Source organism: Seriola lalandi, unplaced genomic scaffold (assembly GCF_002814215.2).
Source record: "Seriola lalandi dorsalis isolate HSWRI2012SDOR001 ecotype SW California unplaced genomic scaffold, Sedor1 jcf7180002054654, whole genome shotgun sequence".
NCBI classification, from domain to species: Eukaryota; Metazoa; Chordata; class Actinopteri; order Carangiformes; family Carangidae; genus Seriola; species Seriola lalandi.
Genome location: NW_019525207.1, coordinates 193,063 through 265,151, shown reverse-complemented (window position 1 = coordinate 265,151; position 72,089 = coordinate 193,063). Strand labels below are relative to the sequence as shown.

The 72,089-nt window shown below is 39.6% G+C and overlaps 3 protein-coding genes and 2 long non-coding RNA genes across 6 annotated transcripts; 2 read left to right on the top strand and 3 right to left on the bottom strand.

The window, feature by feature from the left end:
- Positions 1-30,000: 30,000 nt before the first annotated feature.
- LOC147818306 (uncharacterized) lies at positions 30,001-31,794 on the bottom strand. The gene is made up of 2 exons (XR_015438107.1): positions 31,646-31,794; positions 30,001-30,853 (listed from the first exon to the last, which is right to left on the bottom strand). It is a non-coding gene; the product is annotated as an uncharacterized LOC147818306 (long non-coding RNA).
- A 12,939-nt stretch (positions 31,795-44,733) lies between these two features.
- LOC147818305 (uncharacterized) lies at positions 44,734-47,025 on the top strand. Its single transcript, XM_087177770.1, has 3 exons — positions 44,734-44,882; positions 45,118-45,214; positions 45,543-47,025. Exons 1-3 carry the CDS (start codon positions 44,750-44,752, stop codon positions 45,874-45,876), a joined length of 564 nt encoding a protein of 187 aa, XP_087033896.1. The 5' UTR covers positions 44,734-44,749; the 3' UTR covers positions 45,877-47,025.
- An 8-nt stretch (positions 47,026-47,033) lies between these two features.
- On the bottom strand, positions 47,034-57,673 carry xpnpep1 (X-prolyl aminopeptidase (aminopeptidase P) 1, soluble). Of its 2 annotated transcripts, none has more exons than XM_023420596.2 (20): positions 57,544-57,673; positions 56,240-56,364; positions 55,798-55,861; positions 55,088-55,192; positions 54,534-54,626; positions 53,952-54,095; positions 53,611-53,706; positions 52,596-52,677; positions 51,597-51,807; positions 50,898-50,987; positions 50,715-50,765; positions 50,236-50,294; positions 49,764-49,841; positions 49,595-49,666; positions 49,353-49,413; positions 49,122-49,191; positions 48,277-48,450; positions 47,912-47,988; positions 47,626-47,724; positions 47,034-47,327 (listed from the first exon to the last, which is right to left on the bottom strand). In XM_023420596.2, the coding sequence occupies exons 2-20, from the start codon at positions 56,354-56,356 to the stop codon at positions 47,208-47,210; spliced, it is 1,863 nt and encodes a 620-aa protein (XP_023276364.1). In that variant the 5' UTR covers positions 56,357-56,364; positions 57,544-57,673; the 3' UTR covers positions 47,034-47,207. The 2 variants fall into 2 exon arrangements, with proteins under 2 accessions (XP_023276364.1, XP_023276363.1); XM_023420595.2 differs by lacking the exon at positions 57,544-57,673 and adding an exon at positions 56,678-57,246.
- Positions 57,598-61,269, top strand: LOC111665551 (uncharacterized). The gene is made up of 3 exons (XR_002761506.2): positions 57,598-57,730; positions 57,939-58,033; positions 61,180-61,269. It is a non-coding gene; the product is annotated as an uncharacterized LOC111665551 (long non-coding RNA).
- Positions 59,061-71,281, bottom strand: cusr (Copper-only SOD repeat protein). The gene is made up of 10 exons (XM_023420593.2): positions 71,074-71,281; positions 67,040-69,119; positions 66,395-66,494; positions 64,847-64,924; positions 64,033-64,134; positions 63,243-63,372; positions 62,955-63,069; positions 61,196-61,320; positions 60,161-60,241; positions 59,061-59,525 (listed from the first exon to the last, which is right to left on the bottom strand). The coding sequence occupies exons 1-10, from the start codon at positions 71,111-71,113 to the stop codon at positions 59,413-59,415; spliced, it is 2,964 nt and encodes a 987-aa protein (XP_023276361.1). The 5' UTR covers positions 71,114-71,281; the 3' UTR covers positions 59,061-59,412.
- Positions 71,282-72,089: the final 808 nt, after the last annotated feature.

Here is a 72,089-nt window from a genome sequence, read left to right as displayed (position 1 = left end):
CATGTATTACAAAGTTCGAACCAGGAAGATCTGCATCACATGCAGTGGAGCACTAACAGTGTGCGAAAGGTCAGAACGATTAGCAACCAGACTGGATATGTGAGACACCCACATGAGAAGAAGGAGTTGATCCAGGTGGATGAGGTGTACTGTATTTGTTCTATATTTGACAATCTTTTTTGTTTTTCAGACTCTCAGGATGCTTTCCCACAGCAGAAGCCTTGCAACCCATTAAACCCAAAGTTTTTAAAACTGGAATAAACCTGGTTGGAAGTTAATTTCGTTTACATATACATTTCTGTGTGTAACAAGAGTAAACTTGCCCAACATGAGAGCATGTTTGGCCGACATGGCAGGCACACACACAGAAACACACACACACACACACACACACACACACACACACACACACACACACACACACACACACACACACAGGATGAATTGTAATCATTTTGATGATACCTTAACGTTAAAACTTTTAGTGCCAACACCTGGTTAAAAATTTTATTTTGTCCAGTACTTTGGTTTATGACCAAATACTTAGTATTTGGTTGTAAAGCTGGATTTGAGTTTAGTGCTAATTAGCCAATGTTAGCATGCTGATACGCTAAACTAACATGGTGAGCATGGTCACTTTATACCTGCCAAAAAATAACCAATATGAGTGTGTTAGCATGTAGCTTAAAGCAGTTTTTACCTTTGGGGTATCTATGGGAAATATATTCAATATTTATGACCCCAATATACAGTAACATATGCCAATGCAGATGTGGTTTGTCTACTTGTGAATGTTCTTCACCGTTTATGGACCACTCTTGTCACCACTGATTTAGATTAATCACCACATGAAAGTAGGGTTGGAGAAGCTGAAGAAAGGAAGGAAAGAGGAGAGAGGTGAAGAGAGGAGACACCTGGTTTGTTTTCACATCTTTGACTAAATCAACACTCACCGTGTGGGACCAGCCATCTGTTGACAGCTCAAGTCACTATAGCGGAGGCTGAGGTTACAGAGGTGAGAGGAGGAAGAAGGGCGAACGGCTGGTGTGTGACAGCAGTGGCTGTGGTGCATGTTTGCATACATGTATGTTTTATGTGGTGGTCGAGATGAGCACATGCTTGTCACTCGTACATGACCTCATCCTCCATCAAGTCCCTCAAAACAGTAAAAAATAATAATAATAAATGTCTGCATTACTGAGAGGATGATATTAATGAGGCGGACGGTGCTGATAACGAGGCAAAGTGGAGGTTCAGGTCACCAACATGAACATTTACAGAAATTCAGGAACACTGGCGGATGAGTTTGCTCCATGCAACCCCCAAAATAAACACACCAGAAGACACTTGACATGTTTCAACATCTGCTTGTCAACATGTTGGCTGCATGCTGACGCGGCTTCCTCCGCCATCTGAAAACATTCGGAAGTGTCAATGAATCACTAAAGTGTTTACTGTTGGGATGGAGAGTGGTCTGTGTGTAGCTTTGTGTGTGTGCAATGAAATTCGTGCCTACGTGCTGCTGCATGTATGCAGAGCGTGTGACAGGAGGAGAATCTGGTGGACATTATCACCACTCAGCTCTGTCCACAATCAGGAGGCACTTAACCGCGCGAGACAATCACTGCAGGGTTCGTGAGGTCAACACATCAACCGTGCAGCAGCAAATAAAAGGCGTGCATGTCGGAGGCTATAACACGGGAGCCGGTAGCAGTGAAGACACCACTTACACAGATTCCCAATGAATGGAAAAAGAAAATAGCTGCCTGGATTACACGGTCCAGCTGAAAGTGTGTTTGCATTACGGGCGTCAAACTACTTCTTGACGTTTTAGGATCCCTAAGAGAGGCAAGACTTTTGCCTTTTGTTTACACCAGCTGACAGTGGCAAGAACTACCACTTTATTAAATGCATTTTCCATTGTTTACACCCTCAGCTGTCCACTGATCAAAAACAGATCTTTCTTTTCCATTCCCATTTTAGATCCACAACAGTCACATACAATGCACCATGAGGGACAGTAGTTGTTTTCCCATGTGAATGGTGGCTCTTCCTTGGCAATGGATTCAATCTGCAACCTGACCTCCTATAATTACATTTATTTACAACACATTTTTATGCCAACTATGTTTTGAGGGAAACTTAATTGCCGCCTGAATAAACTTTTTTTTCCACACTAAAGGAAGTGCTACATTTGCTGCAATTTATAGGAAGGTGGTCGGGGCGCCTGAGGTGAGGTTTAGGCAACAGACCAATTTTTTCGGTTTAATGATGAAATGGGAAAATGTTCTGTGTTGTACCTCCACTGACTTTTCCAACATTCAGTATGAATGTCTCTTGTAGGAGACAGGGTTGGCTGATGTCACCTCCCCAATGAGAAACCATAAATGCTGAGACTGCTGCTGAGTTACTCTAAGTGTCATCTTAGCATACTGAAAAAATCATCCCTATTTTAAATATGATCATAAAAGAGAAACATGGGTGACAACAGCAGTAGTTATCACCCTGGCATGGTGGAAAAGAGAGTGGCAGCTGGCTTTGAACCAGCTATTTGACGAATTTTGATTTTAATTTTTTCATTTGATTTTATCCATTTCACCGTGACATGTCTGTGACGTGTGTTGTATATATAAACTTTGCTTGCTTGCTTGTGTCTCCTCCAGCTCCAGGGTTGCTGCTCTGTAACCCATCCTGTGGTCTGACCTCCCTGAAAAGGAGCAAGTAAATACAGAGTTCGCCCTCAGGGATCAATGAAGTAACACGTTGTTATTTCCAGCAGGCAAACTGGTGAAATTGCCAGATGGAAAGAACGGAACAGTATTGTGGATTTATTTTATGTCTACATTTTGCGCCTTTCATTTTATTCATTCAGTTGATGGCTTTTGGCAGAATGAGTCAATAAATAAGCTGTAAAATTACCTGAAATTTCCAGTTCACCAACACTCCAAGAGGTTTGTAAGAGCCCCACAATGCCCCTAGAAAAACTGTAACAAAATCTTCCTGTGACCTCCAGTGTGATCGTGAAGGATGGAGAAATGCCTGGAATAAGAAGAGCTGAGGAGATGAATACAAAGGATTGTGTTGTTAAGGTAAAGTGTATTAGAGCATTTAGAGGAAGAAGATATGGAAGAGTGGACTGTGACTGGGAGCTATGAGGTGGAATATATTGTATTACGGGTATGCCTTCCAAAATATCTGTCCAACTGATACGCAAATGGAACTTTATATTAGTTCATTTATTTTCAAAATGTGTCTTGAAAGTGCTTCTTAACCTTTCCCATCCTACAAGTATTCTGGACCAGCGACTTAATTCCAAACAAGAAATGAAAAATTGCGGTGTTATCTTTGTGTTACTGTGTTTAGTTCTCAGTAGTGATACCACGGCCCATATATCAGCCTGGGCTTAGATCTTTCCTCCAGTTATCTGTCAGAGTCTGCTCAGTATCTGTTCAGATGTTTGGTTTGATAAATGTAGTCCCACATACATCATGCCCTCAGATGCACTTCAGACCTTCCAGAGAGTAGACAAGTGTTTCTGTAAGGAAATCACACACACATACACACACACACACACACACACACACACACACACACACACACACGTACATGTACATTTGCAGGACTGACATCAGACACAAAGTGAAAAGTCAGTAAATTCTTCCATTATTGTAAGTTCACTGGTGTAAAGACAACAAAAGTTCTACAAATGGAAATTCTCAAGTAAACAATGGTAATTCAAAACTGTGCTTTTGTATAGGTCTTTAGTAGATGTCTGACACACACACACACACACACACACACACACACACACACTGCACACATTGACGTGCATCATAAACTTTGATTTCTTCTTTATGACAAACACTGTTAAAGAAATCACCTCTGAGGAAACAAGCGTCAAAAGGATTTTTCCAAACGTGTCCAGAGCGTTAGCCTCCAATGAAATGTTACACAAGTTTACACCCAAGCACCAACCTTCAGCTAATTTACTGTTTTCCATCCGGCTCAGCCAAGCTGAACAGGTTAGTACGCAAAACAGTGGGACCTGTCGCCCAGGTGGAGAGCTGAAGACATCCGTCCACAGCAGGAGGAGCCCAGACTAAGTTATGGAAGGAGATGGAGCTCGGCGGGGCGCCAGCACTCGCTTTACTGTTTATTTACCCTCCTGTTTAACGAGCTTTATGATTCATAAGCCAGCGCTAACGGCCTTTATGGGACCAAATATTTATGTAAGTTAGACCTCTGGTCACTGGTGAGGAAACTTACAAACATACATACACACACACACACACACACACACACACACACACACACACAGAGGAACACACTGATCTGTTTTTCAGTCTGCCCGGGAGCTATTTCTCATTATGAGCACGTGGCCCCAAAACACCTCAAAGCAGACAGCTGAGATTAGCTGCTGATGAATGACACAAGTCTCTGTGGTGTGTGTATGTGTGTGTGTGTGTGTATGTGTGTGTGTGTGTGTGTGTGTGTGTGTGTTTGAGAGAGAGAGAGAGAGAGAGAGAGAAAGTAGGAGCTTAAAGGAGAACTGACCGATGGAAAAAGGGGCACAACAAAGAAAAAGGAGGCAAGGTGACTGTGCAGTAAAGGCTTAAGACAGATGAACAGTGGATGCAGCAGAAGCCAGCTGGGACTAAACTCAGGACTTAAACGAAGAGAAGAAAGAGAGTGATGGAGGGACACAGTGAGAGAGTGATGGTGCTGCTGTCTTCACTGGTGGCCTTGTGTGATTAGCTGAGGAAGCTCTGGTTCCCATTACCACCCAGTTAATTCCTCTGGACCTGTCTGGTGATGACGTCCGCAGGGGTGGATCTAGTGATTTGGGAACCCCAGGCAAACTCAGGCATGAGGCCTCTGTTGTACTTTCACCCTTTCTCTGATTGAGAATGTTGTTATTGGCAGTGGTTGAAGGGGCACGTGGATAGATAAATTGAGGCAGTTATAATTTCTATTTTTATAATAGCAATGTAACAAATGACTGTGAAAATAATGTGACTTTACTCTTTGTTTCACTCTCTGCACTACCTGCTCACCATCGATCAGCTGTCAGACAGAGTTAGCAACTAGCTAATAGTGGAGCATTTAGCAGCTGAAGAACCAAATAGTGGTAGAGACCAAAAAAGGTGTCCAGAAACACATCTCCAATGAATAATAACATTAAGTCCTCACTTGCTGGATGTCTAAATAAGCAACTGTTTGCTAAAACATAATTAAGATACCTATGTAAATAAAAAGCATTTGATTCTGTTGATCATAATATAGAACAGCTTCAAATCAAATTCTCTTAAAATGAGTGTAGGTGTCCCACAAGGGTCAGTTCCAGATCCTCCTTTTTTCCCTATATAAAAAATCAGTGTTATCTCTGCCATTCATAATTGTAATGCAAATTTTTATGCTGATGTTAACTATTTTCTATGCCCTTGGGCTCTTCTTTTAATCTGGCCATGGCAAATAAAGACCATTTTTGATACATTTGAGTTGTCTGTTAACAAATATAAGCTTTTTAAATTCTCACAAAACAAAATACATGCTATTCTCAACAAAACACAAAACCCTGACAAGCAAACTGAGTGTCACAAATGGTCTTTTTGTATAGAAACAAATCAAGTGTCTCTTCTACCAGCTGGAAGACCATTGTACAATCTACAATTCAGTTGGCTCTAGATTATGATGATATTGTATTTATGCATGCCTCTCCCTCCACCTTAAAGCCCTTGACTCTGTGTATCACGGTGCACTACACTTTATCACAGAGGCTGAATTCTTCACTCACCGTTGCTCATATAAACACAGAACTTCCAATTTCAGGTCACTGGATAGTTTAACATCAGCTGCAGCCCATGTTCAGAACTGGGTTCAAGTGCTATGCTCCCTGCTAAAGGAATGAGTTTCAGAAAACCTTGACTTGTAATTGCTTTACTTGCTACTTACTATGATGCTGGAGAGTTTTCTGGAAAAATTCAAATGCAAGTGTGATCATTTATTTGGTGTGTAAAATCTGAATCTGCTGTAAGAAACTGTCAGGTACACTGTATGTGGTCTTCTTAGAAGAAGTGGAGTCGATGTACACAGCTGCATTAATTGGAAAAATTAAAGTAAAGTACAAAGTTATTTGCAAATTAGCTAAACTGACTCCATGTCTGTCTGGTGTGTAGATTTGTGCTGTGGAATGTCGACTGGTGTTGATTTGAGTGGCAGTGGTAGTTAATCTTCTCCAGACCCATCTGTATAACCCTTTCGAGGCCTTTATAATCCTTTAATAACCTTTGACCAGAGCCCTCTTTATGACTTTAATCATGATGGCCGGGGTCAATCCACTTAGCACCAATCTCTCCTCCATCACTTCCTCTTAACTTCCTCTTTCAACTGACTATCACGAGGGCATAAAAATAAAAGCCCTGCTCGTTTTCCCTTATCAGATATCTGATCAAGTTGTAAAGTCTTTCTTTGTCCTAATACAAAGGTCCCTAATCCATGATGATGATTCTAATCAATTTACAAGAGTTTATCTTTCTTTTACAATCGAAACAAGAATTTTTAAAGCCACTACCTGACTGCCAAAAAAAACATTAAATTATATTGAATTAAATCATGCTAAAGGGCCTGTAAATGTCAGAACATGTTCCCTGTTTTTCACAAAACACTCTCACACAATCAGCTGGTCGTACATCCCGATTCAGTTCAAGATGAATGTCGCAATTCCTAATGCATAAACAATTGAATTCAGTGATTACCATTCAAATGCTCCTCTGGGATTATTACATTTAGGCACCAGCTGCACTGCAGATGGATCCAGTGCACTATGATAGAAATGTAGGGTCAGTGCGGATTTTTATGTGTCCAGAATGATTAATTTAATTGTCTGACTGTGCCAAAATCATTTGTCTGTGATTAGCTTTAACAGAAAACACTCAGCTGTATCTGTAACTGGTCCAAGTTAGTTTAAGGATCATTTGAAACATCAATAAATCTGCATTGTTTAAACAAAAGAGACTTCACCCTGTGCTGAAAGAGAGATAATTGATATAAAATAAAATAAAATAAAAAAGAGATACAAACTTCTGGATGATAACAAATGTACTTTTCAAATTCGTGATGAAAAAATAGTAGCGGTTGGGACCTAATTGTTTTTAACACACTGAATGAGAAACTGAGCCTATTTTCCAAAAAGGAGATTGAGTGTTGTGGAAATGAACTCTCTTTTGGTGAGAGAAAACGCCCCCAGGCATATGGCTCACACTTAACCACAGCATTTACACCCCAAACAGCTAATGCCCACCAGCCTGGAGGAAAAACGTGCACCCAAACAAAAAAACAAATCTAAACGTCTCAATCACTGTGTCAATCTGTTTGAGTTTAGACTCAGTGTGTTGGGAGTCTCGTCATGCCTCCATGTCTGAGGATTAAGGGGTCTGTTGGCATACAGGGTCTGTACTCCTATAGTCTTCCATACTCTCCTTTTTTACACCTCAATAAAGGCCAGTTTGCTAGGAGCTGAAATCCCCCCCATCATGAGCCTCCTCTGCTGCTCTCAGATATCCATGATCAGCTGCCCGAGTTTCTCTCTGATAACTCAATAGGCACACCTGCCAAGAAAAATGTAACTGTGCTTATACGCAAAATAATGTGGAAAAAAAAGCATATCAAATGTGTTGATCTGTATTCTGCCATGCTTGAAGTTTGAAATTGAGTTAGTAAGGACAGAATACCTCCAGACCGCTTAGATTTTGTGAAATAAGCTCAATAGGAATGGAATGACTGGGGAAGAGACAGAGAAAAAGAGAAACACACAATTGCATAGACAGATCTGGGAAATTCAAGCAAAATGCAGTTACAGAAAGGTGACACACACTCAGTTGTTGCTCGTCATATAGCCTAAATCTTATCATATCAGTGGGATTTTCTACATCTCATTTCATAATGATTTGACATCACCTGGCCTCTTTAAGCACAAGTTTACTGACAAGATGAATAATAACTTTCTGCAAACACTTTCTTTGTTGAGCAGTTTATGCTCTGACAGAGCAGGGTTGAATAAAAGTGGATGTAGCACCACAGCTAATATAGCTTTGATATAGCTTTCTTTTTGTTGGACTATCCTGCAAATTTAAATGCACTTATTTTTCTTAAGAGTGATGTGAAACATTTGTTCACAGTGACCTTTCCCCTGTGAGCAAATCCACTGATTGCGCCAATTCCACTGAAGTGAATTTATTTTGCTGCAAAATCTAGATGTTTAAACTGCTGCTGTGACCAGGCCGTATGACTGTTCAGTTTCATGTCATAGCATCGTCCCACAATTATTTCAGGCTTAATGAAGCTGATGTTCACGCAACATATCAGTCAGTGTTTCACAGTTCTCATTTCACAAACTGAGAGTGTTAGTTATTCCTAATTCTTGTACAAACACAAATGAATACACATGTTGATTGACGTCTACACACCAGTATGAGCCCACCAGGAAGATGTATAGACACACACACACACACACACACACACACACACACGCAAACGCAGAGTCAACAAGGACCACTTCACCACGCAGAACAACCAACTGGAACCCAGGTTCCTCCAGAATAGCATTAACCCCATGACTCCCAGAGACAAAAACATTGGCTTCTATAGAAACCGCTCTATAGGATGTTAGTTTTGTGAAGTCTCCAGGCAAATCACAAACAGGAGTCCTCCTTTGCCCTCCTTTTCACTTCACATTTTTACTTCACACAAACGGACAGCCATCATTCAAAACCCATCTCGTTCCAGTGGGCGACCCACAAAGGCTGGGAAGCTGCCATTGAGGGGGTAAGAAAAATCGCAAAGAGGGAGAGTTTTCATGTGTCTAAGTCCATGGTCAACCTTTGAGCGCTGGACTGTGAATGAACCTTTGGTGATGTTCAGGCTTTTGATGAATGTCATTAACATCATCTTGAGCTGCACCAAGGTCCAAAGGCCAGGGAAGACCACCTCTATTCAATCTTTAATGATAAAGCTTTTTGGTTGCCCTCCCCTTGTTTCTAGATCACCAACCTCCCTTTTTTGCACCTTAGAAATGCCAATTGGAATCAAAGTAACTCACCCGCACAGTCCGTCCATCTGCAAAACATGCTTTGGCTTTGGAGTAACACTCAAACAACTGTGTCTTCGACGCACAGATGTCATTTTGTGACTGCTTTCCCGTAAAAGGTAAACATGAAAGATTACGGTGCGCTTTGCGCTGCAGTAAAAATCCACAAAGTGTGGATTCTGTTAAGGAAATGAGCTCTGTAACACATCTGCTGCAGCGTTTTAGGACAGTCTCCTTCATACCTCTGGATCTGGGCAGCAAAGAGGCAAAGAGCATCTCAGTAAAAACCTTTAAGAGGCATGAAACACTGCTGTTTTTGAAAAGCAGAGGGATTTCACTGGGAGTATCTCTCCTTCTAGTCTTTCATTTACCTTGTGACTTTGGAAACCAGTATTTGGCTGGATTCATACTGAACCTGAGAGTTGATGCTTTTGCACTCCAGGCACATTACATTTATACACCGGGAATAGCTTGTGTTTGCCAAGCTAAAAAAAAAGAGAAAACTTTCAGCTAGTTTCCAATGAAATGAAAGCAGTCTGATATTTTAGCTGTGTTTTGTAGAGATTAAACAAACATGATAATAATGTGTTGATCAGTGAGCTTCAGAGGTGTTGGCAGATTTTATTTTACTTTTGGACAGAAACATGCTGGCTGTTAACCACTGTTTTTGGTGTTTATTCTAAGCTGAGCTAACTGGCTGCTAGCACTAGCTACATATACAGATATATAGGCTGCCAACATATTTCCCCAAATTCTCCAAGTTTTCTTTTTGCCAATTAAGTTAACTAACTTGCTAATGTGGTTAGCTCTGCTGGTCAGGTGATTGACAGCAGCAGTTGCCAAGTGACAAGAAAAAGATGCGTCCAGTGTTTTTTTTTCCTGTTCAGACTTCTACAAATCACAGCAGAGCGGTGCATCACATGTCTTCAAGTCTGTAGTATGTCACAGGTAATCAGATACTTTCACAGAATGTAATGTTTAAAGACTGTGACTTACTAACATGGTCACTTTGGTTTGGGCAAACTAACCACAGATAGTTCTGTGTAGAGCTGCATCACTCAGCAGTCAAAACAGGAAGTTTTCCATCAACATCTAATCACTATTGAGTCAAAGTCTTATGTACTGAGTTTGATTGTCTGAAGAAGAAGAAGAAATTATAGCATTATTTTTTTTACCTTTGTAACAATATATAGACAATGAGACTAGACTGTCTGTTTATATCTTGAATTAGACTTAGAGCTGCAGCTGATTGCTCTGGTTTCGTTCTTGACTTGGTCTGACCCCCAGCCGTAAATGCATTGGACCCAAACTCACTGATGTAATTCAATACCGTCTTGTGAGAGAGATTTACAGACAGTTTAAAGAAACCATCACCTCAGCTCATCACCTCATGTACTTAACAGACCTCAACGGCTCCACAGCTTTGCTCTCATTTTCATAGACGTGTTTGTTTCACTCCCTCGTTCCCAGTCTGTCTTTTAATATCTTTTCATTCTCTCTTCCCAAACATATTATCGCTCCCCATCAGCTCTCCGTCATGTACAAGGATCCGTCTCACTCTCAGTTCAACAGCTCTGTCTTATCCTATCAGCAAGAGCATCTGAGTGCCGCCTCAGATCGCTGTTACATCGCTGACAGACTATGATTACCATAAAGGAAAAGCAGCGCCTGCTTGGATCCCCTTTCATGTCTCTTTCCCTTCGTATGGTCCCTGAAGTTAAAATTGTACCAGAAAGGCATCTTAAGGATTGAAAATGTCTTCTCCAGTTGCAGTTGGATTTTTATTGATATTTGACACATATTAGAGATATTCCTTTTTTTTTTTTTAAAGATTAAAGCTTAATTATCATTAGAGAATGTCTCTCTTCTCTTGTTTTATTCCTGTCTCTATTCTCCCCTTCCCCCATCTTATCTGTTTTTTCTGTCTGACTTGCTTTGTCTCTCACTTTGTGTGACACTCGTCTCTTCTCATCACTGATCCACATGACTGAATGACAACCCTGATTGGTGTAGATAGCGATAGAGTTAACAGTGCTCCATCTCCCGACCCCCTACAGGCTGTAAACCAGACCAGATGACTTCTAGATGAGAGTTATCGTCCACTTAGAGGGAGCGAAGGGTCAGGCTCTGGGATACACACAAGCATTTAGGAAAGTGTTATTAGGGGCTTGGCATGTGTTTATCATGGATTTAGTTAATGGATGACTGGATTATGTTCTGACAGCTGAGGTGCTGTGGTACCAGAGGCAGCTGTGTCTCCAGATCACCACATGCAGGGTAAAAATTTTGTTATTTCATTAGCAGGGCGTATAGTATATGTATTATTTAAAATATATTTAATGTTGATAAAAAAAATTTAAAGATATTTAAATGTGTTGAAACATTTTAAGGTGCAGGCAGACTTTTCCAGTTCTACTCCTCCGAGATATGAATTTATAAGTCAGTTATTTTGTGAGCTTTCGTCATAAACGTGGGAATAAAAGTGTATAAAATACTATACTGGTGTCCTTTCAATACAATAAGTGAAAATGTTTTTAATGGATGGCTGGCATTGAGATAGCATAAAATACATAATGGTGGTGCTGAATGCTGATTTTACCCATGAAAAATAACAGATATGATTTGACACCAATAGGATGTATGTTCCTCCTGTTGTAATCTCAACTGTATTGATATGTTGATGTGCATTTTACTACTCAGTTTTCAGCATTTTTAAGACAAAGACACTTTGACACAAATGTGGCACAAAACAACATGGTTGAGAGGCGCTACATCATCCAAAAACCTTATGCTGCATTTTAGGGCTTTGCACAGAAAGTTGAATGAGGCGAGGCGGCCACCTTGGAGTTAGAGGTCATTTTTGATCATGACCTTCCTTGGCTTGGGAATTAAACCTGAGCCAAAAGTCTTTATGCTTTTGTAATGTAAAACTCACAGTAGGTGCATCTCCTTCACCTTTCTTTATTGGAGGGACGCTGTGTTGCTACTTTTTAATACACGGACATGAAGTAGTAAAGATATTTGTATGCAGACAGCATCTGGAAGTTTGGCTGCTCCACAGAGCTGGACATAATTCACTTCAATTCACTTTATGACTCACACAGGGACTGAGGGGTGGAACATCTTTGAGTCCCCCGGCATATTATCAGAGAGACAGTATGAAATACATGAGCAGGACGATACAAGCCTGTGCAGACAGTCAGAACCTTTGATGCTAACTTTACTTTGGATTTATTTGCACATGTGAGTTCATGTGAAACGAATCCAATCATTACTGCATGTCATAAATACACAATAAATAAAGACACAAGGTTGTTGCATAATTGTGTGCATGCCTCATGTCAACACACAGTGTGGGATCTCTCCACTTCCAAGATCATTCTCACCTCTGTTTCCAGGAGAGAATGAATATCATTTGAAAGAAACAGTCCCTCAGTGGAATCCAATACTTTGTTTTTACAGCTGTACAAAAGGGAAGAGTGAAGCAACTTCATTAAAACATTAAATCACTTCTCTGCTAAAAGCCCGGAACAAGATCTTTTGCTGTTCAGAGTAAGGAGAATGAACTTGCCCTGTAATACAAAGAAAAGAGGTGAAGGGACTTCCTGGGGGTTGTTCAGGCATTTCAGGCCTCACACAGACCCAGTGTACATTCTGTCATACTTGCATTTAGAGGTTTTGAGTCATGTTTCACCAGGACTGTGGGCAGCCCATTATCCTCACATTGTAATCCATTGGGACCATAAGCTCTTAATTAATAAATGTAATATTTACATCTCTCCTTTGATTGAAAAAAAAACATCTACAAGTCTGTTTAAAATCTTAAGATCACGACTTTCAAATGCCACTTTCGGATATTTGAATTTGTTTACATTAACAGAGGACAAAGCTTTTGAACCCTACCTTTTAGGCTTTAGCTCATTTTGGGCATTTTACTGCCTTATTTCCAGGATTTCATGATGCCTCTCCGCAGTTGAACATGCTTTAACAGAAAAACTGTCACTGCAACATTTAATTGTCTCATGAGACAAAATGTAAGTCAACAAAGTAGAAACTGTGATGAAAACAGCCACATGAAAGCACTAAGTATCAAACTTCATTTGAGAAGAAGACATGCTGCTAATAGGCATCCTGATATGATTCACCTGCATGGGAGTGGCTGTAAGTTACTTCAGGGTGCTAAACTGAACATTAAGTTAAAATACAACATTTGAGTTACACTGATTACACACACATATAATACATATACGATCTTTTAAATATTTGGAACAGTTGTCAGATTTAGACACCTTTTGTTTTTACTGTGACTGAAAATGAGACAGAGACAAAATAGGATAAAAACTAAAGTAAAACAAAAACACATTTACAGACACACAACATGTTCAAGCAACCCGCTCCAAGAGAGATATAAAAGCCAACACAAAAATGCATGAGATGACAAATCCTCCCTGCCTTGATGTTGTATGTTGGAGACATGTTGATTTAGCTGTAACTCAACCATCTGTCATGTAAACCATCACCATCAATGTAAACCTGCGGCACTGACCCCAGCAGCTTGCTTTTATGGATGGCCCTGACCATGTTTAGCTGTCCCGGCTAAAACTGTCACCTCCAATTTGTGGGCGAGCAGGTAAGAAAACAGTGGAGTGTGCTTGCTTTGATGGACATTATGAGCGAGGAAAGGTCAACCACCATAAAGTTTGACCACCGAAAAACATAAAATAGACGGTGAAAATGCATAAAATACCATGTCGCCATGTGGGAAGATGCTGTTAGTGAATGTTTATGGAGGTTGTATGTTTAGAAAAGACAGAGAACGAGGGAAAGATAAAAAAAAAAAAACCTGAAAGAGACAGAAAGCCTGAGAGAAAAAGTCAAATCCAATCAAATCCCTGAATCCCAAGCTGAACAACCTTCTTTTTTTGTTGAACAAACTTCACAAGGATTCAACAAGACTATGATGGATGTTCATTTGAGATTGAAGCATCAGTTTTAAATGACGTGCATTATCTCAGCTGTCTCTACTGGTTCGATACAACAGACAAGACATTGTTTAGATGTCAAGTGACGTTCGCACTGTGAATGTTTGGAGCTTCTGAGCTTCTCATCAGCCAAAACAACCATCTGATAAAACAGATCATCAGCTGTTGAAGTGAACTTCTGGGAATGGATTCTTTCTCACCATTCTTCCATTTTCGTATATCATATCAGTGAGAGCTCTGAGAGAAAAATAAACAGATAGAAATAGACACAGAGACAGAATATTAAGAGCAAAACAGATGTAAATAAGAGGGAATGGTTTCACATTTTTGGGAAATAAATGCATTTGCTTTCTTGCAGAGAGAGAAAATTATGATACAATGAATTTGAAGCTACAGCCAACAGCCGATTAGCTTAGCTTAGCTTAGCATGAAGACTGGAGGAAACTGCTAGTTTGGCTGCAGATAAATGACAGATAACAAAATCTGCCTACCAGCACAAAGTAGATATATGTTGTTTTTCTTTTTGGGCAAAATTTGTGCAAAAACTTTTTGAGAAAAAAAGTTTGAGTACTTTTTGCCTGGCATCCTCCATGGTGATGATAAGACTGAAGATAAGCTCCTGTAAAATAACAGTGTGGTCTTTACTTTTCTTTTCTTTGTTGTTGTTGTTGCACAGATACTGTGTCAAGTTGTGAGCTTCAGAGGTGCTAATTTAGTTACCCTTAGTCTGAACCAGGCTATCTGTATGGGCAGAGATATGTGTCACTAGAAACTGAATGTGAATCATTTATATTTGAGTTTCTATTGTATAACTTGAATAACTGTATTGAAAAACTGAACATGAATAACATAATTTAAAATTTTATCTATTGGTTTGGAACTGAATTCTAATAAACTTGAAACTGTGAATGAAAATTAGTTTCATTATTTCAAAATTAATTACCTCCTACTATGTTTTTTATATGGTATTTTTTTTATTGCTTTACATCATGTCTTTAAATGTAACCTACTATTTATTATTATTATTTATTACTATTAATATTTCTGCAAATAGCTGCAGCTGTTTCACCCCTTTTCTGGTGTTTATGCTACACTATGCTAACTGGCTGCAGGCTCCAGCTATATTTTTCCCAGACAGACATGAGAGTGGTCTCAATCTTCTCACCTAAATCTTGGTGAGAAAGTGAATGAGCATATTTTCCAAAATTAACTAAACTATTCCTTTAAAGACCCAATGTGATGAAATCAGGACTCATTAAAGTTCAGATGATTTAATCTGCAGTGTGTACCATGACAGCTTTGTGATGACAGAAAACATGGCCGTCGCTGAAAAACTGAAGCTGTCACACTGTAAACTCTAACCTGGCCTTAGATAACATGGGAGATCAATGCAGGAGGCAAATGTGGGAGTATTAAGGAGAGGGTGCTGAGTTTATTGGGGTAACCTCTTATCTTTGGAGAAGGAAGAGTGAACTGGGGGTTGAGTTTGAAGAGGGGAGATGAGTTAGGGAGCTTCCGAATCACAGCAGTGTTTTTATTGTCACTCGTAAACCTCTGATGATCCCTGGGCACGCAGGTTAGCTATAAACCGCCATTTAAGAGCGTCCGGGAATGCTCCGAGCCTAGACTGAAGCTAGGTAGGTAAAGGGACACCGTCGGGTCCGACAGGTTTACGAGGCACCCCAACCCTCTTTTAAAACAGACAGGCTTTTAGCTGTCTCGGAGGACGGGGAGGATTCCTTTCCTGTTGATCTGAACAGGGAATTCCAGACATAAGTGAACCAGAACAAGTGGGATCAACGCTTTTTTTGCGTCGACCCAATGAGCTGGAGCCGAAGAGGTGAGGTGACAGAGGTGTCAGGATGGAGTCAGGAAGACAGAGGGGAAGAGGTTCTGTGTGTTTACCTCCACACATGGCTGCACGACATTGTCGGCTTGTCAGCTAGTGGAGAGGACGTCCTGCCAATTACACACAGCCCAGCTTTCCCATAGCGTGCTGTTTGTTTGTGTAAATAAACATGGCTAGAGAGATTTACATTGCTCCTTAATACAACAAAATTAATCTTTTCATTTTGATAGTAAATCATAAGTAAATGTAATCAGCCTGATGGGTCTCAGTGGACAAACATTTAAAAATTCAGACTTGCTCCGACATTATTTTATTAGCTTTAAATCTACCCCTGAATGTTTGAGCATCTTCTGAGAAAATAAACTATATTCATCCCTTGTGTGTTTACATTTACTGGCCGTCATCCCCATCATCTCTCAGCACCCAGATGTCATGTCGACTGTTTTTCTCATGTTGCACTTGGACGCAGTGCACATTACGCTCCTCTCTTTACCACAACAATGACGAGAGGAAGTAATGTCATATCAAAGTGGCCTTAATGGACCTGTTATCTAGATGATCCACGTGTGATACTGTGTGTAGGCCATGACGAATGGTTTTTAAACATTCAACTCGGAGTCGTTTAGCGGACTAATCCACACAGAGCTCATTTATCAATCTCTCACTCAGGCCAAGGCCAAACGCACAGAAGATCCCAGGTTGCCCTTGGTGGGACAAACACTGAATCAGCAGCACCTGATTATATGAATCCTTCTCTGACGTTAGGTTATTAAATTATTATTATTATTTCCTGACAGTATGGTATACAGGTTAGCTGTCGTTTTGGTAATTGTCTGAATTAGTGTTAGATATTGGTGTTAGATTGTTGTTCTCTTCATGTGAGCGTAGCTAAGAAAAACTAACGCTGACATGGCATCAACACAGAAAAGCAACATTCACTTCATTATGAAAATTTCCCCCATGCAAAACCAAAGCTACCGCAGTGTTGGTGTGTGCAACAGGACAGTTTTGTTTTTCTTTCAGGCAAGGAAACCTGATCCACAAAATGAAACAAGCACTCTGGCCACAGCGCCTGCTGTTATTCAGAAACACTGCATTTATACCATTACATTCCTGTCTCATCGATAGGAATCAGAGGTCGCTCCTGAAAGTGGCTGAGTGCAGAACATTACAGGAAAAATGGAAACCAAATCTGGAAGCTCTCTGTACTGGACTATTTCCACACCCTGCTTTATTGAATGTTTAAAAAAAAAAAGATCACAGTTTAGCTCTTGGGACTTAAAAGTTGGATTGGAGACATGTTGAACAAAGACAGAATTAAAAATGATCTTTAAGAAAAGAGACCAGAGGGCGTGTCCTGGTGTCCATAACCTTTTCTTTTTTTTAATGTTAGGAAAGTCATGCTCAGGTTGTTCATATGATGTGATGAGTGATGGAGGTTGACCAGGGAGGGTGACCTGTGTGTCAGACATATGTACTCATGTCAGCAAATGAGCATGTGTGTGTTTGCACGCACCCATATGTTTAAGTTTGGGGAGTAACAGATAAGATAATAGGATAACATGTTTCTACATACTAAAAAATGGCTAAAATAATCTGCTACTTTAATGTGTTACTGATCGTGGGGCCTGTTAACATTTTTCAAAAAATGGATGTGAATACTTTGAACCATGTTTCAGTTGAAGAAAGTGATTCATATTGTGAGAACATACGTGGTTATTAATCTGATTTTCATTACGTTCTCACCAAAGAGAACTTTTCTGAACCTACAGTGATCCTCCTGTTTCACATTTATTTAAACAGATACAGTGCGCAGTATTTACACCAAATGTACTGTGCACAGGTGTCTCCTATACTGGTAACAAATCAAATCCTTTTATCAAATCCAAAAGATAATAAAAGAATTCACATTGCAAATTGCTGAATTTCTGTTATTTACATCACTAATGAATTCCCTCACATAGAAACAGACCCCTGTCTGTCAAAGAACTGTCAAGAACTTTTACCATCTGTGTCATAATAAGGATTTACATCATTTAATGTTCTTCTGTTCTTTCTTGTATATAGTGATCAGAATATTTTATTGACCGCAGCAGGGAAATTCATTCCTTGCCGCCTCCAGGACTGACATGGAGCTGTGAGTGTGTCCTGCTCAGTAACAACCGAGCAGACCGGCTCCTTGCGGACATGAGACTTGATGCCATGCCCCCTCGGGCTGAAGGACATTGTCTCTAACACAAAGTTACCACCGCTAGGCTGCAAACTTGTAATAGGTTACAGCGCAATAGTAGGACGTTTTTATCACTTCTCATGTGGTGTTGATGAGAGATCACAGAGTGCTCCTCGGTGGAAATAGAGCCGCAGGCTGTTTATTGTTCTGTTAAATCCACATGAGCAAGTCAGCAGACGGCAGCGGGCTCCAGATGGAGCGCTGTGGAAACACACATCACAGCCTGCTCAAGGTGACTTGATCCCATTTTAGCTCATTCATGGAGATCGGACAGTTCTGTCAACACCAATAAAATACCTGGGTTGAATGTTCTAACAATGTGCATAAAAATAATATTATCTGAAACTGATTAGAGGATTACTTCTTCTTACAGAAAAAAAATATTGTTGTTTTATTGTTAAGAAAATGTGAAGTACAACATGCATACATGATCAGGTCTGGACTGGTCAGTGTAGCTAGTTTGTGTGTAAACCAGAAACATTTCTTATCATCTGTATAGTTATAATGTGAACATGTCAAAGAGATAGTTAGTTATTAAAGTAAAGAAAGAAAAAAAAAGGAAAAGCAATTTTATGGTGACATGTTTTGTACCTTGAATATCAGCATTTTATTTTTGTATGAGGTTACAATGAGGTTACACTCTCAGTTCCAGCTCTGTATGGTCATTGCTTCTCTGACAGGGTTTCTGCAAGTCTAACACTCATTCAAAAAAGTTAGAGATGAACATGTGGAAATCAAATAATCATCACGATACAAACAACCACCACAACTAATTAACATGGAAGCTAACAGCAACACTGACTTTTCTCTGGTGACGATGGTGATAATACCAGTGATAATGAAAATTACAATTGTGACAGAGGCCTTTCAAATTCACAACTCCACACGATCGGTCAGTTACACAACAAGCAGAGCACACACTGTGTGCAGTCCTTTAGGTCAGGGTCAATACCTCATATCCTCTTACTTCTGCTCCCCCTGACCCCCCACGGTTTGGCCATCACCCACAATTACTGACTGAGCTTTTAGCCCCACGGATAGTTGAGGCCAATGGGGATATTTGCATTTCCTATGAGGTCAAAGGTCAAGTTTAGTTCCCTTAATGGAAAGTTCTCCTGTGAGCTGCCGATCACAACTAAGTATGCCTGAGCCAAGTCTTTGTTTCCCCACTGGAACTCAAATTAATTTCAACCTAAAGTGCGTCTGGGAGCAGCGAGTGGAACAAAGCTGCTCTGGGTGATGATATAATGACTGAAGTGCTATTGCTGCGGAGAGAAGATGTACTCATGGGAATGTGTAGGATGTACTAGTGAGTTATTGCTGTAATGAAGACAAACCAGACAATGCACTTCAAGGTACATATTTGGTACACTAGCTCATATAAAGCGATCAAGGAGTGTTTAGCTTCTACATAAACCTGCATGTCTATATTGTTTTTTTATCCCATGTATTTACTATATGTTATATTAACATCACACTGTAGATTGAGCTGCAGACTCACTACATCCCTGTGTTGCCTCCACTTAAGCTTCTTATACAGAGAGCAATAAACATCTTATTGAAGCAATATTAAGTCTTTGTGGAAACTCAGGGGGGGGGGGGGGGGGTCTTCCTAAAAAAAGATTAGCCAACATGCATTCAGTGCCAGGCTAAAGCAAAGGATTAAGTTTCAATATAGTTAGAAACAACTGAACCAGCCAAATACCTGACACACTCCAGAGTATGAATCTGTGCGTCTGTGTTTTATAATACAGCAAATCTTTTGACTCATTTTAAAAAGGAAAGCTGTCTATTATTCTCTGAGGATACAGATGGGAATTTATTAATTTCTTAGTTGATCAAGAAGCCTGCCAGAATATAACTCAATAAACTTCTTAGCCAAGTGTTTTTCCCCAAGCTGCAAGCTGCAGTGTGGATTCAATTTAAACATAGATGAGGAGAATGCCAAAAACTACTATTTTGAAGGTTAAAAAGTGAACGAATCATGGACATGTATCGCTCCCTTTTTCGATATTTGAATGAAATGAATAACACAATGAGAGATTTGAACAAAATGAGCACATGTCAGTTTCCCTTCAGACCGTACTGTGAGCTGATGAATGGAAAGCAGCTATATTTGATTCAAACAGAGACGCGGACAGTTTGATGAAGCACGTTTATCCAGTGACAAACGATCCATCATCTGACAAAATCAAACACCCCTAACATCTGAATACACACCACCAAGCATCCCTGTCTGCCATGTGTGTGGCTTTTACATGAAGGTGTGTGTGTGTGTGTGTGTGTGTGTGTGTGTGTGTGTGTGTGTGTGTGTGTGTGAAGGTGTATTCGGCCATGGTTTCGTTTAGACTGAAGCAAATGTGTAGTACGTTGGGCACCTATTCATGAATACACATCTTATGTGTGTGTGTGTGTGTGTGTGTGTGCGCACGTTACATATCTCATATGGAAGCAATTGAGCCAGGAGAACCTGTTTCTCTTTAGGAGGCAACAATTCCGTTCATCATGATTTATAGCCTCTGATGGATGTCAGATACCATTTCTTGGGTCTTTTCAAAGTGTAAAGTGTAAAAAACTAAGATATTTGTAGTGGATATAATGGTAGAGATGAGATTAAAGTCTTTGAAAGTAAGTATAGTGCTGCCTGTAAATAATTCAGAGCTCAGATTATCCAAAAGGTTTAATTGGCTGCAATTTTCTAAAAGAATTGAAACACAATAAAAACAATTTATATTATTATAAATCTTTTGCCATTGCCCTTGACTGCAACATATGATATAATCAGGAGGTTATAAAATCCTTAAAAATGGACTCCATTGCATTTTTAAAGGTCCCATATTATATACAGTGATATTTCCATGTCTTTTTTCTTATTATAGAGCAGGTCTAGGTTTTATATTAATAATGTAAAAGTATCAGTCTACAAAGAAACACACACAGCCTGTATTCAGAAACTGGGCCTTAAAATAAGCCATGCCCAAAACCCATCTAGGGGCAGGCCCAGGATTTGGTTTCTCTATGTGTTTATTTGAAATCTATTATAATTTCATTCGACCAACCAAAACTGTCAGCCAATCAGGAGAGAGGCGCACCGACCTGTTGTTACTGGAGCTCCAGAGTGAAGCCTGAGAGAGGACATGCAAAACTACATTGAAATAGTTTTTGGTACTTAAAACAACATACTGTATATATGTTCTTATGGATCAACACTTCAACTAAAACACAGGCGAAAGTGTAAAATATGGGACGTTTAAAGAATCTGTCCCAATGAAATGAATCACATTTTGATCACAATGAGGAACTGAGGAAATGTTTTCTATTCAGTTCCTCAGGCTACATTGACTCACAAAACAGAGACACGTCATCATTGCCTCCAGCACAAAAATGCACTTCCTGAAGTGCAGGGCACTTAGAATAGTCCCTGCTCTTTGATAGAAAGGACAAATTGATGAATGATCTGTGGGATAGATACACATGAACCATTCACCAACATAAGATTGCAATCTGTGAGTTTCACATTAGCTGAAGCTGTGACTGTAAACCAAATAATTCAGAGCATTAAAAACCCACTCTGAAGTTCAGATTTGTCTATTTATTCTTGAGCAGATGGAGAGCTCCGCCTCGGCCGGTCTACGTCTGTTTTGTCTGATTTATGATTTAGATCTGATCTTGTCTGCCCAAGAGTTATGTGTTGTGGTGAAGTCTGCTCTGCTCTGTGATGCTTGTGGTCGACTGTTTATGGTTTTTGGCACTGAACTCTCTCATTCAACTGCAGATTTGATTCTGTTTGATTGGTCACAGTCAAGATGTTTTTGTCATTTTTGCTGTAAAGCAGGTGCAGACGCTGTCTGTAGTGCTAGATCAAACTTTTCAAACTTTTTATAACTTCCAATACTTGTTGTGTCCTTAACTGAGATTTAAGCAAATTAGGCCTGTGGTTGTATATTGTAATAATAGTAGCCTTACCCACTCAGGATGATGCTGTGAACAACCTTAAAAGACACCAATGATGGTCTTAACAGAGCATTAAAGTGACTGTGACCAGTTGTTCACTCTGTGCTCTTTTGAGACCATCATATTTTGTTTTCACACAATTTGATTAATGGTTAAAAAATAAAAGAATATGGAGGTTCAGGACAAATAAAAATGAAGAGAAACTTTCCACAGGAGTCACAGATGGGAAGCAACAGTTGGAAACCATTTGTATTTAAAAGAATCTGAACACAGACGATGAGCAGCACTATAGTGCCAGTTTCAGTCTGTAAGAGTCAGCATATGTTTGGATGCTGGAACAGAATTACAAAGGGAGTAATTCAGAGGGGGATGTCACTTGTGATATCACCATAAACCACAAATACAGACTGAGAGTGTGGAGGGCCGTCGTTTTCCCTCTTTCATCACTGCTCCTCTCTGCACCGCTACCAATGTTTCTGTATTTGGAAGGAAAGGGGACGAAGGAACTGTCCCTTCACAGAATGAAGTCTGGAATTTCATTTGAAAGCAAAGGGAAGAAATGGCACTCAAAGAGACTGGGGCACAGAGGAAAATAAGGTTGAGGGAAAGTGGGTGTGCAAAAAAAACAAAAAAACACATCAAATCTCAACTAACTGTTCACATCTAAATGTTTAAACACACTTCCAGAGATGGTGGCTTTATTTTTCAACTTCTCTCGTTTCAAAATGAAGGCAGTGTTCTCTAACAGTCACACAAACGATCAGACTCAGCAAAGATTTTTCTGGTATCTTGTAAGTGGTTCTGGTTCTTGTCTGGATGTTTATTGAGACATTATTTGTGAACAAGCAAAGATTTCTGCCAAACCTCTTTTTAGGAATGTAGAAGGGCTGAGCTGCTGAGATGAGAAGTATGCACATATTGATCATACTTTGGCCATAATTAATCTAAAGAAATTACATACAGGGGGCTCTCAGTAAAGCAGAGTTGTTGATAGCAAGCAGCCGAGCATTTGGGAGGTAATGGAGAGGACAGACTGCAGAGAAGGAACCTGCGCCAGACAGTCATTTATCAAAAGGCCAGGAACATCATGACACCATATCCCGTGGTTGAAGAGGAGGTTTCTGGGATATGTTGAACTTACAGAAGGACTGGTATTTGAAAGGAGCAACAGGAGAAAACTAAACCACCAACAAAAATGAATCTTTGCTCAGTAGGAGTTGGAAAATGTGGTAAATGTACATTGCATCCTGAAAAAGAGTGAGATGTAAACCAACTGGCCCTAAAGAGCAACCGTCCCCCCAAAGACGGGTCCTCTGGGTCCTCATTCAGAACCAAAAAATTGTTTATCAACTCAATCAAATTAATACCTCTGGACCGCTGTGATTCGCTGGATGTTTTATTTCGTTAGTGCAGTCATGCAGGCTCCTCTGGGCGTGTTTGCATTGGAATGTATGAGGGTCTGGGTTAGGATGTATGTGTATATGTTGATGTAAGTGACCCTGTGTGAGTTTGTGTGTTGGCATGATTGGATTTGTGTGTGTGCGTGTATGTGGCTGCGTGTTCGGTTGTGTGTGGCCTGTTTTCAGTAGAATGAGGTAGGCAGGACAAACACTGGGTCTAGTTTATCTAGTGTAGTTCACACTGCAGGAAATGTAACCCCGGCAATAAGAGAAGCCAAGTGGCTTATTTCAACGTCTCAACCAATTTTCTCACTTTTAACCTGGCATTATTTTTTATAATGTGTAATTCTGTGACGCAAATTAGAAAAGACAAAAAATATGTCATTGCAACTTTATATGTGAGCGTTAAATTTGAATGAGCTTAATTTAAGAAAATAAAAAACAAGAAGATAAAGAGAGAGATAGGGTGCAGAGCAAAACGATCTCCCATCTAAAGCCCCGCCCTGACCCCTTTACAGGCATCCTCAGAGGCCACCTAAATTTCCCATGGGGTCCTCCTTCTATCAATGCGTTCATTGTCTGTCTGTACTGGTATGACTGTTTTGCCATGCTAATGATCTACACACTGATATTAGTTAAATGGAAACTGATCTACCCTCACACCCTCATACTCCTGTCCCGCAGACTGCATGTCCAACCGATCTGCATCTTAGTGCTTGGACATTAGCCGTCTACACGCCTGTCAGTTTATTGTCAGATTTGTTATGCTGGTTCTGTAAGGTCAGCCTTTTTTCACTGCCAGCATGAAGTCTGTGTTTGATTTATCTCAGAGTTTTTGGTTGTATATATCATGATTCCCAAACATGGGCACTTGTGCCCGAGACGGTACATCTGCAATTATCAGGGCATATGTGGAAAGACTGTGGAGTAGCTCTGCTTGAAAGAGATATTTTAAAATCATCTGTGTCCAAATATTTGAGTTAAAGATGTGGAAAGTAAACAACCAAATAGGATTATAAACTGTTGTGATGCTGATCTTTAGTAAATTTAGTGTCACAGTGACCAAGAAGCTGCCAGACAGGCACTACTCATGGACAACCGTCCACCAGCATGAGCCAGTAACATGCTGGCACTGAGAGCGCATGAAACCTGGTAAGCAAGCAAGTAATATTAATTGACACAGTTAAAAAAAGTAATGGATAAATAGTTGCATTAGTTAGCAAATAATTTGTAAGTAAAATGGTTGAAATGTCTGCTATGACAGTAGTTTAAATGCAAACTGACCTTATCCATTGAATTTCAATATGAGAAAAAAAGACAAAATCTACTTTTAGACTATTATTAAATAACATCCACCTTGAAATGAATTTAGATTAACACATTTAGAACATGTCAGATGTTGAGCTTGATATCACCTGGTGCATCAGATGAAAAAGGTTGTGAATGACTGGTGTAAACCCTAATATTTAAATTCATCTGGAGCATCACCTCATTCACACATTTGAACATTTTGATGGCCCTTCAAGAAAGAACCTTGTCCTTATAAAAGGGAATTACGATTCTCTTGAGCTAACTCAACCCAGGCTTCAGGGTTGGAACCAGGTACCAGAACCGGCTGCTTGTTTAACTGTCTCCAAGAGCTCATTAACCAACAGTCAGGATGAGTTGCATTTTAATTAGCCCAAGTATTTATTCAGAGGCTAAAAAAATTTCTTGTGGTCTCATCAGTGAAATTTCAGCCTTATTCCCATCTTCTATCAAGGCCTCGGCTCCATTAATTGTTTTCTCTGAGGACTCACAGATCACAGTCACACCTCTCCAATAATCACTGCTGCTCAATTTATTAGCCGCACAAAAAGTTTATGTAAGCTTTAAAGTGCCAACTGTGCAGGGTGCTCAGCTGGTTTCCATTTTTCTGTCATCATGGTTTTGTGTTTAAATACAAAAAGGCTGTAGAGCGTGGCGAAATCAATACCTCACAACCAAATACCGTGATAATTAATGGTCGTGTTGCTTTCCTCCAGTGGTAAGTGCAAAATGTTAAAGGCCTTACAGGGACTGGGATATTGCACTTCTGGAGGGCTTCAAGATGTTCTCCACTTCCACAACATGTTGGAGATGATTTTTGATGTTGTGATTGTTACTATGGAGACAACATGTTTCTAAAGCAGCCCACCTAGTGGATGTATATTCCCAAACGAGAACTCGATAATAGCTTACCAAGCCAAGTGTCCCTCTAATGCCATCCTCAATTACTCTGATAAGGAAATAATTAATGAGCCTCTTTGCCTTCCCCTGAATTGAATACATTTTCGTATTTAGGTGAGGAGCTAAAAACGGGTCCTTTGGAGGATCAGGTTAAGCTCTAATTGAGTAGAAATAATAAACTCTCCCCAGGTTCATGACTTTGCCTGAGGGGGAGGTGTTGTAAAGATAACACAGCCTGGGGTCTCCACACTGACAAGCTGAGAGCAGCATTTAGCACGACACTGAAAAAATGTTTGGGGTAACACTTTGCATTTCTGAGGTGCACCGTGACCGGACTCTCAGAGAGTCCTTGTTTTTCCAGAGCGAGCGGGCTTTGAGCGGTGGGCTTGTGTCTGAAAGATGTGGTGGGAGTGAGGCCCTCAAACGCAGAGGGTCACTTCTGTTTTATGTTCGCCCAAACCTGCTTGTGTAGGCCTCATTGTATTCAGGAGAGGTGAGGATCCATGTGATCGCTCACTTGTCCAGAATTAATCATGTTTCGTCATCCCTTGCTTCCATCCAGTGCCATGTGTGTGTAGCTGACACATTTTACAGATGCTCTCATCTCCTTTGACAATACAGTGACATGGATTCATGCATGATCTTGATTTCGAGATATGACGTTTGGCCATTCAGCTGTGAACTCATGGTGGAATTTAGCCTTTACAACCCGATGTTTGACCTTGTCTTTTCAAAACAAACCCCCTAAGTGGAGATAGTCATCCCGTGGGTCTGTGGCAGCTCTGCACTTGTTGTTTCAGTGAAGTGTGAGAGGAGAGTATATGGCCAAACCAAACCACTGCAACTGAGGCTGCAAATTTATGATTGCATCAACCTCTTATAAATCAGTTTAATGTGCAGAAACCATTTAGTAAAAACATAGGTCAAGTGGCCTTACATACTGTATACGGAGTATTTCTCCCACTTAAAGAGTGACAGTCATAAAGCATTTCTGTAGCTATGTTAAGCATGTTGTTTAACGCCTTGGCAAAATAAACTGGTTATAATCTTTGACTTCCACCAGTTTCCTCTCGGTGTCGGCATAAACACTGTTTACAATTGACAATTATGTGCAGAACTTTAACGTGGCTGTAGGCCAGATGGAGGACACAGTAGGAACCCGCACAGCTGGGTATGTACCGTTGCTCCCAAGCCAGGGGCTATAAAAGTTCAGCTTTTCTTTTGTTGCTCAGACATGAAAAAGTACATTTGTCTAAGTGCTATCTTGAGGTACTTAAGTATTTTATGTGAATTCATACTTAACTTACTAGTTTAATAAACAAACGAACATATATAATGAACTCCACATTGACTGGCTAAGTCATTAAAACGCTGCTTACAGTACATATTAACACATCAGTAATAAATGTCCAATAGTAGGGGTGTTGTGAAGTAACGCTATTTATGATTTCGGTGATATTTGAGAAATTAAATACTGATATTGTGTTAATAATACACATATGATAATATCATGATGGCAGATGTTTCAGTCTTGTGGATCTTTTGTTTACCAGTACCTCTGGTTGCCTTTTCACTCTCAATTGAGTATAATTGTTCTTTTGTACAGTCAAAGTTACAAACTCTTTCAATCTCCCATCACTCGTATTTGTGTCTAATTCATTCAAAAAGAGACAAAACACGCAATAAACAAATTAAAGATGAATTTGTCTAACAGCATTATTTTTTTCTTCAAATTCTCTATAGATATCGCGATAATATCGTTATTGTGAATTCTTTTTGCCACGATAATTGTGTAGTGAAAATCTGTTATAGTGACAGCCATAATACGACATTTGATATAACAATGACAGCACAGTTTGCTGGTAATACTTCTGTACTTTTACTTGATGACTTAATGGAGTATTATTCCACTGAGATATCACTATAGTATTTTTACTTAAAATCAGGACCTGAGTACTTCTTCCACCACTGCTGCTGCTACATCACATATTTAGCAGTATCTCTTAAATCATCTGATGAGTCCGACCGTTTTTAAATATACATTCTCATACACACGTGATAATAGTAATGCTAGATGAGATGCCCAATAGATGTTTTTTGTACTACAGTATGAAAGCAATTATAATACCAGTGTTCTGCAAACACTGATTCATGTTTCAGCAACCATCATTATTCAGATTGATGTTAAATTCTCCATGAAGACAAATATGTACTCAGGCTGCAGTAATCCATCATCACTGATTGTGATCAGATGAAGCACTTAAAAAACAGTATGATAACAATGGCATTAATTTAAAGGTGGGGATTTAAAGTGTTTACCATAGGTACCTTGTTAGAGCTCTGCCACAATTATAAACGTTCAAGGCAGTGAAGCACGCATGTCTCATTAAAGCTTTAGCCACCTTGCTAAAAGCCCGTAATGATGGAGAACAATACATAATAACTGAGTGAATGATTGTATATGGTTGTAACAGTGAAGCTGTTGAAGTGATATTTAGGTCCTCTGTGATCTATTTGTCTTGGAGAAAAATATCTATAAATCAATAAGAAATGATATGACTTCTTCACGTATACCTGTTGACAGTGTAATTCATCACCACTGGCAAAAATGTCACACACTGCGTCAATCTGGTCCTAAAGGAAGGATAATATGATTGTGCATTGTAACAAGTTAAATGTGGATAATTCAACTATGACCTACGCCAATGCTGTAATAATGGACACAACAATAGTCTAAGGCTGAGAATGAAAATACAGTATCTACTAATACATAGGCCTAATATGATTTACATTTAATTATCTGTGGTTGTGAAAAGCAAAACATGAGAATTTGCTAATTACTTACAATGTTAACTCCGCTCCTTGCCAAAAATCAAAAGCGTTCTAGCATGTCACAGCTTTCACATGGGAAGTTTGATGGTTTGCTTCCACCAGTCTGTTTTTTCTAGACTTGCATGTGGCAGCTGCATGTTCAAGACATTTTTCTGTATATCAATTCTAAAAAATATTTAACATAAAACCGATTAGGAAAGGTATTTATAAGTATTGCCTGACTCATTTCAAGTGGTCTATTGGCAGCTTTCATAACACAGAACAAAAGCTGCGTGTTAGAGTACAACACCCATGATGTGATGACAATGGGACATATGAGATGTGACTTTCAACACAATACAAATGACAAAAACACATGGTTAATGAGGTCCAATTTACCTAATGTATTCAGTTGAGATGGTGCAAAAATATATACACAGAGTGCATCATAATATAATAATATATAATAGAATTATACAATATGGTACAACATATTGTTTTAGTTAATCTGGCTCAATTTCTGTCTCAAAGGTGCTTGTGGTGGATATGTAATTTTTGAATTAGACTGATTAAATTACTAAATGAATATATTCAATCCTTTCAGTGAAAACTCATTTGAAAGCGGCTCCGCAGTGCTTCACTCATCAGCGGGGCCTGTGGAGCGGACGATCACCATCACACGGGCCCGTACAGCTGGTGGAGGCCTTACAAGCCTAGCGCCTCCGGTGTGTCTGATCTCTGGGGAAGAGAACCTAATACCTCCCTCCCTCCTCTTCCCTCCACGCTCGGACGAGTGCGCTCACTGTACCATGAGCCACAGAGTATGTGATTTCACTGTTTGGGTTGGCAGCCCTGACCGAAACTGTCCGCGTCTTTAAGAGCAGCCTGCTGGACTGTGAGGGAAAAGACAGGCGGCATAGAGGAGCTATTTGAAAAATGCCCTGTTTAGTAAGACGGAGCTGTGCATTGTATTCTGGTACAATAGATGCATAGTTCATGACAATCACTTCTGTGCAGAAGCATTTCAGTGGTGTTGTGTCATGTGTTGCTTATGTTTTTGATGTTCACAGCTGAATTCAGTCACTGAGGTCATATCTGTAAATGGGGATCAGAGACAGTCTTTGTTTATGAGATGTTTAGGTCAAACTCTCAGCAGTTATTGGTTTTTACCCGCTGACTACAAGTATATTTGACACTAATCCTGAACTTGGACAATTCATTTGTAGAGATATGAACACCATGACATAGCTTCTCTATTGTCACAAGTTATGTTTTCTTGTCTATATTTAGTTTTTATTTATGTATTGCCAGCTTGTAATACATGCACTTACTTACTTTAATGCAGTTTATCAAAGTCACCTGCCAAAAAAGAAAAAATACAGCGATCTTTTGATTCATAAACAGCCAAAATCACATCTTATTTCCTTTGTTTAATTATTTTGTAATACTTTATGCTTGTAATACTCCTTGAACAGGCACACCTTGATTGATCAATTTATTTTGGGAAACAGAGTTTTGTCAGTTTTATTATTATTTTATCATCCAGGGATGAGGCCTGAAGAAAATTCCCGAAATTTACAAAACTTATAATATGTATGATGAGATTGAATGTTGCTGGTGTTTCAGGAGGATCTTTGCCTTTTTCCTGTGTCAATCCTGTGAAAACAAGTCGATGGGGGGGCGCTGCATTCCTCTAACCATCTCCAAACAAGAGGTCTGTATCTATTTTTGGAACAGCTCCTGTGTCCCACACATGCATGATTCCCCTGGAGTGTCTGGTGACATCTTTTTCCCAGAGATCTATGTATACACGCGTCCTGGGTCATCTTTATTTGTCATGCAGGCACTCCCAGATCAAGTGTGTGGTTCCCAGGGACAAGGATTGCCTTGTGGAAGTGGGCAAGACGGTGAGAAAACCAACAGAGATATAGTAATGTTCTCAAATGCCAATATAAATCAGTAGAATTTTGCATCTGGCATCAAGAATTGGCCAGTTTCCTCACTCACAGATTAGAAATATATGGCATATTGAAACTATAATATGGCATATCCAAAAGATTTACGGTTTTAATTACTACACCAGAATCAGATCTTTAATTGTGGAAAAACATCAAATTCTCAGCTCGTTTTAAGTTTCCACCGTAGTTCCAAATAAACATGTCATGTTGAATCATGTAGCTTCATCAGACGGTTGGTCACTGTGCATCCTCTCCAGAGGACGCTGGTGGAAAGTCTCCCAGAGTGCAATAAGGTCTGGATCTTCTCTGACAAAATGTTCTGTTGCTTTCCAAACACACTGACAAAGTGTCAGATGCAGTAACTCCATGGTCTCTGCTGCAAAGTGAGAAGTATCAGTGATGTCCAAAGTTTATGAACAGTTCAATTTTTTGTTTTTTTTTGTTTTTTTGTTTTTGTGCATGTTTAGCATCAGTTGTTAGCACTGTATTTTCATACTTGTTGTAAGTCATCCAGATAGTTTCAGTTTAAGATCTGTGTTTCTGCAGAGATTCTGCTGCAGAGTCAGTGCAGTGATGGTGAATGGAATTTATTTTGTGAAGAGAAAAGAAAAGAAACGACCTTTGAAATTCGAGTTTGTCAGCCAAATCAGGAAACTATGCAATTCATCAACACAAAAGACACAGTTGTTCAAAAATGAATGTGATCTGAATATTTTTAGCCACAGTAGTATGTAACTGTAGGTCACTCTTTGGTCTAGACTGAAATATATCTCAAATAATTATTGGATGATTTGTCATCAAATTTGGTTTATAGCCACATACCTACAAAACATGCCCATCAGCCTCAGCTGTATGTTTTATTTAGTGTTAATTAGCAAATGTTTGCATGCCAACGCGCTAAACTCATGGTGAAAATGGTAAGCATCTTATCTGTTCAATATCAGCTTATAACACTATCAGCCTGTGTGAGTATGATGTGAGCATGTTAGCATGCTGATGTTAGCATTTTTCTCAAAGCACGCTGTGCCAAAGTACTGTTTGGGTGTAGACTCTTGGTCTTGTTAACAGTTGAGAAGTCGCTTTGAGTTGATCCTGACATATTGTTTTAGGAGTATTGCATACCAGTACAGATACAAAATCTGATTAAAAAAAAAAGAGCAATGCTTACATTTAACTTGGGCTTCGAGCCACCGTTATACTATGCCATCAAATACAAGACGAGATGAAGCTCCCTGCAGTGCTGAGAATAGCCATCCGACTTCTCCTGTGACAGTTGATGTTTTCATCTTCCTTGGTACTGCTGCCAAAATCTATTTTCTTGGCTGAATAAGAGAGGACATAACTCCATTTTAAGAGCTCTTAAAATAGACATGCACTCCTCCTTCTGCAGATGTAGAGATAACTAAACTATTGGACAGAATAAGTGAGTGACCCACATAAACAGTCTGAGACTTACCAAACAGACTGTCCACTTGCTTCCATTAAAATATAGGGTTACAGGTTAATGCTCACGACTGATTCTACGTTATCTCTGGTGCTTGGTTGACAGATTTCAGCATTATTTTCAACTTGGATGTTTCTGAGCCTGTCAGTGAGTCAGCAGTCATTTTCTTATCTGTATCTAAGCTCTTGGATGCTGAATTTAGTCTTCAGTCAAAGGAACTTGATGCCAACTTCCAGTAAGAAAAGAGAAGATTTTTGTCATGCTTTTCATGGTCAATTGGGAAAAAAAAGATCATGAATAAGATGTTCATTCAGTTCAGATAGGCATCAGTCACAGATGAATGTTTTTACTGAAAAATGAATTAGAGACCTACCAAAATTTAAAGAAACACATCTTTGTTGATAGATTAACGGTTTCTAGCACTATAGTTAACCTGCTGTCAGGTTTGATGATTCTCTGGCAGGGTTTTCCCTGCAGGGATGATTGATTGGGAATATGAGAAATAGTTTTCAGATGAGTAAGATGTTGCACAGGGAGGAATAATGACTCCACTGTGTAAAACAGAGACACAATCAGCTGAGTAAAATACGGCTTTAGCTTGCTTGTACACGCCCAGTCATTTATCAGCAAGATGTCAACAGTCAGGACAGGAAAGTCACTTTCTGATCCAAAAAACAATCCATCAGTTTGACCATTTACTGTAATAATATGATAATTTATATGTGTAATTGAATTGCAAAAACTCTTAGCAAGAGATATCGAGCTGAAGTGGCTGGTAGGGAAGACGGCTTGATGAAAAAAGAAAAATACATGCTGCTACATCTGTTTTTCTCGTCCTGATCATAGTTATCTAATAAGAAGCAGGAGGTGAGTGTGTGTAAACTACGTTACTCCCTGACGTCATTCACAAACCTTTAATCCTTCCATGCCATTAAATCTGATTGTAATAGCTTCTTTAGACAGTTTGAGTCTTTCTAGCCCTGACGAGGTTGGAGGTCCTGATCTTGAATCCTTGCAGCACTGAATGAGGCAAAATGGAAACGATTCGATTTGAGTAAATTATCCAGTTTCCCTTAATAGGTTATTTCACAGAGCTTTCTTTCCCTTGATCACTGCAGTCTTCACTAGCAGTACACTGAACCCAGAGGGTCCCTGTCTGGTCTGCTGTTTGCAGTGCCATGGTAGAGTGAGCAATTTAAACACAGCAGCTACAATGGAGGTTTGGTGCCAGTAGCAGTGAATTTTAAATCATCCGTTTCTTTCTCTTGATGGCACCCACACGGAGCTATGAAATCCACATTTGGTCTGCAAGTTGGAGCCCGAATGGAGCTTAGGTGGGTCAAGAGAAGTTGACCTCTGCAGAGTGCTGAATCTTGACAGACCTGTAGGTAAACACAAAGCTCAGGCTCTGATGCACATTGTGAGACAATGGTCTCAAAGCGATCACACACCTGGTCTAACACTTGAGTTAACCTTATTCATATGTGTGTACAGATTTTTTTTGTTTTATTTTAATTTCCTCTTTGGTCTCAAAAAGCATTCAGTAATGTGGGAGTTTACCAAATGAAAGAAGAAGTTGGTTGAAGGTTGTATATCAACCCTGAATCATGACATAAGTCCTATAATGCACTGAACACTGCAGACCAAAGAATACTTTAGTAGTGAGTATAACGGTGAATTTTTACTAAAAGTCAAACTTAACAAAGGTGGTCTGGACAACAGTCCTGCCACTATTTCACTATGTATAACCCTGAACATAGCACAATGACAAACTACACATTATGTGCCTTACATCAATCATTTAAAAAGTACACAAATCCTTAAGCACCTTGATGAAATTTTATTATTATTGTAAGTAAGTAAAAGTAATTTTATCCATCTTATGCCTGCATTTGATACGCTGTTAACTTAAGAACAAAGCTATATTCTACCATTCGGTAAGATGGTGTAACTGTCATCTAATCTAAACTGAGGTAAAATAACTTGATAACTACATTATAGAAGGTAAGGGTGAAATTGAACTTCTATGAGGTTAAATTCTATTTAACTTAATGAGGCCACTTTTTCTTCCTTAGACATTTAACAGGTTGCTGAAAGGTCAACAGTGAAATTCAGCTAACAACATATTTCCTCACAAAGTGCACTACTCATTTATCTTTCTTCAGATTCATGATAAATGACTCGTTAATCTAAATACAATCTACCCTAATGTTATTTGGATTGTTACTTCATCGAGTGACACCATCACTGTACACTTTCCAGCACTGCTTTTCCAGAAGTTCCTTATCTCATCTGGGAGCTGTTAAAAAATGGATAACCTGGTTTGACTTGATGGACTGCAGATAGTAGTTGCGTTTGGAGGTGGATGACAGAGGCTGCCCCAGCCTGGGCAGACTTGATTAACACACTGCTGCCAAATGCAATAGATGTGTAGCCTACTGTAGAGATGATAGGGTGAAGTGTAGAGATAAAAGACGAGAAAAAAGTAAAAAGTAAAGAGAGAACCATCCCAATCAGGAAATGTCGCTGTCCTTTGTCACACATACCACATCTATTTTTCTACATAATCAACATCTAAAAAATCTTACCAACATGAGCGTATCGCCAGTAGTTAAATATTTTCTTAATGTTGTCTTTTACTCCTCTCGTCTCCAGAGAAAGGCTCTTTGGCCTCAGTTCCCCTCTGCAGCCACTTCAGACATCTTCTGGCCAACAGCAGCTTTAGCAGGAGGAGATTGTTTTGAAGAAACTGTTTAACTAAGACTCCCCAGTCTGTTTTGACACACAAACTAAGATAAATAGATGTCTGATGGGTTTTGTTCAGATAACAGAATTGACTCATTGGGACCCTGCAAGGTCTACACACACACACACACACACACACACACACACACACACACACACAAGTGTGTACAAGCGTTCAATACTAAACATGTGGACAAGTGCATCCACATAGTACATGCACATATTCAACATAGTGCTGGAGTATTTTCTTTTTTCTTTGAAATGACAGTTTACTGAGAACTTCAAACTTCTGCTTGTGTTTGTGTGTGTTGCAAAAGACCACACAAACACTTTGTCTGGATAAACGCATTAAACTGTCACCTCTTTCAGTTCAAAGCCTTGCCAATGTTTTGGAAATATGATGAATACAACATATTTTTTGACATTCATGACCTTTTCACTTTATAAACCAAGATTCTTTTCTCAGTTCACTTTTAAAGAACTGAATAATAAAAAAGCAAAAAAGGTTTCTAATACCCTGATGAAGGATACAGGTAGCAGCATCTTCTCATGTGTATGGTATTACTGCAGACACAGCAGTGGTTGTGTCATAAATACATTTTAGTCAGACCAAACAGACCCCCCCCCCCCCCCCCCCCCCCAACAATTACAATCATCAGTCACCTTAACACCTTTAACCCCAGTCTATTAGACTGACAGGATATTTATATTGTAATGTTGTTTTTGAGGCTGAAGTGAAGCAATGTTGCAATCCCCCCTCCCCCTCCCCTCGCTGTGTAGAGGAGAGACAGTAGGTCTGTGTTTATGGGAACTTTCTATGTTTTTACTAATTTTAACCTTGTGCAAATTAAAGCAAGTGGCATGATGTGATGAATGATGACCTTGCCAATTGATAAAATAATCTTCCAATAAACTCCTCCCTGCTCTCTTAGATTTGAACAGTCTGTTATTAAACCTCCCTCAGTAATTTGAAGTGGTGGATCATTGTTGACCTTTCGAAGAGCAGTTTCAGTCCTGTTTGAACCCGTTACTGTCAGGTCGTGTAGCCTTTTAACAACATTATGAATTAAGAAACCTGTATTACTCAGTGGTGACTTCTGTTGAGAACTTATTAGAGTGTGACCTTGAATCAAATTCTCCAGGGGTTTCAGATGCATGCACCCATGGGGAAATTATTTTGGGTGAAATCTATTTAACTGTCACCTCTAATGACTTTCTGAGAAAAGAATTTTGACAAACCTAGCGTTTTAGTGAAACAGTAGGAATTCTTTTTTGTCTGCTACTGCATGAAGGAGAAACATAAGTCGTTGTTATTGTCTTTCAGCTGCTCCTGTGAGGGGTCACCACAGCAGACCACCATCCACATATTTGATTTGGCATAGGTTTTACACTGGAAGCCACATCCGACACAACCAAGGATCGAGCCAAGGATCAAACTGCCAACCCAGGGATCAGCAGCCACCCTGCTCGACCACCTGAGCCATGGCCCCCTGAAGGCTAAATATACACAAGCACAAGTTTATTGAATGACCTACAGTGTGCAAAATGAATCTGCTGCACAAGATTTTATGTTTTTTACTGCAAAAGGCAATTTCTGACCATTTTGAAAAAGATGTGTAGTCCCTTACGATTTTTTTTGACAGGTTATAGACAGGAGTCCACTGTGAGTCCACACAGATGAGGGTCCATGGACAGTTACAGTATTGCACCAGGATATCACTTTTGAGATCTCCAGTTTCGACTTATCTCAGTGAAAATGTCTCCAATTCCATCTCAGCTGTTATTGTTTTAGCTCACAGCAACAGTGCTCTGCAAATATTTGCTGACCTTTCCTTCCCCTTCAATTCACTTAAATTCATTCACTCCAAAAACAACTAATTGAGTGATGTCTCGTCATGGTTAGACCCTGAATTTCCTCCTTTTCCCGACAGTAACCCCTTGCAGATGACTGTCCCAGCCTAAAATAAACCCCAGACACAGAATCTGTGTGGAGATGTCAAAAACCTCCAGCAAGTGCGTTGCAGTTCCCACACACAACTTTCAAGGCCCATTTGCCAAACTGTATTTACTACTGGCAAGCGGAAGACTAGGCCTGGATATGCTCAGGGGTGCAGCAAGCTCTTGGTGTCCAGCCAACGGTGAACAGAGCCCGGCTGAAGCTGCGCACGGAGCTGTGGGGGAAGAACCATCCTGCTCCTTAGCGTTAAGTTATAACAGCGTGGTTTGTTATGGTTCCTGATTTGAGTGACAGATGTGAAATTACAGGTGGTAGTTTAAGAAGATAAGACACTCCTGTGGGATTATAAGGATTTTTTTAAGGTATTGTTGCCAGCAAAGAAAATTATGTCAGCTTACTCTAGCTCACTAGATCATATTTACACACAAGATAAACAGAGTTCAGCGTTTTGTTTTTTTTTTAAATTATTTTAAATTATGCTTGTTTGCTTCTCATACAGTCATCTCTGTGCATGTAGTACAGATCTGGGAAAGGCTATGAGGATGCAGCTAACGTGTCCTTCAACAGAAATATAGAAACATGACAGTTTTAATAGTTGCCACATTAAGGCTGTTTCTCAATTAACAATAGTTGGACACAGTGACTGCAAACAAAGTGAGCTTGACAGGTTTGTTGGAATTCTGCTATGAACAAAAAACAGGTGACTGTTGTGGAATCGGTGGCTACTGTATCTATTAAGATATAATGTGTCGATATGTTGATATGTTTAGCTAATAGCTAACTTTTTTTGACTTAAGTAGTTAGGCAGGTAGTATGCTGTGGGTTTATCAGAGCTTGTTTGGTTTTGATAGTAAAGAGAAAGACCCATACACAAGTCTGTATAAAACTAAAACAGTCAGTGACCAACACTACACACAGGTGTTTTCACTTATCTGCCTGATTAGAGCTCTTCATGTGTGTTCGGACAGAAAGTGAAGCAAATTAAAATTTTGCCATTCACGTGAATTTGACCGCTTCACCAAAAACAGCCAATGTACCAACTGTACAGATGTTAGCTTTAAGCAAGCTAGCATCAGACGCACTGAGTGTAGTGTAGCGTAGTGTGTTTGTGTTCAGCTCAGCCTCTGACTGAACTAAGAACTCACCAGAAACCCTGGTTCTTTCTGGTATTTCCCTCCCGTCTCTTTCATTGTCGCTCTCGTCTCTGTACATTTATGAAGCAGATTCATAAAGCCCCTGGGATTCATGCAAACTTGAAACTTTTTTCAAGTTGCGACCTCTAAAACTTACTTTGTTACACACACAGTTACACCTTATATCATTCTGTTGGAGCATTAACTGTGGTGACCTAATGTCCAGCATAGCAATGCCCAGCAGAGATCTAATCAGTCAGGGGTAATTGAAAACACCTGTGTGTGTGCGTGTGCCGTTACAGTAATATCAAAATTATTGATTAACACAGGTTTAAGACCTTCGAGAGAAACTAAAACCTGTTGTACAATTAAAACGTATTTTCAAACCACTGATAAATGTAATCTTCTTGATTGTTTTAATAATTCAGATTTTTAAAAAGCACATTTTTACATAATGAAAAACATATAGAAACATACAGTACTTTGTCATATCTGCCAGCAGGCCTTTGCTCATTCTCCCACTCACACTGACACAAGCTAAAGCCGAGCCGGAGGAGTTACTACATCTTTAGCAAACCTTTGGCTGCACCAGGAGCCATACAGGCTCAGGAGCAGTGAACCCCCGATTTGAAACAGAGATTTTTAAAACCCTTTAAATGATATTGTTAGTTTTTAAGTGATTACAGATGGGCTATACTGTTGATGTTAAAAAAAGGAGAAAATACATGCTGGAGAGTAAATCTCTGCTGTAAATCTTCAGGTCAGTATGGGGAGACCATATAAGCTTAAATAGCGATGCTTTCTGCTACAGTACACACAAGACACATTTACACCAGGACATACACACACAGACACAGACTCTGGCCCAGTAATGTTTTTCTTCATGGTGTTGTTGCTTCTTGCCGTGAATTGTGTTTGTTAGCAGCGATTTTTAAATAAACCGAACTTAATCTGGCTCCGAGCACATTTCCTGTGTAGTACAGTATGGGGGTCCAGGGTCAGACAGAGAGGAGGAAGTAGCACATTAGCATGTTTTATGGGTCACACACCATGTACAAGCTTCTTTATGATGCTTCTTGGTAAAGTTTCACAGCTGTCCACTGAGGGCCACACTACCCTGTGTTCGAGTCTAATTGGACAGAGCGGTGATGACAGCAGGAATTGTTAGATCACACACATTTACGCGACGTCTGACTTCTCACAGCTTCTTGATGTCTCCTGTCTCTGACGCTATAACTCAACACACGTCGTTCTCTCTTCTCCTCATTGCCAAGATATCTTTTACCTTCAAGCTGCCAAGAGAGCAGATCATTCCAACATCCGTCAGGACGAATAATTTTCTCTCACATTCAGCCTTTTCACAGACTTCTGTAATTTCTCGTTTCAGGAATTTTCACCAGTGCATTTGATCAAGAGACTGTGAAGGCTACTGTGTGATATGTTGTGATTTGTCCTTTTATTGTTTTTATTTAATATATGTACCCAGGGTTCCCTGGAAAAGAGTATTCATACGGGATTATCTGGGTGAAATACAGGAAATAGAATGGAAATTGATACAGGTTGATGAACTGATGTGATGTGATGGTGTATTTCAAGACAAGTTATTCAAACTAGACGATATGGGCCCTTACAATAACAATCTTGCATTTTCCTGTATGTATTTGTCATATCTCCTATGTACTGTACTGTATGTATGAAACATCAACAGAGAGTATTTCATTGTGTACAGAAGTCACTCACTCAGTGGCAAAAACCGATCCATAAAATCAGAGAGAGACAAAAACAGAACCAACATACGGTACCCACTCTTTGTGTCTTAAAATGTACCTCCAGAAGTTTAACTGACAAGTGTAATAAATCAAGACTGAACCTTCCCGCTGAACCACATCAGAACAAATGGATCACGCCAGAACACTAATTCCCCACCAGCCTCTGTATAAACATAAAGAGGGGGAGGCAGAGGAGTAGAGTGGACCAGAGGGTGAGGCCGGGCGATGAGGGATGGTCTGGAATTCACTGGCCAGTCGGAGAGAGTGGGGAGGGTTTGGGGAAGATTATAGGAGAGTTGATTGATTCAGTTTACTGCATTTCTATGAGTCAAAGTAAATATGAAATAAAGGAATCTTTTGAAAAGCCCACAGCATAAAATGTTACCCTTGGTGGATCCTCTCTGTAAAAGCACTTATATGGTCGACCAAGGCCTTGTGAGACCATTACAGGAAGCCAAAATAGTGGGCGATGCCAACTTTTTTCAATAAATATCACATTTGCAACCAACAGAGGATAAGACAGAGGCCAAAACAGGGGAGAGGAAAGAGGAAGAGGGTGAGGAAATGAGTGAAGGAAATAATGACTTATCGTGAGTATGTTGGGAACTAGCCAAAGTGTCTAATAACTATTCACTGAGTAAGACATTACAATCTCACCTGCTTAGTCACTGTAAGCTGCTGTGGATAGAAAAAAGATGAAATACGTAAAACCTAAATGTAAAACACAAAATGCCGATTCCGCCTGATAAGGGATCTTATGGGTGCATATGGGAGAGACTTAGTAAAAGTCATGAGACATCATATTAAGAGCGTGTTTCAGTGATGCATGAGGTGCCAGCTGTGGATAGGCTGTGAAAATGTGAGTAAGCATTAACACTGACATTAAATATTTTATTCATTGTGTTTCCTAAAGCTGACACACTCACAGATACACTTTTATTTAACGCGGCAGCACATCATGAAGGTTCACGTTATATAAACAGTATGAATGCTTTCCCGCCTCAATACTTAATTTCTGTCTGCCCCCCTAAATGCAAGCATTGCATTAGCAGCTGCTGGATGTGGCAAGGGCTAAGATTGTGCAAGGTAGCATCCTAACATAATATACAGCGGCCTACTCAAATGAAATAATACAAGGAATATGTTTCATTGCACAAACTGGAGACGAGTCGATCGAGTCAATGGTTGATTTTTTGGAATATAGGACATATTATTATCATCAGTGTCATCTGTTTGAGGATTTTGTTTATAATTTTATATATTTAATTTAAGGATTCTGTTTTATTAATATAATCCTTGTTAAGATATATTTTTTGCATTATGCTGTTTTTTGCCCCAATGATTAACTGTGCTTGCTTAAAAAAAAAAAAAAAAAAAAAAAGTTTAATAGCGTAAAACAAGCATTAAAATGGTATCATCAGTTAGTATGGGGGTATTATTAGAAAATAATTGTTAAATCTTAACCAGTATCAAAACTGTAATATATAACAATAATGGTTCAAATTACTCTTGGTGAGTATGTTCAATAAAAACCTGAGTAAAAGGGAAAGTAAAGAAAAAAAAAACAAGATAAGGAGAAAATGCAATTATTATTGTTTCTCCCACCATAGCAACTGATTAACCATCATGATAAAAGCTGTAATTTTCTACACAGGGTTAATATTTTAGTTCTGGGTAAACCTGAAAAACACTCAGCTGGGAATATTCCCTGTCTCATTCCCATGATAGCGACCACAGACAGAGTCAGTTTATGCATACTAGTCTGCTCAAATAAACCATACCAACTTAATGCCACCCACATGCCCCTTAAATCAAAACAGCTTAACTCTGCAGAGATGCAGGGTGGATGTGAAAGTTAAACAGACTTTGAAGACATTCAGGAGGTTAATAAACAGATATTTCAGCCTTTGTGTCATGGCTTATTTCCTAATCAGTCAATCTCAGTGAAGGAGTCGTCCTTGACTGGGTCATGTTGATGAGAGACTGAGGTACAGTCACGCGGGTGAGGTCTGACACCTAGTGGAGGATATAGTTGTTGCAGACCAGACTTTTTACTGTTGAATAGCTGTTATAATGTATGAAAGGTGGAGGCAGCTTGGGACTGATTGTTCATTCAGTCATGGAAATAGCTAAAGAGCATCAACGGGAGCTGTTTAAAGTCTATATTTTCATTATTTTTCAATATTTTGTATAATTATGCAGTTTCTAATTACAGCATAATTTTGAAGTATGTTTTCTAAGAAGTTTGTTTGTTTGCTGTCAAATAAAGAAAAGATATAATTTCTAGTTTTGTCTAATTTGATACAAAATACGGCTCGTTAGTGTACCTTAAAGTGTGAGACCACTTGCATACACCAGCTAACTATTCTCTAATCACATTGAATAGTACGGTGGCCCTGAAAGCTCAACTCACTGCAACTTAAAAAAAACACATGCAAATAAATAAACGCGCTGCAAATTCAGAAAACATCTTCATCAATTTGACAACACGCATGACATGACATCTCAGTAACACCTTGCAGGAAATTCTTTAAAGTTGGCACAAATGTCGACTTTGACTCAAGGGTGAACCGATTAGATATTGGTCAAAGGTCAAAGGTCAAGGTGACTTCACAAAACACGGTTTTGACCTTGTGAACACAATATCTCTGTAGTGGCTTGAGGGAATTTCTTCAAATTTGGTGAAAACTTTCACATGGACAAACCGATTCGATTTTGGTGGTCAAAGGTCAAGATCAGCAAAAATTTCACACAAATGGTTAATACTCTGTATGACTCCAGATAAACAGATGTAAATTGAAACTAGTCTGAGTGGTGGATGAGGACAAACGCAAGGCAGTAATTCTAGTTAATTTTTAGTATGGTTTTTATTTAAAGATCCCCTCCAGTAAAATCAAGTTTTTCTCTCGTCTTGTGTTCGGAGATGACAGAATCAGAAAGACATTTCTCAATTGAAACAGAGGGAATTTGATATATATGCTCTGCTGTGATTCATGTTGCTCCGGTGTTGACTCAGAGCATTCATATGAGTCAGATTGTATTTTTTTGGCCAGGCACTGGGATTTCATGTAGCATGAAAAACCATGTGTGTACAACATGAGCTGAAGAGGATATTAAATCAGGTGAAGGAGGACTACAAAAGGAAAGCAGAGAGGAAGCTGCAGCACAACAACACCAGAGAGGTGTGGAAGGGGATGAGGACCATCACTGGCTATAAAGAGAAGAACAGCCAGGCAACATCAGGCGATGTGGACAAGGCCAATGAATTCAACCTGTTCTACAACAGGTTTGACACAGCCTCACATGTTCTCGCTCCCTGTTCTCTTTAAATACAACTCTGAGTCCTGCCACATTCAGAAGTACTCGGATGACACAGCTACTGTGGCGCGTATCAGCAACGGGCAGGAAGAGGAGTACAGGGATCTGAGGATGGCCTTCAGTGAATGGAGAACTGCCTCCTTCTGAACACCTTCAAGACCAAGGTGATGGTCATGGACTTTCTGAGGTCTTAATATTATCAACAATGAGCTAATAGACACATGGATTTCCCCTAGGGGATAAATAAATAAAATATCTATCTATCTATCTATCTATCTATCTATCTATCTATCTATCTATCTATCTATCTATCTATCTATCTATCTATCTATCTATCTATCTATCTATCTATCTGTGTTTGTAGCAGGTGCCAAATAAGAATGATAAAAACGTACTTTAATAGCTTGGTTTAGGAGGCCATCATGTTTGATGACCAGAAAACTCAACCAATTAACCTGCAGCTTACTCCAACAGCAATGTAAATAAGTACTGGAGAATGTACACTACATTGGTTCAAGTTAAACTGAATAAATAATTGAAAGTAGAAGATCACATGCATTGCATTGAAAAGCAGTACACTAAGTGGATTTATATACTCTCCTTGTGATAGGCTACCTATGGCTTACAGCACGCATTGTGAATCATGTGGGCTAACTCCAGCCAAAGGAAGGTCACTCTCTACTGCAGCCTCGACTTTTCAAACAGAAAAACAAAACCCCTTTAATTAGATGCTCAACTAATTGCATAATAACTCCCATGGTGCTGTGAGTGAAGTGAGGCATAAGGAGAAAGGAGAATGCTGTCTTTGTTGCCTTTTTGCTGGCTTTAGTTCTGGTAGCTCTTTGGAAATATTGGCCGGTGGATCTGGTTCTGGCTTCCTGATTTGGGGCATTTGGTTCACTTTACTCCTGTCTTCAAATCACATAAAAACAAATATAAAACTAAATAAATAAATAATAAACTTAAAGACGACAGGTGTAAAAATACAGCAGCATGACCAGAAATTTGTGGCACATGATGTGATTGTTATTTGGATAAATTAAATTAGTGATTAATTAAATTAGTGCTTCCATTTATTTTCTGATGTTTTTTTTCTAATCTTGGCTATTTTCTATGATATTCTGGATAGTTAGATAGAAGATACTTCTAAAAACTACACATCTGAATATCTTTGGTTGAGCTGTTTGCAATGCAGATACAGTATATGCAAGAGGTCCCCAGTGGACATGCTTCCTTTTAAAGGTCATGACCACAAAGGTTGGGATGCTGGCTACAAAACAATGAAGAGTCTCACTGAAACTAAGTCTCTCTAAGTTTAGGCTTTGCAGTCCCAAGTCCTTGGTTAAGGATTTAAGGATTTACTCATTTACTATATTTTGTGAGATTTGATTTTCACTTCCATACATTACACAACAGTGATAACTAAAGCCAACAAACCTTCAGAAATGATCTTTCATCTGTCTCACAGAAAGCATCTGATGTAAGAGGATCGCATTTTACATCGCTTTAAGAGCAAATAGTTATGAAAACACTGTACAGTAACCCTAAAACTATTCCCATTTGTTTCCTCTCACACATTTTCACTGGTGGTCTTAGCAAGCTGAGAGCCTGCAAACTCTCTGTTTTGGGTCACCACTTAGAGTATAAAAGGCCCAACAACTCCTTCCCCTCAATGCCCTCCCCTCCCACCCCGCACAAAAAAAGCTGCACAGAATAATGAGCAGTAAACAAGGGGAGTAGCAGAGGGGGGCAAGGGTTGGGGGGGGGGGGGGTACTCGAACTGAGGGGGGACAAAAGAGCAAAAGAGGGGGTGTCTCCACAGCAACTGAGTCAAGCTGTTTGAGTCACATGGCCCCAGTTTCTTTTGAAACCAGTGAGAAGAGGCTTGAAGCTCAGCCTTCCGTCCATGTTTTTGGATGCCGATGGCAGCAACATGAGTGGAGCCCAAGAGGAGAGAGCAATGACAGCAGACAGCCTCCATCTGAACAGGACCGCAGCTTTAGGTCTGCATGACGAGGAGATGAACACAGCTCTGTTTGGTGCGTTATGTCAGTTAAGTTTCTTTCATTTCACAGAGACACTGCAATCAAAGGAGATGTTTCTTGTAAACTCAAGTCTTCATGCCAAACTGCTGAACTGTTGTTTTCTACTTAAGAGCAGCTCTTTGCTCACTAACTTTCAACATTGTTAGCGTGTCATCATCCAATTTATCTGAATGAATGACGCTTCATTGGTTCTTCTAAGTGAAACATTTGTATTTTTTCTTCGACTCAGAGTTCAAGGTGTTCAACATTGTCATCATTGCTCTGGCTTTGTGTATCCTCACCATCACCGGCCTCTACTGCATCACCGTCTGCTACAACCGCACCAGGTGAAGATCAGATACCAGTTTCCTTGTTTTGATACTTAAAAGAATTAGTGCCGTAAATTCTCGTGTATGACCTGCTTTTCTCGCCTTTGTTAGGATCCATGGATGTATGTTTGTTTCTGTGTAGGTGAAGATTCTGGTTCAATATCATATGAGATAGCTTCATCATACCCTGTGTAATGATTTATATAACATTCAGAGAAAAACCTTTACTTTATCAATGTGTGATTGAGCTGCTGAGTCTTAAAAGCTACTGTGAATTCAGAAAGAGTGCAGCAATGTGAAATGACATTGAATTCATTAGTGCAATTAGTACCATCTTCTTCATCAGGCAGTCAAAGCGAGCCCATGTGTATGAGAGTGCAGTGACCCGAGGGGAGCCGACGGACCCTGTCGCAGTTAAAGCAGTGAAGAGGTCGACCAGCTTCATCAACCCTCTTGCCTTCTTCAGGAAACCGGAGGCAGCAAAGGACAACTCCAGGATCTATTACATCTACAGCAACCCGCTGCCTGTAGGGGTGAAGGAGGAGGAGGGGAGGATTAAAGTCCCACAGAGACCAGAGGAGCAAACTGCACTGTCGCTGCCCCTGTCGTTTCAAGAGTACGCCAGTGATCCAAACAGTGGCGTCATCCTGGACCCTCCGATATTTTACATGCAGCTTTAGAGGGAGTTGAAGAGTTAGGCTGTAGGGGTGGGAGGGGTGTAGCGCCACTTGTTTTCAGTCTGAATGTCTGAGGTTTAAACCCTGCAGCTGTTTCTATCAAAAAGTTAAACTACGTCACCATGTGTAGGGCCATTACAGGGGCGCTCCAGCGATTTTACACATCAAGTTCAGTTCACACGTCATTGGGAGTACGCCTAGTCGTATAATGTCTCTGGAGGAGCTTGTGAAGCCCAATAAGTTATGCCACAGCAATGCCATTAGGGTTACCAAGGCAGAGGGTTGGAGACTACAAATCTGTAACAGAAAGTCATGATGAAGTTTGAAAGATGTGGGAGTTTATCAGGCAAGGAGGTCAATATTGCAGTCAGGTTGCATGATAAGGAATGCAGAATCCACTGCTTTACAAGTATGACCCATACTAGGGACTAAAATTCAAGATATTTTGGCCATGACTCCGTTTCAATCAATCAGTGAGAGTAAAATCTTAAATCACTGGTGTACCCCTTTAAAACCCCGAAGTGCACTATATAACAAGGAAGTCCAGAGTTTCTCAGCATTTCTACTCCAGAGTAGTTTGAATAAAGTGTAAACAGTTTGAAGTTGCTGCTTTGATTCTGTTTCTGAGGACGAAAAAATGTGGGTGGGATCAAGAGCAAACAAGGATGTGTATCCGATAGAGGACGGTCCAGTGGAATTTGACGCTGTAAGGAAAATACCTGTCTTGATGTCACTGGACTAAGGTGCAGCACAGCTCTCAGGCCCAGCGCAGCATTTCACAACATTTTCAGGCAACAGAGGTGCATGCAGGACTTCATTTGAAAGATGCTAAAATCAAGCACAGGATTAATACTGTTGATTACAAAAGCCTGATAACTTAGTGTGTTTGGCAACATATTAGGAAAGTCACTTTTAGCCATCTCTTTGAATGCATAGTAGGATAGTATTTAAATACATACTTTTTTTGTCATATGCAAACTTCATAATTCCAATTTAATTTTGTTACTTCATATAAAAAGGACTTTGTACTTTTCACAGCATTTTAGTTTACAAAACCTCACAGGATAACCTCAGAAATGCAGGATTTACACACTGACATGAGAGTGTCATATGAAACTTTTCATTATTTTGAGACACAAAACATTAAAGCCATGCAAGTGTTTCTTGATTTTCATTGATCTTTAATAAAACTGCTGATACGATGTGCTTTACAAAAAGAAGCCGAGTGTGAGACACAGAGAAAGATGAGGAAAATACAAACGATTTTCACTGCAGAGCAATCGATCGTAAAGTACTCCTTTGAAAACATGATTGGACTGCAAAAGAGTCAGTCCTCAGACGATTGGCTGGCTCTCTCTGACCAGCCACTCCAGTGCCTCCTTCCTGCCCTGCCTCTCCAGCTCTGCTCCAACCACCTCCTGGCACTGCCTGTGGTACTCGTTCACCCAGTCACGCTGCAGGACAGTGAAGTGAGGGTCAAATCGTGAAAAGACTGTGTTTAAGTAGCAAATAATGTACTAGGAATATATGGAAATATCATCAAATATTCAGATGCATCGTTATGACTTTAATTTAGGTCATCTTAAGCTAAATGGTTCCTATTGTATGAACAGAATGTAAAGTAGGCTGCATTCAAGTGTTGTTGTATTTCAAGTGTTTATCACATTACCAATAAAAAATCTTTTGAGATGAATTTTAAATTTCATAAGAGTGAATTTTTCTTTGATTAATATCTTGGTGGATATTCCTCACCTCCTTCTGAGTGAGCAGCTCTGTGTTCATCATCTTGACTTGGATAGGGACCAGAGTGAGGGGCTCAAATGTCAGACTCCCTCTGTTTCTGTAGTTGTACTGCGCGCACACACACACACACACACACACACACACACACACACACACACACACACACACGTTTCCTTATGTTGATTGTGAGTAAAATGTGTTATTTTTACAACTTGAGAAGCAGAGTAATCAAATTCTATAGCTTTACAGTGTGAGCACTCCTTCTGTCTAATTCCCCTCTGATTTAAAGACCTACTTTGGGCTTAGCTGGTACAACAAGGACCACATTTTCCAGGCGAATGCCAAAAGATCCATCTTCATAGTACCCAGGTTCTAGAAAAAAAAAAAAAAAAGACAAGAAATTAGATGAAGATTTAGAACTTGCACTAAGACTACCGCTTCCTGTCTTGGAGAGCTCCATCCACACTCACAAATGTCTAGTGCTCTGGTTCCACATAATGTTCATTCCTGCACTGCAGCCAGAAGCCAATATGTGACACTACTGAGACATCTCTAAGGTATTTAATTACAACCTGCTTTTATGTCACTAACGCATTACTTTCACTGACCTGACTTTATTTTAAATTGCCGTTTATCAACCCCCGCCAAACCCTGTCGTACCATCACTGACGATCATGCCGGCCTCCAGAGGTTCATCGGCGAAGGTCTTGTAGCTGATGCCGCAGGGCCCCTCGTGGACGTTGAGGAAGCAGCCCACGCCGTGGCCTGTACCATGAAGGTAGTCCAGCCCCGACTCCCACAGGGCTGCACGGGCAAATGAATCCAACAGGTGGCCTAGGGAGAGCATGGGAGTTTAGAGCTAGCAATCACAATACAATACACAATAAAAACACAAGTCTATGCCTAAATGTAAAACTGAGTTTTTGTATTTAGTATTTATCCACGTTGTGAAAATGAATGCATGAATGTATAAATAAGTCATCTTTTGTTCACCATGCGATCAAGTGGGAGAGCTATGATTTACCCCGTTTCCCTCCATCAGATGTAATGCACAGAAACCATATCACAATTCTACTGAAACTTTCTGACATGCCGTATCTTGATGCTGCATTTCCAGTCTGACTGACCTCATGTAAAGGCCACAATTAAAATGTCAAGTTCACTGTAGGTGGAATTATATTTGCTTGAAGTTTAAAAATAGCCCACTGTGTCTCTCCAATTTCAGCAGAAATTCTCCAGTCCTCCTTGGGCGTGACAGCAAATTTCTGACTACACATGACTAAGTACTGATTCACCAAAATGAAGGCTTCATTAATCTTGAACAACATGTTTACGGATGAGTAGTTTTTTTTTTGTCTGAGAGTGACAATAAAAGATTTATTGTCAACACAATATGGAAGGAAATACTCAAGAAACACATACACACAAACATATTGGGTGCATTGAACTGGTATGGTACGTGCAGTGTAAGATCACCCTTATGTCAAAGTAGAGGGGGGGGGCACCTTTTGTTCCATTGGGGAAAACAGCAGCACTGACAGCTATGTGGCCCTTCAGTACATAGGTAAAGCATTCCTAGAGCAAGAAACAGAGAGCAAACGATGTGATAAACTAAAGAAAATCAATGTTTGGGATGGATTCAGTCAATGTTTAATGACACTGCAGTGGTTCTAAGGTTTAGTTTGTACATGTTGACAATAAGAATAATTCAAACTCAGATTAAAATTAAAATGTACCTTCTCAAAAGCAGATGGTGTCCCAAAGTGCATGGTACGTGTGACGTCTGTGGTTCCATCACTGCCAAAGACAGAATACAGATGCAGATGTATTTCTTTGTGCTGTGCAAAAGAACACAACCATTCCTATGTTGTCTGCGTTCTTGATGACTGTCTGAATTAAGACATATAAGTCTTACTAATACTAGACAGCACTGGTTGATCTACATGCATTTGCTGTGTATTAGAATGATCTTGTTTACACAAATTGAGCTCCAGAGTCGATCAGGTAAACTTCATTCATGGTGAGGGTTCTGTTGGTTTCAGGCAGTGGTCTAAAGGAAACAGAAAAAAGACATTATTAACTATTTTTAAAGAACAACAACAAAAAAAAAATACAGTTACATAAATTTGTTTCTTTCGCCAGCTGACCTGTAATGTATGATTGCTCCATTTGGACCAACGCTGGAGATTGTGGGGAAACTGAGGCCCACAAAATCTTTCTGTTGACTGAAAAAGAAACGAGATCCATAAGAAAAGCAGCACTCTCACGCAGGATGTCTTAAAAAATAAATGTTAACATGTGAGGGAATTGTTAAAGATAAAAAATAAATAAATATTACACTTTAGAAGGATCGAAGGATACTCTAAAGGCAGCACACTGAGAGAATAATCTTAATTTTACGGCCTTCAGTAGACATTTTGTGTCACTTCCGTGTCCAGCAGGGGGAGCTAATACTCCAGAGTAGTCACTATGAAAGCATACAAACAGCATCTTCCAAACTCAACATGTCAAGCATGAAAGCTGACGCGAAGTAAAACTGGAAATGCTCGTCAGCCAAATGAGGACGACCAACGTGGTCTGTTCCACAGAAAAAAAAGAGAATAAGAAAGATAAACACACCTGCGTAGTTCTTCAGCCTTATCAGCAGCAGAGATCTCTGTCACAGTGCCTTTTGGAATCTATAAAACAACAACAACAATAACCGCAGCACCAAGTTGCACAAAGAGGGTTATAGTTCAAACTCAAGCCGAGCGACATCTGTCTGAAATCACGATTCCAACACTGATTAAAGTTTTAGTGCATTCCAGTAACTGTTCAAATCAGACTTTTGACTAGTACTGTACATTCCTATAATATAAGAACAGAAAACTGAATTGGTCAATGATTAAAATAATATGGTGAATGAAAGTTATGATCAATTAATCATTTATGTAGGAAAATAGTCCGTTGCTCTTACAATACAAATATCCACTTTCTCAAAGACTTGTTTAATTTTCCATTCAAACCCCTGTGAACACAGACTAAAAGAATCTGTTCTTTTCTCTAATGAACCTAATGTTTGGCCTCAGAAAAATAAATAAATAAGTAAAACAAAATACCTCCTTTTCCAACCAAGCAAAGAGTTCACACAGGGCAACCGCATCCTTGATCTGTTGGTAAACAGAAGAAGAAAGTGAATATTATTATTATTTTTTTTTATGAGGTTAACAAGACAGTTTACAACAATGTCATAAACTGAATAAAAGCTAAGCACTGCAAATATCAGGCTCAAAGGTTCTTACGTGGGCCATTTTCATGCCTTGAATCTCAGTGGCATTCTTCACAGCCTTGGCGAGGCAGAGTGGAGTGTAGGGAATTGGAGTCCTGTGGGCCTGAAATCGATCAAGCGGAAACATTTGCAATCGTAGTTGATGTTACCTTGATATAAATTTAACAGTGAAATATGTTTACCATGACTTACTATTACTATGACAAATATTTGGTGCATTGTGCTTACTGTCAAAGCCAAGAGAATGAATACTGATCATCCAAATGTTTAAGAAATGCTGATAATTCAATGGTTCAGTAAATTAACTGGTGATTATTTTCATATGAGGAAAAGTCAATATTCAACTGGATATCAAAATACAACAGAATGTGTCTGGTTCGAGGATGCATTTCATGTTTCTGTTTATGAAAAGGGGCATTCACACTATTATAAGGTTGTACAAAATATTATCCACAACACTGAGATGAAAATATCTGAAATTTTAAATCCTGCAAAACAGGTTTTTAGTGAGAACGTACGTAATTTGGGAAAGATACGGATAATGAGTTCTGATATGTAGCAGTTTTTCATACTTGGAGAGCACAGTCAAATTTATAAATGAGGAAAAACACAATCGAGACACAATAAAGCTATTTTTATGTCCACTGTCGTGACCACCATAAACAATTAACTGTCTTCTAAATGCTACTGCTTGGTGTGTCTGCTCTCTCACCTTGGGGATGACCTGTGTGAGAGCACAGCTGGCTTTGTCACAGATCCACACTTTGTCCTTGGGGCCGAGTGCAGCGCAGATGGCCTGGAGCTCAGTGTAGACCGACTCGTACGGGAAGGTCTGGATGCTCAGCTCAGGCTTGCTGGGAGAGTCCAGCTGCAGATGGTCTCTCAAAGCGGGATCAGAAAGGCGCTTTAGGTCCACAAAAAGCCTGCAGGGAGGAAGGAGCTGGTCAGTGAGGAGTGGCTTTAATGTATTACTAGGATTATATCTGCCTCAATGGATTTTGTAAACAATATCCTACTTAAAAATGTATGACTGCAAATTTGGTTTTTGCTTTATTTGTGCGAAGTTCATGTTTTGAAGATTAATATCAAATAACGATAACACGTGAATTATCGTGTAAACAGAGGTCATGGTATAGTAATGAATTTAAAAGGTGATCATGTAAACAAAATGCTCTTGAAAGTTCATAAACAGCTAGTGAAAATATAAATTTAATTTAAAACTATACTAATACTTTACTATATAGTTTTCATCCCTGCTATCTTCTTCTGCCTTTGTCAAATCTTTGCTCATTGATATCTGTGGTCTGTAATCAACTACTTCACATGACTGTTAGAAGCCTGTGATCAAGAGGTTTGGTGGTGTCTACAAATTTTGATAAATTCGATGTTTAAATGTTCTAAGGTCTCTTCAGTGTCATTAAGGATAAAATTAAATTTAAGAGTTTTAATTAACCCCTAAAACTAAATGTAAAAAAACCTCAAAAAGAATAATGTAAATATTACACTTTAGAGTTATAAGTATGTTACTTTTGGTCAAAAAGCAGCACACTTTTATTACTATTTTACTAGTAATTTCTACACTGTTATATTGTATTTACTGGACTGTGTGTATGACATTTAGAGCTGTGTTTGTGCCAAAACACTTTCTTGCATATTGAGATAAGATAATGAATAGCTTACTGATCAACTGTGTTGTGTTATATTCCATTACCTTAATGTGTTCATTCCCACAATGGTATACGCAAAGAAAACTGGGTTGTACTCGATGTCGGCACCGCGAAGGTTAAAAAGCCCTGAGAAAAAGGAAATAATAGAACATTACATTTTAATAACAGGTAATGATAATAAAGAAAAACAACTGTTTCATTCATGACAGTGACAACGTCAGCAGCCACTTCATCTGTCCTATTTTGAGCCATTTCAACATGATTTGACATTTCGAATAGTGTATTTCTGATCTCAAACCTCCGTGCATGTTGTTTGGTGTTAAATATCAGTGTTATTATTAGACTGTCACTCATCCTCTGTAGATGCCTCAGCAAATCCCCTTCAGTTTAATGCCCATTGAAACTCTCTCGTCTAAATGCTACTTGATGACAATCAAAATCAGCATTCCTCTAATTAACACAAGCTCTCAGACCAAACAATCAGAAACAAGAGCTCATTAGGCACGGTGAACAAGGTGCTCAAACAGGCATCTAGAGGGACACCCGTGTATCCCTGGGTCCTTGGATCGTGATCATGTATCGAAACGGACTTACGTAACAGAAGTGACGGAGGGTATGTCTGCTGCTTGTTTTACACTAATAACTAAAAACTGCTAAAACCTAATGCGGCAAACTCTAGCTACAATATTTGGCCCTCAGTTTATAACTCCACTCCACAGTCATAGTCCTGGGCTCAATAAACTGCACTCTTATCACAAGGTTAAGATTTCTCTTTTGGTTATAAAAAACAGATCAGAACAAAAACAATATCAAGTTTGTTGTCCAGTTCAATTAAAAAGATATGTCAGAGATTTTAAAGGGTGAATTGTTGAAAATTCATTTGGAAAGTGACAAAGTTAATTTACTGAAGTACTGCAGTTAGGTACAATTCTGAAGTTCCTAGTAAATGTACCTGACTTAAAAAATATTATCATTATATTATTATATCATTACTGTCTTCATTTGTAGAGTAAATAAATAAATAAATAAATAATAATTGATGATGAAAATGAACCGTACATGCAATCTCGTCCAATGCTGTGGCAACAAACCAGCTGATCTTCCTCTCTGTCATCTTGGCTCGCAATGTGGTGACCTTGTCCTGCCAGGACATACCTACAGGCAGACAGCACCAACATGTCATGACAGTGAATTCACACTCCTCAAAAAACGGTTTTTGAACTACAGAAAACAAAAGGTAAAGGAAAGCACTTCTCCTCACAATAAGATAATTCAAAAAAATAAGAATAAAATAATGGTGTTAATGTTCACATGGGATGATTTTAACATCTCTGTATCTCTCAAACAAACCCCTAATTAGCATGTATGTAATAATGCTGTCAGGGCAGTGGGGCACTGACCAGTGTAGTCTAATCCCAGGGTGCGGAGCTGTGTGCTGGGTCTTTTTGGGCGGTCTGTCCAAACCGCATCGATCAGGTTATCCTGCACCGCCACCAGAGAGTGGCCTGCACTGATCAGCGCCTTGGACATGTTCTTCCACTGATCTGAAACAAAACATCAGAGGATTGTATTAAGATGCACAAGCACTGGTTAAAAACACAAACATTATGTTGACAACAAGAGAACCGATGCGTCTGATGAGGAGATGCAACATCCAGCACCACACCATGAGAGCACTTGAGACAGCTTATGAATTTTACAGAATTTGCTCTATAGTCAGACTAGGTAGAAATGCACTGGAGCCATGTTGTATGCTATGTCCTCTTTTCATTTTTAATTAAATTTTTTCATTTTTTTTTTTTATTTTACAATTTATATTTTCATACTGCACATTTTAAACTAACAAAATGTACTGAGCAAATTTCCTGCTGTATACTAGGGGCACAGTGTTCATGCTGCTCTTACTGTACTGTCACTGTGTGTGCTGCCTTTCTAATGATGCTGATCCACTGTGCTGAGAGGGAAATGTTACTGTAACCTACCGGCAGCGATGATCCAAGGATCGACTCCCACTTTAGAGTTCTCTGGCAGGACGCTGATCAGCCAGTCCTCCTGAGAGGGTGTCTCTTTCAGTCCTAAATATGATGATAAAAAACATGTTTATCACACAGAGATGTACTTTAAGCCTGACTCATACCACTGTGGAAAATACAGCACTAACAGTTCTTTTTGTCTTCAGGCAGCGTAGACATAAAAAGGTTAACCTTGCTTGACAAAACAAAACATTTGATTTTCCCTCTCAAATCACATCAAGAGTCTAGCTGTGATTCACGCCTCATATTCAGTAATCTGACAACAGTTTGATGCTGAGAGTACTTAACATTTGTGTTATCTATAAAGAGTGACTTCAATACAAAAGTGTGTAGTGTAAATCTGTGATAATATGAGCAAGCACTCAAAAGTATTACCAAAAATAACCACAACTTTTAAAAATGAAAAAAGGGGAGCTTAACAATACAATCAGCTTACACAACATTTCCGAGAGGCAGGTAGCACATTCATCTTGTACTAAAAGAGACAACAAGTAGGACATTACCCATCTTCATGAGGGTCCAGTTGTTGTCCATCTGCTGGCTGGCCTGGAGGAAGTATCGCCCGTCGGTCCACATTGCAGCATACTGCTCTGTGACGATGGCTGTACCTACACATCACAACACACAAAGCAAATTTGACATTTCCATTCACAAATGCTTTGCTGGATCCAGTTTGTACAATGGTAGATCATGAAAGCATGCAGGAAATTTGCATTGATCCTGGGAAGGTGATACACTAGTCTATTACTGCCTGTTAACTGTCTGATGTGTCAGCTGTGTTTGTACAGTAAAACAGTGCGTTCAAAGTAATTTATTTAGTTCTAAGAAGAAACATACTCAGTGTTATGCTTCTGAAATTACAGCATTGAATGGTCTGAGATTGAGTAAGATCCGCTTCTCTTAAACTGATGTTAGGGGTGTCAGTTTTCCCAGGGTTTTTTATTACAAAAGTAGGCCATCTCTGCAATAGAAACTATTGAGTAAGAGTTAAATTGAATCTGAGACGAGATGCGTCAGTATCTCGGTGGCTTGAATAGGACACAATAGAATAAAAGTTTGATTATCTCTGCAAGTTTGTTTATCACATTGTTGCAGGTTTTTTCCACAATGGAAATTAGATCTTGGCTTCTAGTCTGCCCAACTAAGATTTGAACCCGAGATGACTCATTTAACTTTAAAATATAATTTCCACTCACACACAAGCAAAACATACCTGCCGAGCCATTAAATCCACAGATAAATTCACGTCTGCAGTCACATGGCGCAATGTATTCGCTCTGAGAGACAAAGAGACGGAGAAAGAGAGACAGAGAGAAAGGCAGAGATCGGCCTCATTAACAATCAGTGTAAAGTGGCCATCAACCAGTCAGCCATTTTGAATGCCACCTTTGTTGCTCTTCTCACATCACGTCTTGTGCATGGAGAGGGAAAAGGGAGGAGCAGTGGGTAGAGGGCTACAATTAATTGTGAAGGTCAGACGAGGACCATCAGAAGTGAATCAACACACACGAAGTAAGACAGACAGGAGCAGCAAATCCGACACGTCGTATGCATGCATGCATGTCTTTGTTTACCGTTCAGTTTGTTTAATCATAGAAACATGTATTAATACAGGAAATGTATGTTATGTTTTTTTTTTGTCTGGTCTAACTTACCTGGTGGGCATCTCCAGAGGGGACGATGTAGGCCTGTATAGGCTCAGAGAAGTATTTGCAATTCCTCATCGCCTGGCGAAGCTGCCTGAGCAGCTCTCCAGTGATCTTTGGAGACATGGCTGTGTCTGAATCAGGACAAAGAATGATGACATAATTTAAAATTACCATAAAATTCAAGTAGGCTGATGTTATTTGATACCACGCTTTTTCTAATGCAATAAGATGCAAGATGTTGAATCTCAGAAGTTAATATAAAGGATGCTGAGCTAGAACAAGTGCAGACAGTGTTACAGACATTTTATGATATGAAAAGAATCTGTTTAATCTGCAAAAGCGGCAAAGGCAATTAAAGGCAACCCAACCATTTAAGCAAAAAGCACCAAGACATTCCCACAGTCATTAATAGTTTCAAACCCACACTAATTATCCAGAGATTACCTGACTTTTGAGAAGCCATGTAGACTTCAGGTGCCTGGAGTTGGAAAGAGCCTGACTATCAACGTGGAGCTCAAAGTCACAGTGCACACCTGGATGTGTAACCTGCTGTAACATGCTGATTAAGCAACTGTCACAGGAGCCAGGGTTAAATATTAAAAGAATAATGCAATTGACCTATTTCAAATGCAATAACTTGACAAAGCTGAGACAACATCGCGCAGTGGTGAATTCACTGTCACTGTCCACAGCGTCTGAATGGCGTAAAATCGCCACATCAGCCACAAACCGACCAATCACATTGCAGTCTTCCTCATCGATGAGCTCTCCTATTGGCTAAACGCTCTGCATGCGATTGTTGTTTACAAGTTGTTCTTTAGAGCAATCGGGGGTATTTAAGGTTTGACTAACTCGCTAGCTAAGTAGCGACAAAGAAATGTAACACTTGCTTCTGGTTTCTCTAAAAAAACAAACAAACTATAATACCACACAGCTTGTTGTTTCAATGGACGGGCTTTTTTATAAATCACAGATCATTGTTATCAACAGGCCAACCATTACACACAATAACTAATTGATTCAACGTGTGGCGTTGAATTTAGTAGTGGGTGTGGTAACACGACGGTGGGATGTTTGTAAAGTTGCTAGCCCTTTCCGCCAGTTTTACAGCTCTATGTAAACGCTTTTTGTCAGCTTTGTTAACGAACAACAGAGACAGGCATGGGGAGACCAGCCGTTTCCCCTCGGCTGAAAACAGTCAACATCCCTCTGTGTCGCTCCGTGCAGCCAGGAGACGTTAGCTCCCCAAACCGCCGATAGCTAACGTTCAAGTCCCCCCACATGCAGCCTGCGAAATGCTGAATACACACCCGGTGGTTTCGCCTTGGAAATGTGACTCTTGGGGTTAAAGAGAGAAAACGAAGCGCTCCTTTACCAGCTTGGACCTTGTGTTAATTTACAAAACAGGAGGCTGCCATTTCGTTGTTGACGTTTGCGGTCACGTGACTGCAGTTTCTTCCAGTAGACGCAGAGGGATCCAGACTCGCCTCTTTTTCTGTGAGTAATCATACACAAAGAAAACAATCTTACATAAAAGATAATCACTGCTACCGTATACAAAGAAAACAATCATACATAAAAGATACATCACAATTTTAATGTCCCAGTGTATACAAAGAATAATTATACATAAACTGCATATCACTGCTTTTAATGTTCGACTTTATACAAAGAATAATCACACACAAACTATTTAATATTCCAGGTGAAAAATCACAACACTGTCCTGTGTGCAGCAGCCCAACATTACTGTTGGGATATGGCCCCTTGAAACTGAGAAGAGGGTTTAAAAGGTATCAGGTAAGTCAAAAATATAACTGAATACACCAATAAATAATACAATTAGTTAAATAATTATAATGGAATGTAAAAGCAATTAACTTAACACTTTTGGCCATCAATCAGCCAACAACCCCAACAATCAGTTGACAAAAGTAATAAAAATTTGAATATTTTCGTCCTCTATTTGTCTTTTACCAGGCCGTTTCATTATTATTATTTAACTCATTGGTTTGCCTGTTTTTGAATATTCATTTATTTATGTCTTGGTTCACATTTAAGCATTAGTTTTTGTTTCCTACAATGTATGGACCATTAATATTTCCTGCACTTGCAATATAAAGCTTTACATGTATTTTTACACACCATTTTAAATATTTATCTGTTTTGTTTATTGACCAATTACATTTAACCAATTTGAGAACCTTTTACAGTCTTTCATTAGTTTTAGGGCTCCATAAGAACATTTAGTGGTGTCAGTGAGTTGATTTTTCTCTACCTAAATGTATCACTTTTCATTATAAAGGTTTATATGTTTTAATGAATAGTTTTATTAATATTAATATATATATATGTAGATTAAGCCCTAAGTAGGATTAGGGTTTTCACAATAATTGTGTTATTTGTTACAAATCATAATAAATTGTAAATAAATGGGTTTTGGTCCAGCTGCTCTGTAGCACTTTTCCAAAACGTCAAAGGTCAATCAATTGGAGCCGCCTACCTAATAAACTAAGAGCTCAAGAGACCAAGTAAGGGTTCTGGAAGAGGATGAAAAACAGTAAACAAGATTTTGGCAGCCGAAAATGTAAGGGCTCACAACTGGCCTACACAGCATTAGAAAATGTTTTAAGAACCTTTAATAAAGTCATTAGTTACTACTTGCAAACCCTTTTTTAAAGAATGTCATATTAGATGTACAAAGTTTGATATGAATGTTCACAGTATTACTGTTCTGCTAAACCACTGTATACACTGTGTACACACATTTACTCATGTGCTGAGATGTTTTCACGGATTTAAAGAGAAAGAAAAAAAATCACAGTGATTGTTGGCACGTCATACAAACATTATTGTCTTTTATTCACAGTTTTCCATATATTTACACAAAATTTGACATTGATTTATAGATAGTGCATACATGAATATTAAAAGTCTGGGAATCTGAAAAATGTAACACATTAACCCCCCTCTACCTTTTAACAGTCCAAATGAATAAAACATGAGCAGTATTTGTTGTGGGAAAAAAATGAAGCGATACAGTCATTATTTGTTTGCTAATTTATCAGATGACCATTGTACCACATGGTGCGCTTGATTTCATAAACATATTCACAATTTTACAACGGGAGGCTCCATGTATCCCTTCTGATGATGCATGGCACGGCTGAACCTCTGAGCTATAAGTAAGTTGTAGAAGGCAGCAGGCAGGCGGCAGCGAACATCAAGCCAAGAAGAAAACTTCCTGGCACCAGTGGCGAAACTGCACTTGGTGGAGGTGAAGGCGTCACATCTGAAAGGTGTCCACAGGTTATTCAAGCAGGGCCCGAGATATTAAAAGAGGCTGTAACTCAAGTGTATGTTATTCTTGTACTCTGACGTTGTGTTATTAAAAGCATATACACACCTCTCCTGAAGCAATTCAACAATAATTAAAAATTTTTTTTTAAATAGTTTACAATGAATGTTTCAGTTGGATTTAGTATTTTATCAGTGCTTGGCATGGCTTTCATGTTCTCCGGTTATGAAATATATGTTATTATTTTATTTTATATTTTACTTGTTATTGTTACTTTCACTCTAGTTCAACTGTGCCATGTGTTTACTGGAATTTATTTATTTTTTTTTTTTATAAATCTGAAAGAATAATCTGGAGTATGTTAACTGGATCATCTTGGTATGTGGGAAATTGTTAAAAAAGAGATAGAGCTCTTGCACAGGATGGATGGATATTGTGCCCTATTTCCATCAAATATTTGTTGAACAGGAAATATTAGTTTCAGAGAGCTGGTTGTGTTCATAAATACAAGTTAAACTATCCAATAGTTCTGTTGTTTTTCTTAGAGTACATTAACAAATTCTCGTTCTCATCATGGAGATAAAGTGCGGTTTAAGCGACTGTGTGATTACATTATGGAGCAATCTTACCTGTACATGAATCAGACTCTCTGAACATGCCCATCAGCTCACTGGTTTTGACAGACCTCAGAAGTTCTGTGCTGACACTCCCTATAAGATACAGAAAATGCTGGGTCACACTTACACTAAGGCAGTCCAAGACACTTGGGCACTTGCACTTCTTACACTTGATAGTAACTGTAGTTGAGACCAAAAGCAGTTATGGGCTTGTTTTTTCGCATCATTAAGTCAGATGATGAATGAATTGTGCAGTGCGTGTCAAATGCGCCAGAAAGAACAAATAGTTGCTCTTACGCCACATAGAAAGCTTTGTTTTCATTTCAATTGGTTGTCAAGTGCTGAATGTATGAGTGCTTATCAGGTACTTTTGCGACAAATCATTCCCTTAAAACAATGCAGTGCTGGAGCTGTTAATTGTTTTAGTTTTCTAGTCTGTGACGCAAATAAAACTCTTATTCTCATCAAACTCTCAGCTATATGCTCTCTGAAAACGTTTGTCTGTGCATCTTTCTGCTGTATTACTATCATAAACATAGTCACAGTAGAGGAGGCCTTCTCAGGAGTTATTACAGTAGTAAACTCTTCACCTTGTGGGAGATTTCTGAGGGCATAAATACCTGTCCTGTGCTATACTGTGTGAAACCTCTGTACAGATACTTCTCTGTTCCCCTCACTGGGACAGAGGAAGGGACAGAAAATGAGACAGACAGACACTCAACACCAGCATCAGGTTACTGAGAAATGTTTCAGGTTTTCTAAAGATTTTCAATGCCCATAATAGTTCATTGTCCTGATGAACACAGCCATTCTGGACACACCGCTTGCCCAGATAACTCCTGGAGGCCTGAAGTATCTAAAGCGTTGTCATGACATACATGTTGTACATGCAGTCCGATAGATTCATGTTATAAGAGATAAAATGAATAGATCCTGTTTTAAGAGCTATGTTATTCAAAAAGGTCATACCATTGCCTCTTCAATGCAAATTAGACACGTTGTGTTGATAGGGGAACATCCTTTTTTTTTAGGGGGTTCCTGCCTTACCAGACACCATGAAGTTGACTTGCTGGCACCTTCCACCTGCTGCAGGGAGGGGAGAGCTGGGGAGGATGGTGACTCTTGCCATTTCCAACTGCAGGACATTTGCAACCCTCCTACGGAAGTCATATCTGGGCAAAAAGAAATGAAACAATAACTTTGCAGTTACATAATGCAACGCTTACCAGGGGATACCAGGAAATACATTGTTTTCATTGCATTCACTCTAATCAGATCCAGGCGCGCTCAACCTGGGGTATTCAGAGCACTGCAGGAATGATAATAACATCTTAGCAGCATGCAAGATGCAAGATGCATTTTTACGATATGAATTACTAACACGTGAGTCATGTTTTAAATCAAAGCTAGAGTAAGCGATCTTAATCTAATAAAAATTCAGCTAATATCTCCTTATGGTCTACTAGCTGTCTGCTATGTGTTTGTGCTGAAAACAAATCTGGTGTTCCTACACAGCCCTGGTTCAGTAAATGCGAAATCAACAATTGGCTTGCACAGAGCCGTTTCAGCCAATCAGAAACGGGGTGTTTGTGCTCCTGCACAGGACAAGGGAAAGAAACAGATGCCCTCCTCAGACCTGGCATTAACGTGTGTCTCAGGTGATCAGATCACAAGTGGACAGATCTAAGTAAGTCAGTTAACACCTGGCATTAATGTGTCTTGAGTGACCACTTGTGATCGGATCTCACATCCCAACCCTGTATGCAAATAACCACGTATGTGTTGTTGTTTTTAGCCAATCCGACAGTGACAGATGGGTCTGTTGTCAATTTGTTTGTGTGATAGAGAGAGCAAGAGAGAGAGAGACAGGGGTAAGGTGGAGCTTAGCAAATAAAAGCGCTGCACAGAGCTCTACTGTGAAATACAGTTTTAGCCATTTGAAATGGTAAAATATTTTTGGTTCATTCATAAACTGCAGGGGGACTAATCATTTGATGGCAGGGAGTGGTGTGTCCTGGGCCACACATTCACATTTCATGAGAAGCCTTGATGGAAAAATGTCTTGATTGCCATGTCCTTAAATGACCTTCTCTTGTGCTTACCAAACTTCTCTATTGTATTTCTAGAGAAATACAATAGATCTCTCTATTTCCATTTTATTTCTTCAGAAATACAATAGAGAAGTTCTATTATTAAACACTCACCAAGCACTTCTGAAGATTTGTGGTTTACAGAACTCAAAATAAACTGCACAATGTGGTACAAACACATATTTGCACTGTATATTTAAACATAAACTTATGTTTTAAGGTTCTGTAATACACTTATTAGGGATACGTTGTGTTAAGCTACATGGTGTTACACTGATCATTTTATTCTGTATGCAATAAGGATTAATTGCCCAACATTTGAAAAAATGCTGTCCTGATTGCATTTTTCCTACTTCTTTATTCTTAAGTAACATTTGTACACAGTGCCAAAGTGTTGTTCACCTAAAAATGAACACATATAGAAGTTACTTTACGCCATTCAGTGTAGGAGTCACTGCGGTAGGTACAGTATGATTCATGCCAGTAGAAACCACCGTACATGTCTACAAACTACTGTAGAGACCCACCCACTAATTTATGAAGTCAAAAATAGTCACACAGTATTTACAGGAACAAGAATCTGTAATTAAATAAATACTCTGATTACAAACATACAAGACAAATAAAGCATGTTCTGCTCAGGGAAACATGGAAAGTCTCCAAAGAGATTAAAGATCAATTATTAATCACACAGTATGACTTTTTATTACACGCACCTGCTGAAGTTAGTCACTCCGAGAAAGGTCTGCTCTGCTGAAGGGGATTCTGGGAGGATGTCGGCACATGCGATGATTCTGCTTCCGTTCTTCAGCACCAGAGACCTGTGGACCACTAAAAACACAAAGAAACATGAACCACATTTCTTCTTTGCACATTATGATATTCACTTAACATGAGAAACTTCCTTTCCTGAATTAGCATTGCTAATAAAGAAGAGCTTTTTCACCACTGCAATACACACATTCATTATCATTTCACTAGAAATAGCTCTGTCAGTGTGGTACCTGTGTTGTCTCCAGAGAGCTGGATGATTCTGTCAGTGTAGAGCTGACCCTCTGTCAGCCTGAAAGGGCCTTGCCTTGTGGATATCTCCCCCACCACACAGCTCAGAGGATACTGTAATGAACAGCTGTTCTAAAGGGGGAAGAGAGAGAAGGAAGCAGATCTCACAGTTACCTCAATAAAGATATTTGGCACGATAACTGTGACTGGTGATGTCACAATGACATTTAATTGCAGTGTGACTTCTTTCTCTGCGCTGCTTGACTTTTCTTTAACTGGGGCAAATACAAATATCCTTGCAATATCGTAATTAATTATTTACAGAAATATGTGTTGATTTAATTTGTGTATTTCACAAATTACACCATCACAAGTGTGTTACAAGAAAGTATCTCTATCATCTATGAAGCAGTTTATTCATCAGGCTGTTGGATTATACAACCAAACTGGTCTCAGTTAGTTGCTTTGATGATGGATTTGTTAATGGTGTCTTCATATAACAGTCAGTATTGTAATCCAGATTTTCTCTGAGCTACTATCAAGTTTTAGCACTTTGCATGTAGAAAATTTAGTTTAAGACAACCAAAACAAATATCTGGTTTTACAGAAACTAAATCCTTATAATACTTAAATAACAGCTCTGCATAAATTCTCACAGCATAAAACAAAAATGCCCTAAAATGTCAATAATAATAAGACGCAGATTAGATTTACACTGCTGATTTAGCAGCTTCAGCAGTAAAGTATCACTGAGGAAGCACAGAAGTAAAATAAAAAACAGTGTGGACTCACCGGTGATGTCATGTTGAAGGGATTGTATGTGCTGCCCACATTCTTGCACTGGCTGTCAGCGCCCATGCGGTTGTTGGTGATGAACAAGGACACCACAGTTGGCTGCACAAAGGGGTAAAATACAAGTGTGAGTATGTGTACATACTGTTTTTTTTTTTTTTTTTGTTAGTTAGTTTGTTTGCCGTGCACACACATCAAACAAATCTATACTATATCTATACTCTACATCTATACTCCCATCTAAACCCTGCTACAGTCAAAAGCAAGGAACTTAACTTGCTGGAGGACAGTAAATATCTGAGAACTTCAATCACCCTGCACCATATTATTAATCCACCCTCACTGCACTGCAGCAATGCACAACCTCTTCTCAGATTATAGGCCACTGGTAGATTCTTCTGAGAATCAAGAAAACTGGCAGCAAAATTCTGTCTTGTGAGTGAGTGCCTCTTGTCACTGGATTCAGCTCCATTCTTAAGAAGGAAATTAAACTCAACACCTTCCTTTTGTCACAATCATAAAACCAATCCTGCTACTATCAACATGGATCTCTGTGTTGCGAGTGTTTCCACCTTCACATTGGGATTTACTTGGCCATTTATATTATTCTACTTGGCGCGGCTTTGGTGCCGTACCTATCTCATAACTTTTCCTTTCCATGCTTTTCTGTTTTAAAGAGTTTAAAACTTGCTGCTACATGGAAATGCATTTGGTTTTGTATTTTCAGTTGCATTTAGTTTACAGTATATGACTCTGCACTACTAGTTTTGTATCTTAGTTGCATTTAGTGTACAGGATATGACTCTGTACTTACATTTTCTCTTTCTCCTGATTGAAGGGACACGTCCAGTGTGATATCACCGGTACTCCCATCAGGAAACATCTGCTGGCGCTGGGAGTGAGAAAAATCAATGAAACAAATAGACGGACTGAACTGAAAGTGTACTTTCATATTCTCATAGTAACTGGTTCAACCAGAACTGGGTACGTGCTTATGCTAAAATATAAAGGCAGTTAAAATGGACACCAGTGGTGATTTATGGATATTCCATACTTTCAGCATTCTTACACTCACTCACTTTTTGCTGAATCTGATTGAGCAAAAAAAAAAATCAGATTAAGCTTGAGAGAACAGATTTTTTCTGAAGACTATAATTTCGTGCTCAATAATATGGTCTTTTTGTAGATATTATGAGCTCTTATCCATAGATGTTGCGCAAAGCTCAGTATGGGGCCTCTGGAGGGCGGCTGACAGAGACAGCTGTTCCCTTGGTGAGCTTCCTAGTTCGGGGGGCCTGTAGGTTCCACTAGCCATAGCAGACGCACATTAGGCTAAGCTAATGATCTCTCCCCTGCTTCCCATAGCTCTCTATTGCAAATCTCCACAGGCATAATGAATTCACTGTCTGCCCAGCACAGCAGAAATACTCTGTCATGTTTTTGTGGCAGCTTGGCTCCTAATAAGTTAGCAAGAAGGAAAACCTTGTATATCTTCTATGAAATCTTGTAATTTAGCTGCTGGTGAAGGGCTGGGCTGGGTGATTTTTCACTTGAATTGACGATGGCCATGGTTTCTTAACAATTTCTAATGTTTTGAACTGAGGAATCGCTTTCAAAATCAAAAATGGACTGTCAGGCAGACGAAGGAAGATAATCTTATGGAGGGTGATATATTACAGGGCTAAATATCAGTGCCAGCAGTCTGTCCATTTTCAGTGCCAAGAACAATAGGTATTATATCCTCTTTCACTCCAGGCCGTACAGAAATACACCCACATCAATAGAATTTGAACGCTTGCCACCTGTTCACAAAGCCTCTGAAGAGGCGGGGAAAACATCCTTTTTTTCTCATTTTGTGAAATATGTCTTTACATTTTGTACTGTTGCAAACTGTAGCAATCTGTTATGAAATAAAAGTTGGGTTGAGTTAAGGTTACTAATATCTTTGGTGTTAGCCACCTACAGAAAATGCAATCTTTCAAATTTGGTGTAGGAGATGAGATCTGCTTTCTGTCTTAATAAAGAGGAACTCCACCGATTTTACACATCAAACTGTTTGCAGGTGTTGGACTACAAGTTTGAAGATGAAAAAGATCTGGGGGATGGGAGTGCAAACTGTTTGCACTTGATCAGTAATACTTAAAAAGTAACATTTTCAACATTTGATATTTGTATATAACTTGTAGATTATTTTAGTTAGTGTTTATCAGTCACAGGTGAATGGAGAACTGAATAAAACATGGTGTGTGCTGGTTAAAACAGAAGGATTATGAAAAACACTGATGCAGCATATTTTGTAATTTAACTGTGAATCTATACATTGCCGTTAATGGAAAAGACATTTGCTGTTGTTGGTTCTTACCAGCCGGACTGTCCCTGTCACTGTACCGTTGAAAACAGCCTTGGCAATAATGAATTGTCCATCTGTATCTCTGTCAGCCAAGATGTTAGCACACCTCAGTCTGCAGAGGAAATGCAGGTGCACACACACACACACACACACACGCACACAAAGACACAAAAAGACAAACAAGATTAGCAAAGCATCCAAATCCTTCAGGCTTAACCCTGAGGACACAATATTTTTGTTGAGTTATTCTTAATGAATGAGGGAGATTAACTGACATGAAGGGAGTGTGACTCACAGCCTGTGAATCCTATACCTATAATTGCCCTCTGCTCAGTAAACTGGGTAAGTCTGCTACTTTGCCAGAGGGCTGTTGCGGGTGCCGGAGGGTGGGGAAGCTTAAATGTTGGCTAGAATTGATGCAATTTTCTGTATGCGGTTCCTTATCTTATATGAATTAGAATGACAAATACTTTTTTGCAACAAACATGTTCCAGCAAAGGTCTACTCAGTGACCACAGCGCAGTAGTTAACCATTTCTTCTTGAGTTATAGGAACTTGTGGTCATTTTATATGTGAAATATTTTCCCAAACCTTCTTCTCTCTTTCACTTTGTCATTGTTGCTTATATCTCTCTAATGAGAACAAACAGCTTCTCACCTCGATGTGTTGGCGTGGTGAACCACCACTGACCTTCCCACGATGCTGTAGGGTCCAGTTAATGGCATGTTAGGGTCCATGTACAGAGCCTCAAGCTGGTTTAGGTCATTCAGCATCCCAAACTTCCCACTGATGTCTCCGATCTCATACTGGTCCACAGTGCCATTTCCTGGTGATGGAGAGTTTGATACGTTCCAGGCTAATGGGTTGAAGTGGCCCATGATGTTTGCATTGGAGCAAGGCTCTTCGCTGCCAGGTTTGATGGGCAGTATATGAACATGGTAACCCCCAGCTATGGTGTTCAGGTTCATCAGGGATACATTTATAGTTGTGGGGCCTTGTGGGACAGCCTGGGAGAACAGCACTTGGCCGTTGGACATCCCAGGGCCAAACCAGTTACCTAAGCTAGCTTTGGGGACCCGCACCATTGTAACATTGGCACAAGCGATTCTTGGCCCTCCTCTTTCTGCTTGATGGATGACCACGGAACGACCAATAATGCCTGACCCAGGCAACCAGGAAGTGACATCAGTGAAGAAGTTTTTTGCTTCCACTCCACCCGCTTCGATGCCAAGGTTGATGGTACTGTGTTTGCCTGACATGTCTCCCACCTCACAGGATAAGGATCTGGATGGGGCACAGTGGAGGGCATAGCTGCTGTCTCCTGTGCTGATGTTAAAGGGGTTCCAGTGTCCACCTGTTGTGCTGCAGCGCCTTTCATCATCATCCCTCTCTGAGCTAATGGGATAGGTGTGAACATGCCAGTTGTGGTTTCTGGTTGCTGTCATTGTGGAATTTCCATACAACAGATCCGTGAAGATGGATACGTCAGACAGAGGATTGTTCTTCAGCTGGGTGAACCAGATCTCGCCAATCACAGGGCTCTGAAACCTAGCTCTGGCAACAATCACTTCACCAGGGTAGCTGATGCTGGCGCAAGCATACCTGTCGCCGTTTGTTTGGTGAATCACAACTGAGCGACCTACGATACTGTTCTGTCCAAACAGAGGGAGGTTGAAGTCTGTGAACACCTCATCCACCTCGTTTCTATTGGCAAGGGACATATGCTTGGCGCTTAGGTCACCAATCTCATACCTGTCATGTGTTGACCCAGTAACCCTCGGGTATGATGGGTCAGCAGTGTTGACTTGGAATGGGTTCAAGTGGCCACCCACACTAGCATTCGAGCATTGGCTTGATTGAGGAGACCTGACTGAAGGGACAGGAAATTGGTGGACATGGTAGGGGCCAACTTTGTTCTGTAAGTTAGTCAGGTTCACCCTCAACTCTGTCGTATCAAATGGGGAAGCTTGACGGAAGCTGAAGTATCCTTTGATCCCTCTCATATTCACAGCAGCAGTCACCCATTTCTCTGACACATTATAGATCTGAGCACACTTGTGACCTGACTCTATGCGGAAGAACAGAAAGCGAGTAGTGCTGATGTTGAAACTGATCTGGTCTAGACGTGTCTTCTCAGATTGCAAAGGGGTTCCGACCTTCACCACACCCAAAGAGGTCAAAGTGGAGGTGTTTAAGCTTCCTAGTAAAACATTACAGCTTGCGGCCGTGCTCGTAGATCCAAAGAGAGTGATATTGGTTTGTGAGGCATTAACCTGACCGATTGTAACAAGGTCTACAAGAAGCCTTGGGTTCATCTCTCCTGTGTTGAGGCGGATATAAATATTACCAGCGATTGGTCCTGTGAACCTGGCCTGACGAGTTAAGTGAGTTTGTCCCTGACTTACAACTGTGCAAACTTTAGTGCTGTTACATGTCTGCAAAGTCAGCGAGAAGTCGTCTAGGTTTGGTCTTTGATCAAAGAGGCCTGACACATTGATATTGGAGTTTGGATCAGCTGTGAAGTTAAAAACGCTGGAGCCGATATTTGCTCTTGAGCAAGGTTGAGCAAAATGGCCATACATGACGGGGAACTCGCTGAGGGAAAAGTTAAGTGGACCACAGGATCCAGCTCCAGACACATTGACAGTGGCTGTCTGGGCCATGGAGTCAAACTGCACGTACCCTACGACTCCTCCCATGTTCAGCGGCGCCACAAACTGAACACAGGAAATGGAATCTGAAAAGGACAACAAGGAGGAGGTGATGGAGGTGAGGAGGTTGATACTGGATGACCATGCAAATCCCTGAATTACATTTTTAAATTTTCAACTAAAAATTTTATTTATAATTTTTATAATTTTTATTTATTTGCACATTACCATATGGTTAATGTTACACAATTAAAGCAGTTGGTTAAGGCATGTTTCAAGACTTACAAAAATTATTCTGCTTCTTGGTACAATCATTTGTGTCCATATACTGTATATTGTTCATGTCAAATATTTGATACTAGACACAACTCCAACCTACTTCCACATCACACATACACAGCAAGTTGTTTTTTATGGGACCAGTTCAGAAAAAAGTCTTAAAACCAGATGTAAACTAATGGATAAACTTACAGTATAGCTAAAACACAGTGCCTAATAAACAAAATGTGAAAAGCAGAAAATGTCTGAAATGAACATAAGACTCAAATAGTAATTACTGAAGAACTTTAAGAACTATAATTGTAAGAACTAGGTAAAAAGCTTAACTGATATAACAAAGCACAAAAGGTGGAAACTGGTTTAAAGTTTGAATGATGTTTCTATGTGAAACTTTGAATGAGTATGAAAGGGTTCAAAGATGGATAGAATTTTTGAATTAAGTTTCCATATGAGGAAGTAAAAGCCCTTTTGAAAAGCATCCATGAGATGAAGTGGAAGAATCTTAACAAAGATATAAAAACTATTTGAAGAGTGTGAACTTCTGAAGCAAACATACTTATCAAACCACTTTCAAAATGCATATGATTGTTCATTTGCCTGGTGCAGCTGTTTTTTTTATGCATGCTTAGGTACCAAGTCAGTGGCAGCACACAAAGACAAGCCGTGACATTTCATGAACTTTTAGGGAAAAATTGTCACTAACATACAGACTAGTTAATCACTAAGTCACATATAACTTAAACTACCTATAAATAGCAACTTTACTCAATTTTTTTGTTTGACAAGACTCTATATAGTGCACTAACAGTTAATGATAACTAAAGTATTTTTCCATAAAAGCTCTCAATCACTTAGAATATGCCGCTTGTGGGCGACACAGTAGCCCCCATATGGTTTTTATACTGGCAATTCAGTTGCATGTACCTCTTACTTTCTATTCTCGGTACACTGTTAATAGCCACTTTCACTTCTTTAGTGTTAGCCCAGCAATTGAATTGACAGTTCACAGTGGAATTGCTACTTTCACAATGTGACCACAGCCCATGTCTAACATTATCTTCACTGACTTTATTTTGATTGCAATTTGATTTATTTCAAATACATAAAAAATGTATTTTTGTAGTGTGTTTAAAAGCTTTGACAAATGCAAATTGCAAAACCTCAGTGCTCTATGTTTAAGCTGGCAAACCTAACCTTGTTTATAGTAAACTCTCAATCAAATTGGTATAGAAAAAAAATGCAATGTTTGGTTATTGTCCATTACCACATGCTACACCAGCAAACTGTGCATATTTGGGATTCTCTTTGGTTGTAGCTAGTGACTACCCTAAAATCACATTTCTAATTTTATAGTTTTAAACCTTTTCACAACACAGTGTGGTTAGGGAGATGCAACCCTCATCAATAAAGCTGATCTGCTGCGGTTAAGACTACAGTCAGTCTCAAAACAAGTTCAACATTATAAAGAAAGATGATCAGTTTTAACCAAACCCAGCAGTCATTTAGGTTTTCCCTCCAACAGAGAAAAAGAGCAGCTGATGATGATAACAAACACAACACTAACCAAAAAAACAAACAAAAAAAACTACTCAGTGAAATGATCCGCTATAAGAAAAAAAACTTGCAGACTCTTTGTACTGCACGGCACATTGTTTAAAAACCCTGGCGTAAACATTACATTGCTCAGTAGATGAATCATCCATTAACTCCATGTGCGACTTTATGCTGGATCAAATGTTGCAAAATGCTCAAAATACTCACCAAGTAAATAAAACAGCAGGGCAGCTGTCAGAAAGCACATGTTGCAGATGTGTGAAAGACGCAGCAAAGAAAAGGTGTTCTTAGAGTGGTTTGAGTAGGTGAGTGAAAAAAAAACAACAGCTCGGTTTCAGCACAAGAAGTTCAATGAGAGCAAAAAGATGGCATCTATTTGTGTGTTTCTAAGTGTGTTCTACAGCAACATGTCATGTGGGATATGTGCAGCCTCTCTTGTACTTCTGTTTTCAGCTGCAGTCTGTCTGTGTCAGCCTGTGATTGGTCAGCCAGACAAGTCTTTCATGTATGGAGGCAGGGGAGGGAGGGAGAATATTAGGCAGGCTGGATGGGTGGAGGTGCCTGTCATTGGTGTGGCCATGCAAATCAGTAACATATTTAATACAGCAATACAAGCAATAAGGAAGTGTTAACCACACGGGTAACACCCAGGTGGTTTTGTGTGACCCCTTGAAGATGATTCTGGTTCCAAGATTTGTTCTTTTCTTTCTCCGTTTAGGCCCTATTTCTGCGTCTTCCTCTTTCTTCTCATACAATATGCCTCAGCTGCCCTTGTGACAGGGCTGAGGGAGAAAAGAGGTGAAAATAGTAACGTGTTCCGAGAATAGCAGCCCAATGGCCCATCATTGTGAGCTGTTTGGGGTAGGCCACGCAGCTATTTACACATATTGGAGGGCCGGTGAAGTGGGTCAGGTCCTTCACTCGGCTTGTTTAGATCACTGATTGCGGCGGGAGCTGGAATCATGATGTGACCGTGTCTCTGTCGCTGCACGTACACAGGAGTTTACCCATATGTGCATGCACACACACACACACACACACACACACACACATGCAGAAATAGGCAGTGACTGCTAAAGACTGGCACAAATAGAAACAGAGCAGAGACGTAACGTTGGTGGTTGACTGTTTTTTCTCAATGAGGCGATCCCCTTCCACTGCATGATACAGGGTGGCTCCCAGGAAAGCTTTTTCACTTTGTAAAGTAACTTTGAAAATGTCAG

Excerpts from the sequence above, each read along its gene's own strand:
- cusr (XM_023420593.2), bottom strand. The coding sequence starts at position 71,113 with ATGTGCTTTCTGACAGCTGCCCTGCTGTTTTATTTACTTG. Across the intron at positions 64,925-66,394 it reads TGACAGGGACAGTCCGGCTG|CGCCAGCAGATGTTTCCTGA; the intron begins GTAAGAACCAAC and ends TCTCACTCCCAG. Across the intron at positions 63,373-64,032 it reads CCTTCAACATGACATCACCG|AACAGCTGTTCATTACAGTA; the intron begins GTGAGTCCACAC and ends TTCCCCCTTTAG.
- xpnpep1 (XM_023420595.2), bottom strand. Across the intron at positions 54,627-55,087 it reads CTGGACCCTCATGAAGATGG|GACTGAAAGAGACACCCTCT; the intron begins GTAATGTCCTAC and ends CATCATATTTAG. Across the intron at positions 54,096-54,533 it reads TCCTTGGATCATCGCTGCCG|ATCAGTGGAAGAACATGTCC; the intron begins GTAGGTTACAGT and ends GTTTTGTTTCAG.
- LOC147818305 (XM_087177770.1), top strand. The coding sequence starts at position 44,750 with ATGTTTTTGGATGCCGATGGCAGCAACATGAGTGGAGCCCAAGAGGAG. Across the intron at positions 44,883-45,117 it reads GATGAACACAGCTCTGTTTG|AGTTCAAGGTGTTCAACATT; the intron begins GTGCGTTATGTC and ends TCTTCGACTCAG. Across the intron at positions 45,215-45,542 it reads GTCTGCTACAACCGCACCAG|GCAGTCAAAGCGAGCCCATG; the intron begins GTGAAGATCAGA and ends CTTCTTCATCAG.